The sequence below is a fragment of the Amblyomma americanum genome, chromosome 7 (genome assembly GCF_052857255.1).
Source record: "Amblyomma americanum isolate KBUSLIRL-KWMA chromosome 7, ASM5285725v1, whole genome shotgun sequence".
Taxonomy (NCBI): Eukaryota; Metazoa; Arthropoda; class Arachnida; order Ixodida; family Ixodidae; genus Amblyomma; species Amblyomma americanum.
The window spans coordinates 132,984,364-133,056,452 of NC_135503.1; the positions used below are offsets into that span (position 1 = coordinate 132,984,364).

Sequence of the window (72,089 nt, forward strand, 5' to 3'; positions counted from 1 at the left end):
CTTGTCTATAAATTGCAACGAACGAGCAGAAAAGCATGTAAAGTTTGCAGAAAATAAGCGATGGCTGGCTCTCCTATTGGCCACGTATTGCAGACAACAAAATCCAATAATTCGTACTTAACCGGTGAATTTTTAAAAATAAATATATTTGCAGAAAAAATGTCGCTTTAACACTTTAAGAGGTTTTTTAATGGCACTTCAGAGGCCAGAAACCTTTTATTGGAGTCGCGTGCTGTTGCGTTGTCGCTACTATGGCTTTTGCGCACTGCGTTTGCACCAAAGTCGTCTGCGCCGTGGACGGAACGGGACATCTCTGTAACGCCACTCTCTGCTCCTGAAAAAAACCCGTCTGTCCCACAGGAAGTAGGTCATCGCCCCATGATGCTTTGAGCGCCCATGGTGGCCCAGGTGCAGCGCTGCCAACACTATGGTTGTCGCTGCTCCTCACGCATGCGCAGCACGGCTCTCCAGGAATCACGCGAAACTGCGCAGCCTGCGGCCAGTAAAGCTTTCGGTTTAAAATTAATGTGGATTAGCCTAGCTGATCCAGAATATGCAAAGCGAAATCGAGATTGAGGTCTCCACTTTTTTATGGAGGCAAAACGCTAAGGCGCCCGTGTGCCATAGGATGTCAGTGCACGTTAAAGATCCCCAGGCGGTCGAAATTATTCCAGAGCCCTCCACTACGGCACATCTTCCTTTCTTCTTTCACTCCCTCCTTTATCCCTTGCCAAGGATATATGAGACAGATACTGCGCCATTTCCTTTCCCCAAAAACCAATTATTATTATTATTATTCTCCACTGAGCCACAGAGCCGGTTGTGCGCCTTTCTTTTCGCGAAAATGGTCTTTGCAAAGTTGTCAACCCGAATGAACTCTATGAACGCACTCGGCTCACTTGTTTTGTATGGTTTTTGAGGAAAGGAAATGGCACAGTAACCATCTCACATATCTCAGTGGGCACCCGAACCACACCGCCCTAAAGGAAGGGATAAAGGAGGGAGGTAAAGAAGAAAGAGAAAACCGAAAATTGAAAGTTGAGGAATGCCCCGCCGCGGTGGCTCAGTGGTTAGGGCGCTCGACTACTGATCCGGAGCTCCGGGGTTCGAACCCGACCGCGGCGGCTGCGTTTTTATGGAGGAAAAACGCTAAGGCGCCCGTGTGCTGTGCGATGTCAGTGCACGTTAAAGATCCCCAGGCGGTCGAAATTATTCCGGAGCCCTCCACTACGGACCTATTTCTTCCTCTCTTCTTTCACTCCCTCCTTTATCCCTTCCCTTACGGCGCGGTTCAGGTGTCCAACGATATATGAGACAGATACTGCGCCATTTCCTTTCCACCAAAAACCAATTATTATTATTATTATTTTGAGGAATTATTAATGCGCGGTGCAGCGGCGGAGCTTAGTGCTACTAGTGGCACATGCACAGTAGTGACTAGGGAGCAAGCGAGAGAGAGAGAAATATCCACAACGAGGAGGCACGTTGTGACGTCATGTGCCTCCTCGGAGCACCGCCAGGACGAAATCGCAAGTTCGTGGCCAGTAAAGCTTTCGCCTTAAAATCAGTTTAGTAATGAGTTGCCCGCCGTGGTGGCTTAGTGCCAAGGGCGCTCGGCTACTAGTGGCGAATGCGCAGTTGTGACTAGGGATCGAGAGAGAGAAATGCGCATGCACAGCACGGCTCTCCAGGAATCACATGAAACTGCTCAACCTGCGGCCAGTAAAGCTTTCGCTTTAAAAAGCCACTAATCAGCTGTACAATGCTCCCTACTGGCTTCCCCTTGTGATGTGCCCTTTCGCTACCAACCTCTGCACCTGTACATTTACTTGTAAAAAGACATGACTGTCAGTGAGGTAATGGCTCGAAGCACTATAGTAGCATTGAATTTTGAAGAAGTTTACATAGTGAGAAGAGCACGAGTGCCAAAATAATAAGGGGAAGGGTACAGAACAGTACTAACAATATGATGCTACTTTATTTAAAAAACAAATTTTATATATACATATGTATATAACAAAGGGAGAGTGATGTACAAGCTGTCTTTTAACAATGGCAAAAGAGTGAAGAATCAATGTCACAGTTAAGCTTTATCTTAGCTGCAAAATTTTACAATTAGAACAGTGATTTTTTTTCTTTTCTTTAGAAACCATTATTTCACAATGACTGATGAACTATAAGTTTAAAAAATTGTGCACCAGAAAGTGTATCCCTTGCCCTACCAACAATAGCCGTCAGAATTTTTGTGTACTTATCACTGATGTAGAGCTATAAAAGCAATTATATCAGTAATAACTAAACAGTGGTGGGAAGTCATGAGCATTTTGGAGCAGGTTTTTCAGCAGGTTTAAATAAATTTATGGCAGGACCTCGATGCTACAGATCAGGCAGACCCACAGATTGATGCAGTTCAATATGCAGTTTTCTAGACTTCAAAAAAAAGCCTTAGCACTATCTGAAAGCATGCAAGAAGAAAACCAATTTCAGTTTCACGAGTAGGTAGCAGACTACTTTTTTTTGGCACCTGACAGATACCTTCATCTGTTCTCTTTCCTGCTAGAGTAAGCAGTGCTTGGCTGTTCCCAAAGTACATAACTCAGGTCTTCAAGCCTCGTACGCCCCCATGACCAACCATTTTGCCTTCAAAGGCATCCGTTCGGCAACTTCAGTTAGTATGTCCGTCTTAAAGGCAACAGCACTTGTATGTGTAACTGAACCACACTGCAAGTGCTTTGTTCTCGACACAAAAATGCTATTATGGCAAACTAAGGCAAGAGGAAAAGCGGCAAGGAGGAAACACCATGGCTGGGCTCAAGGTACCCAAGCCCGGATGTGGCGACAGAGTGCAATGCAAGTGGTGGTTTGGTGGCATACTAGATGACACACACAGAAAATGGCACCGCATTGTGCTCTACAAGAGGACACAGAGACATGTTTTGGTTTTGGTTTGGGGGTTTAAAATCCTAAAGTGGCTCAGGCTATGAGAGATGCCGCAGTGGAGGGCTCCGGATAATTTCGAACACCTGGGTTTCATCAACGTGCACAGACGTCGCACTGTACACAGGCCTCTAGCATTTCCCTTCCATTGAAATGCGACCGCCACAGCTGGGATCAAACCAGCGTATTTTTTTTTGTCGACAGCCGAACACAATATCCACTGAGCCACCGTGGCGGCTGGACACAGAGAAATTCCTAGAGTGAAACTACAGTGGAGTCCACTTATAACGTAACAATCTTTAGCACAAGACCGGTTATAATGCGGATTTTTTTTTTTACCACCGGTATTCCTACCATAGAACTCATTGTAAAGGCAGACCACTTAATGCGCAGGTGCATGAGCCAGACTGAAGCCAGCCATACGTCACAGTGAAGGGCTCAGGAAATTTCAACCACCTGAGGTTCTTTACCGTGCACTAACATCGCACAGTACTGGGCCTCTAGCGTTTCACTACCATCGAAATGCGACCGCCGTGGCCGGGATCGAAGCCGCGTCTTTCGGGTCAGCAGCTGAGCGCCATAACCACTGAACCACTGTGGCGACCTTATGTCGTTTTAAACCACCGAGAGGAACAAACTGCTCACTAGATGATATGAAGGCACTGTTGAGCAAAACACCTACATCACAATCTAGCACTGGGGCAGCACCACTTTTGAGCATTACTGATGACTTATTTGATCATGTTAGTTAGTTACATTGATTTTAATGGCGCAAAAGCAACTGAGGCTATGATGCGCCAAACACATGGTTAGAGCTTTTGTTAAAGGTTACACTTTTTATATCTAAATATTGTTTAAAATATTGGCTTCTCTGAGAAACTTAAAAATGCTTGAAAAATCAACCAGTGCTTGATCACCCAAAAGTAACATGAGGTGTAGTGGGATATATTCATTGTAGAATGTTGTGAAATATTTTTTTCTCAGTTGTTCCAGTTTTGCGCAAACAATTAAAATGTGGTTTACCGTGAGTTCATCGCCACACATTTCGCAGAGAGGTTTGTCTTTTTTTGTCAGTAAGAAGTTGTGTGTAAGGTGCATGTGTCCAATGCGTAGTCGATACAAAATAACTTCTGTAAAATGTTCCTGATGTTTACATGATCTCCATTCTCCCAAAACGGGTTTTATAGAATGTAGTTTGTTGTTTTTCTGTTCTTCCCATGCAACCTGCCACTTATTCCTGAGTTTACTGTGCAGTAATTTAGTAAAATCCCTCTGTGGTATGTTCACCTGTTTTATATGTCCAATTCAGCTTGTGCTGCGCAAGCAACTGCTCTCTCATTACCTAAAATTCCAACATGGCTAGGGACCCAGCAGAATATAATGTTATGTTTTTGCTTTGTGATTTTAACTATATTATGTATAATTTTTCCTATTATGGATTCAGCAGCATTTGTAGAGTGTAGCACTTTAAGCATACTAAGTGAATCGGTGTAAATGATGCTATTTTTTATGTTTTGTTTTACTATTTGTTCTACAGCTATAAAGATGGCATAACACTCCGCAGTAAATACTGATGCATACTGTGGCAATCGTATCATTTTTTCGTTTTTTCCTTGAATTACTGCACTTCCGACATGACTTTGTTTTTCAGCCATAAGTGTAAAATTCAGTGTAGATGTCATATTTTTCTTGTAGTACAAAGAACTCTTGCAGTATGTGCTCGTGTGGCATTTCCTCTTTGTTTACGTGTGTCAGTGTGAAGTCACACACCGAAGGGAGGCTGTACCATGGTGGCAGATATTCATGTCTTTGTGCAATATTCGGTAGGGCGTCCAGCACTGCTAACTCTTCACATTTATCTTCAAAGCGCATTATTAGAGGCCTGATAAAATGTGGTTTATTACTAATAATCTTCTAGAAGGGCACTTGGTAACAATGGGATAGCAGAGATGTTTAGGAAGAGAACGGGTTTTTAGGATGTACGTGCATGTAAGTGCGACTCTTCTATCCTCTAGTGTGGGCTCATTAGCTTCAACATAGACTACCGGGGATGTTCTATATGCTCCAGTTGATAGGCGCAGACCAAGATTATGAACAGGGTCCAGTCGTTTCAAGTAGGATGCTCTTGCTGAAACATATACTATGCACCCGTAGTCCAGTTTAGAGTTCACCAAAGAGCGATATATTTGTAATAGGCATGCTCTATCGGACCCCCACCGTTTTCGCGAGAGTACCCTTATTACATTGAGGGCTTAGGATGCTTTCTTTTTAAGCTTGTTAATGTGTGGTAGGAATTAAGTTTCTTGTCAAAAGTGACGCCTAAAAATTTATGTTCCTGTTTGACTGGCAGTGTGGTTTCATTCAAGCACAGATGGGATCGGCCTGTAGGCCTCGTCGTAGTGAGAACAGAACAGCTACTGTTTTTTGAGGAGAGCACTTGAATCCATTTTTCTCTGCCCAAGCAGCCAGTTTATTTAGTGTGATTTGTATTTGTCTCTCGCAGGACAGTATGTTGGAAGAAGTGTACGCAATCTGTAGGTCATCTACATAAACTGAATACATTACGGACTTGGGTATTACTTCGGCCAAAGAATTCATTTTCACTATGAAGAGTGTCGTGCTTAAAATGCATCCCTGGGGTACGCCATTCTCTTGGGTGATTGTCATTGACAGAGTTGCTCCTAGACGGACTCTGAATGTGCGGTTAGTCAGGAAGTCGTTCAAGCAGTTCAGCATCCTGCCGCGGATCCATAGCTCTGCTAGGTCATGGAGGATGCCAAACTTCCACGTGGTATCATAGGCCTTCTCCAAATCGAAGAAGACCCCGATACAGTGCTGTTTGTGGATGAATGCCTCCCGGATGGTGTTTTCTAGGCGGACAAGGTGATCAGTGGTCGAGCATGCTTTCTTAAATCCATATTGACGTACATCTAAGAGTCGACGAGATTCAAGTGTGAAAGTCAGTCTAATGTTTATTATGCTTTCGAAAGATTTAGCAATGCAGCTGGTGAGGGCTATCGGTCTGTAATTGTTAGGACTTGTTGGTGGTTTTCCGGGTTTCAGAAAAGGTACTATTATTGGTTTCTTCCACTCCTCAGGTATATTCCCAGTTGTCCATATTTTGTTAAAGAATTTTAACAATGCCTGCACGGCAGCCTCAGAGAGATGGGCAAGCATAGTGTAATGCACATTATCTGGGCCTGGTGCTGTCTTTTACCAGAAGATAATACCCTAATCAATTCCTGGAGTGTGATGGGTTGATTGTAGTCCTCGTGCATACCTGCTGCAAATGGAAGTTTTTGATTTTTCTGCTATTGCTTTGTACTTCTGGAACGTGTTTGTGTAATTGGACGAACTGGAAACTTCAGCAAAATGCTCGCACAGTATGTTGGCCTGTTCTTATAATGATGTTTGTGTCCCGGGTGTAGTCAATAGAGGAAGTGTGAAAGGGGTATGGTCACTATTGAATCTACGAACCTTTTCCCACATTCTTTTTGAGGTTATTGAGCTGTTTATTGAGGATACATATTTCTGCCACGAGGACTTCTCGGCATTTCTTAGAACGAATCGCGCTCTGGCCTTGGCCCTCTTAAAGGCAATCAAGTTCTCCGCTGTGGGATACCGACGCAGAGAGCCCCAAGCTTTATTTTGTTCTTTTTTTGCCAATGTGCATTCTTGTGTCCACCATACTTTATGTTTTTGTGTAAAAGTACTGTTGTTTGCGGTATGGCTAGTGTAGCGGCCGATATTATGCATGTAGTAAACTTTAAATTAATTTCGTCTATGCTGAGGTCTTCACAAAGTTCTTTTTCTAGTGTGGCACTTGCTGTAAAAAGTGACCAGTCGGCGAGGTGAAGTTTCCAGTGCCGTGGTCTTGTGGGGATGACTGGAGTAGACGATGAGAGGTTGATGATAGTAGGTAGGTGATCACTTCCCAGAGGGTCATTTAAAACATCCCATTTAAAATCGTTAAAAAGCGATGGTGATGTGAAAGCTAAATCGAGGAAGCTCATTTTTGCCGAGCTTGGGCAACAATAAGTGGCTTTTCCTGTATTTAAAAGACAGATATTATTTGAGAGGATAAAATCTTCGATTAGTTGTCCCCTTGAATCACATCGTTCTTTTCCCCAAAATGGGGAGTGGGTGTTAAAATCTCCAACTACCAGATATGGTTCCGGCAGTTGAACAATCAGGCTTTCTAAATCTTCGATTGTTAATGTGATATGCAGGGGAAGATATACAGAACATACTCTTATTATTTTGTAGGCAACGATGCTAACTGCAACTGCCTCAATTTTTGTGTTAAGTTTGACTTCTTGAGCAGGGACGCCGCTTTGGACGACAAATGCGACGACTCCCGAGAGTCGACTTGCCTGCTCGCGATCGCGTCTAAAAGTTTTATAATGTTTCAGGATATGCACATGTTGTGAACCAAGATTGGTCTCCTGAAGCCATAAAAATATGGGCAACATTGACCCTAAAATATGTGTTATGTCACTGTAATTCCAGATAAGTCCTCTGCAATTCCATTGAATTAAAAAAGCCATGTTTATGCTTTTTAAAGGAAATGAAAGGGGATTTATTTATGTGGTGGGCCCATTATGAGGGGCCTGTCTTTTTTTCACTCGAGAGCTGTTCCGCCGCAGTAATCGAGGCGGAGTGGGTGTTGTATCCATCACCTCAACAGAGGTGCTGGAGGACCGCGCAGCAGCGGTTGTGTTAGTTTCAGGTTTCGCCCGACGGGGGGAGGTCTTGCGGGATGCCGACCCATGGACCGGCGGTCCCTGCTTTGATGGTGGCAGAGCAGCCTTCGCTGTCGCTGCCTGGGGCGTCGAGGGCCCTGCATCCGGCTCGGTGGAAGTAGCCTTGGCAGGTGCCGGAGTGCTTTGTGGTGCTACGCACCTCATCAGCGAAGTTTGGTTTTGCTGTGAAAGAGAATGTGTTGGTAAGCGCAAAACGCCTCCTTTCCTCTTTAAATAAAATGTTTTCTTTGGTCTTTATGGTGATGATTTCTTTTTCCTTTTTCCAGGACGGACATGCCCTGGAGTACGCAGCGTGGTCTCCTTCGCAGTTTGCGCAGCGCAGTGCTCCATCACATTCCTCAGAATGGTGGTCCTTCGAGGCGCATTTCACGCAGGTTTTGCGGCCGCGGCAGGTCTGTGAGCCGTGGCCAAATTTTTGACAGTTGAAGCATCGGCGGGGATTGGGTATATAATGTCTGACATTGACTTTCAAATATCCAACTTCGATCGTTTCGGGCAAAGTGCTGGTGTTAAATGTGAGGGCCATGTGTTTGGTGTCTATTTCTTTATTATCCTTGTGGATTTTGATTCGGTGAACGTCAATCGCATTCTGGTCGGTGAGCCCTTGAAGCATTTCGGCTTCTGTTAAATGGATGAAGTCACTTTCTGAGATAACGCCTCGGACTGTGTTAAGGAATCGGTGGGGAGTCACGGAGACAGGGATGTCCCCTATGGAAGCAATGCTTGAGAGTTTCGAGCACTGGATGCTCTCGCGCAATTCAAGCAGGTCGCCGCGGGTCATTTTTGATAACTTGTAACCAGGGCCCAATGCATCTGTTAAGCATTTGGACACAAGAAATGGTGATATTATTTGGGCTTGCTTTTGTTCGCATTCACTGTGAATAACATGAAACTTTGAAAATGCTTGTTTCTTTTTAGAGAAAACGTCTTCTGCTTCGTTCCGCCCTCTCTTGAGAGAGCGATCTGGTTTTGAAAGGGGGGGGGGGCATAAAAAATGTAGTTACTCGGTCATGGTGCCAGCCACCCACCACGGAGTCCAACGAGGGGACGGGACAGGAACTTGAAAGCAAGTCCTGCCCACGCCAGCTGTACACTTCAACTATAACCCAATATGATGCAACTCAGGGTGGTTGGCCACACAAGGTTAACCCTCGCCGCCCGGAAAAAAGGAAAAACCAGGAAGTGAGTAGGAGATAGGAGAGTTGTGAGAAAGAGATAGGAAAGTGAAAGACGGAGGGGAGGACAGGAAAAGGCGACTGCCGATTTCCCCTGGTCGGGTCAGGCCGGAGGTGCCGTCTACAGGAAGCTGGGGCCAAAGTGGTGTGTTGCCTCCGCCGAGGGGCCTTAAAGGTCCAAACGCTCGGCATCGCCTCAACTACCAGGATCCCCTTTTCCCCGGACACGGCGATGCCACGCAGGGCGAAGCGCGGGTGCTCGGGTCCGTGGTGATGCACGGTTCACCATCATCCCCCTGCGGGGATGTCTCTGCGGATGCTCGGGAACCCGCGGTGTCGCCACTCACCGACGCCTGCAAGCTGCAGACGCCCTCCTGCGGGGTTATTTGATCATGGAAAGGTTGTTAAAGTTGAGGCCACTGACAGTGTTCTGTTCAAAAATGACATTGCCAGGCACGTAGAAAAGAAAAGTAACGCTGCCTTGATATACTATGCTGCCGGCTGTGTGGCGAGAAAAACAATCGCAAAAAACGCATGCCCACCATGTGCATCTTGCCTTTGTGCGACGCCAAATGATACAAACATGGATGAGGGCTCACACTTCATGGCTCATTTTGACAATGGTGGGCTTGTTTATCCCAGTACCGCCCCAATCGAAGTCTCATTCCCGGTTAAATGGAGGAAAGCAATGGCAAAAATAAAGTGGGAATGAGAAGTAGCCTGTACCTGCAAAGCATCACCAGGCTTAAACCAATCAAAGAAAAAACGAACAGGGCCCATTCAGCCAAAATTTAATTTGGTAGAAAAAGCCATTTGGAAAAATAAAATTGTGGGCTAAAACGGTGTCCTAAGGGCACAACGAGCACTGTGGGGTGAAAAAGTCCCCGCGTGAGCTAATTTATTGATGAAATAAGGAGGCTTTAATAGAGTATGAAGGTTCCCAAAATGGGAAAAGAAACAAACACAAAGAGACAGGAAGTAAAAGAAGGCAATGAGAGTGAAGATGTAAACTTAGAGAAGAAGGTGGAAAAAGGGCAGGTGATGAATGGTTGAAGGAATCTGAAAAAGATAAACAGGCAAACACAGGAAGAGGAATAGTGCACGAAAAAAAAACTGCCCTGGCAGCTGGGAAAAAAAAAATACACACACACCACATACAAACACACACACAAACACACACACGGAAGCCGTGACATCTGGTTCGCAGAGGAGCGGATGTCAAAGACGTCCACCTCAAGTGGCCTGATCGTCTCCCCTGCGAAACCACAATGTCACGGGAGAAAGAGAGAGAAAGAGAAAAAAAAGAAGGAAAAAGAAAGGAAAGGTAAAGTAAGAAAAAAACAAAATCAAAACAGAAATCAAAGATGCAAAGCAAAAGTGAGGGTGCTTCGGGCAGGAGGCCCCGAAAACACTCGAGGCCGGCTCTCGAGGATCGAAGCGAGGCCAGCGGACGACGGTATGGAAAAAAAAAACGGGGTAATGGGGGCGTCTCAGTGACGTGGCCCCAAACGAAACTCGAAAAAGAGATTTGTTGGCCCCGATCTCGCGGGCCAGCAAACGACGATAAGGCCCCACGCCCGCGGGCCGGGTGGGGCTAAAGAGGGAAGACTTACAGCAGTTAGGTGCTGCGCCGAGCGTAGTTCGGAATGGCAGCACCAACTAACGCAACAAGTCTACACAACAGCGCGCATGAGCGGGGCTCACCCAGCCAGCGACGCCACAGAGCCGAATTTTGCGCCCCCTCGTGACCAGGCAGGCCGGCCACCACCTGACTAGTTGAAGGACAATCAGTCAAGTAGTCTTTTACATCGCCTGAAGGCACCCCGCATGGGCATTCAGGCGACGACGCTATGCAGGAAACCGGCCGTGCACAGTTACGAGTGAAACAATGGGGCGTGGAGGCGGAAGCGATTGGGGTATATTGAGGACATCGGGCACCCAGGAATAAATTCCCGTGCCCTCGTAATTTTCGCGCCACCAAGAAGCCCATCTGGCGTGCACGCCGCTACGAAACGCGGTCCGAACGGCGACCCGGGAGCGCAAAACGACCCTGACTCGAGGGGACAAGCTTGCGCGGGAGGCAACAATGTCTGCAATTTCATTGCCGAGCACTCCCGCGTGGCCCGGGACGTGAAAGAGTTTTGTCGGCCTGTTCTGGACAAGTGCCGAGAGATCGGATTTTATGTTAATAATTTGGACGTCATGCGTGGCCGTATACGGCCAACGCTGAAAGAAAGGAAAGCGAGTCACCGGGTGCGTGCCCGGAAGCGACCACGCAAATCGGACCTGCTCTGCGAACGCAACCAGCCCCGCAGCGTAAGGGCTTGATGCCCCCTCCACCCGAAACCGGCCGACCGTCCGAAGCCGGCCGCGGGGAGCGAACGCGACAAACGCCGCACCCGCAGAGACAGAGGTGTATGCACCGTCGGTATAAACGTGGTGCGCTGGCAGCAACGCCGTCGCCGCCGCTGTCACCACGTCCAACCGACAGTGCTGAAAAGCAACAACCTCTGGAGGGTGCCGCCAGGAATCGTCGGAAGGCTGCTGTACCTCGACAGCGCGGAAGGACCTCGTCCCGAAAGCGGTGGCCCACCGACGGGAAAAGAGGTCAAGCTCCGCATTGAGCCTGTCGAGGTCTATCGCCAAAGGCGGAGCGTGCAAGATTATTTGCAACGCCTTCATGAACGTCGTGGAATAGGCCTCCGCAAACACCAGAAGCGGGGACCTCTGCACAGACACGAGGCGAGAGCAGAGACACGAGTGTGGACACTCAGTCCACCAAACTGGCGACGCTATTGCGAGTGTCGGCAACACTACCTGGCTATAAAGCAACCTCAGACGGGCCGGCGCCGGCGTGCCGCTGATGCGCAGGAAAGTTGCTAGGCGGGTGGACAGCGTCTCGGCACGCTCCTTGAGCCTCTCCGCGTGGGGAATAAACGAGAGTGTGCGGTCGAAAACGACGCCGAGGACCTTGACGGCAGGCCTGAAGAACAGGCGGGCGACACAAAGGTGAACTGCGGGCATGGTGCGGCCCATCCCCCTCCTATAGGAGGAGAGATGAGCACGCACACCGTCTTGTCGCGCGTGATGGTAATCCTCGCCCCATTCGCCCACGCGGCGACTCGGCCGAGCGCATCGTCCGCCAACAGCTCAAGCTCCCTCCGGCTGGCTCCAGGCACCAGAACGTCGTACGCGTACGCCTGGAGCGACACGCCCTCCGGCATGGGCACCGCCAGAATTCCATGCACTACTATATTCCAGAGCAAGGGAGACAGCGGGGATCCCTGCGGACTGCCCAGGGTGGGACGCGCGACTGCGTCGCCCGCAAAAGAGCGGTACACAACCTCGCGGTCAGATAGAAATGACCGGAGCAACGCGCAGAGGTTCCTCGGGCACCCCCAGTCGGCGACAGGACTCAGGACCAGAGGGTGCCACACGCTGTCAAATACCCCTTGGAAGTCTATGGAAACCAGGAGTGCGTGCAGGCCAGCGTCTCGCATCTTCCTTAATTTGGAAACGAGGGCGTAAAGGGCCTCAACAACCCCCCGCCCTCTCGTAAAACCGAATTGTGCCTCGTGACGCAGTCCGCGGCGGCAGCCCCTCTAAAACCTTCCCCACGGCGGAATTGATGACAATGGGGCGGTACGACGCGGGGTCTTCGGGCGGCCGACCGGGTTTCAATAAAAAGATGATTCGTCCCTTGCGGCAGAGGCGAGGGAAGTAACCAAGGCGGAGCGCCGTGTTAAAAATGTACAGGAAAAAATTTGGGTGCGCCGGCCAAAGTGCACGCAGCATATGGGGAGCGATCCCGTCGAGGCCCGAGGCCGATCCCAGCTTGGCTTGGGAGACCGCCAACTCGACGTCGCCAAACTGAAAGGGAACGTCCTCCGGACCGCGCAATACAGGACGGGCCGCCGCCGCGCGCATGGCCACGTGCGCAGGCGCATCAAACTCCGTAACGTCGCCTGGAACAAGATGTTCGAGCAGGGTGCCGGCCGTCTCCAGTACAGAATTTGTGACAGCTCCGTCCGGCCTCAATACCGGAAGGAGCAAGGGGGGTCCGCTCAAGCGACCGAATGCCCTATTAAACGGGCGACCGAACAGATTTTGAAGTGTCGCCTCCCGGGCAAGCTCGCGCGCAGCCGCCTCCCTCGCAGCCGCGACGCGGTTCCGAAAGCGCGCCAAGGCCGCGTTGAATTCGGTCTTGTAAAACGCTCTAATGGAGTCGTCGTGCGCGCGATGGAACCGCCTGCGCAGCGCGCGCACTCGTTTGCGCTCGAGGGCCAACTCGGCCGTCCACCAGGACGCCGTCCCCCCTCCCGAGGAAGACACCCGATGCGCGGACGAGTAACGCCGGCGCTCGAGATCGAAAATTTGGTGGAATTTGGATACAATCATGTCTAATGCATTGCCCGATTGGAGATCACCGCCGACAGCCGCCGGAAAGAATGGTGAATTTTGCAGCGCCGCAATAACGCGAGCCAGACTGCGGTTAGTTAAAAAATTTTTGCGGGGCACGTCGCCCGCCCCAAACCGAACCTCGATGTGGCGGTGCTCGGACAGTCTCCGCACCCGCCACCGACCAGGTGAAGCCCGCAAGTGCCATGTTGGAGCTGGCTATGGTGACGTAAATCCAACTATCTGTATGAGGGGTCGAGTATGTGGGCGGTGAAGCGGGGTCATTGAGGACAAGGAGGTCGGCCGACGCGGCGAAGTTCGCCGCCGTGGGCGTCACAAAGCTCCGGTCCCCAGACCTCGTGCTTTGCGTCAAAATCACCCGCGACTACCGCCGGAGTATCGGCCGCCAACGCGAGGGCAGCCGAAACCTCCGCGAGAACCGGAGCCACGGGCGAGTGCAGCGGTGCGTAAACGCTCAACAGCAAGAACGAGACTTCGCGGTGCACACATCGAACGGCGACCACCCTCGAGGAAACATAAGTTGGAAAAAGATCCACGCGGGGCCGCCGAACGACAACCGTCCACTGTACATCGAGAAGTCCTCAGAATCACCCACGGCTGTTGGGGGGGTTCAAGGGGAGTCAGAGGCGCGAAGGCTACCGCAAGGCGAGCCAAGCACACCTAGAGCGACCACAGAAAGTCCTGATGTTGTGGAGGCTGGCACCCACACAAGTAGCACAGTGGCGGGCGATGAGCTCGACAAGGCCTTACCCAGCGGGTGCGCCTCAGATCGATCAGAGAGAGCAAGCAAACCGGCGCAGAGGGATAAAAGCGGCCAGGAATCCGGTCAGCGGGGCAACAGCGAGAGACACCCCCTACATAGAGACGACGCCGACTCGGTTCGGGCACCTTACGAGAGACAGGCTCCACCCGACTCCTCACGAGAAGTGTGCCATGGGTCGTAGGTGATGGCAACGCACCAAGAACAGCCGGGGCACTACGACGGCAACTGGGCAAGCGTACGAGGGTGGAATGCGTCTATGACCGCCATGCGACTGTGGTCGATGTGCACCGGAGGCTCACTCAACACCACAGCGGGTCCAGGCACAACCTGCAGCTGCTAGTCCTGCCGGTGCCCAGCCGGAAGCGGTCGTCAAGTCAGTCAGACAGCTTTTCGCCCCCTATGCTCAAAAGATGGCAATATGTTCCGTCCCCGAAGTTAAAACACGTGGAAAAGATCCACGGGCGAAGGCAATGCTCCTCAACACACAGCTGAGGAAGCTGTGCGCCTCGGGGAACACAGTGTTCGTTGACTTCTCCGAGCTCTTGGAGAGCGACAAACGGATGGCGTACACTACCTGGCAGCCACAGCTCGCCAAGCAGCAAAAGTGGCACTCGCGGCACGCCCTTTTTTAGGTTGGAGGCGGGAGCCTCGGAGCGGACGACCCAACCGACTGCATCCGAAAGCGCCGGCCCTGAAGAGCGGCCGGCCGGCCCTAGGAAAAGACACACCCCGTCGACAAGTGGAACTGGCCGGGAAGAAACCGAACGCAGCCGATGCGGTCGGGGCAGCGGGACCAGCCCAGCAGACCAAGATGTCCGGACGAACTCCGGAACAAGGACAGGCCTCACACAGGCGCCTTCGCCTTGGGCCCAACCGATGTATTGGGAACAGCTGCCCCCAAGGACGCAGCTGCCGCTGGCGGCTGCCCCATGGCATCTGGGCACGATGCGGAGCAATGTGATGACATCGCACGGTGTCCCAACCCCTCCACAGGCGACGCCGCACCTCCCGCAAATGGCTCACCCGGGGGAAGTGCCCGGCGATCTTTTCCAGATGGTAGGCGACTTCGTCCGACACCACATACGGCAGCAGTGGCCGCGGCAAGCGCAGTAAGGGGTGCGCAGCAGCGTCGCCGCCCAGCACCTCGGCGCAAGGAGCAAAGAAGCTTCAGAGTTGGCTTTCTCAACCTGCACGGCGCTCGACGAGAACAAAAGTGGGCGGAACTGTACAGCGCGCTTCGAACAGAGGAAGTATCCGTATACGCGGTTGCCGAAACCCACCTCCGCGATCTCGAGGAACCTCCCATCGACCCGAGCTGGTGTTGGGCGGGAAAGAACAGATTGGGTGAAAGTCGGAAAGGTGGAGGTGTGGGAGTGATGTGGCGCCGTGATTTGGAGTGGCAGGCGCAAGAGTGCAGTGATCATGTGGTTCATGACGAGGCATGCAGCGACCACTTATGGGTGGTAGGGATCTTCTTGGGGTCCCCACAGCACTATGCGTGGTATATCTTTCCGTACGCAGCAGTCGTCCCGACACTAACCGTGGTTTAGTGGAGTGCGTGTGTAGAGACGCTCACCTGGTTGCAAAGGACGGGGTGTGATCATTCTTGGGGACTTCAACGGCCACCTCTCCGAGCTTGACGGATACACTGACGCTAACGGTGACCTTCTCCTCTGGCTGGCGGAACAGCTCCAGCTCAATATCGCCAATCTAGACTCGAGATGCAACGGTCAATATACGTGGTGCGCCAGAAACAGTGCAACATGTACTGACTATGCGCTGGTATCGCCTCGTCTTCTGAGCCTTATGCAGCACCTCCACATTGATGAAGAGGGGTTGGTTAGCATGGGCAGCGACCATAATCGCCTGCGTCTGGACTTCACCCACACACATCGTCGGAAAAACAGACTCCAACGGTCGAAAGCTCTCTACCTTCCGGTAAGGCAGATGGAGGTCGTCGCCCACGAATTCGAAGAGAGCCAGAGGCGGCTAGGAGCCGCTACATACGGCGAGTACATGGAAGCCTTACGTGCGATAATGCGCTCACACATGGTCCACAAGGGACATAGGCAAGCCTACAAGAAGCCATGGTGGGACAGGCAGAGGTGGCAGAGGCATGGCAAGCGCGCCGGAACGCGAACCGCGCCCTTCGCAGGGCGGTGAAAGATAAGGAAAAGGGCGCAGCAGCAGTGGCCTGGGATATGTACCTGCAACGCAAACATGAAATGCAATCACTGGTGCAGGCGAAGTTGGCTGCCGCAAATCTCAAGCAAATGCAAACCCTGCGGGCAGAGGGCAAGTCGGCGGCTCAGAAATTCTGGCGGTATGTCAGCTCCCTGGACAGGGAAAGGGTGGGACTAACAGAAATGGTCGATAGTGCCACTGGACAGCCCATCACCGACCTGCAACAGCACGTCACAGACTACTTGTCCGGCCTCTATGGGCCACCAGCCTACATGCCTGAGGACAAGCTTGAAGGGTCATCGCCCTCAGCTCCATCCCAGTACCAACCAGACATCGCATGGAAGGTCACACTGCCAGGCATGAACCGGGCACTGGGCCGCGTCAGCGCTTGCACAGCCACGGGACCCGATGGAATACCAGCTCGCCTACTAAAACTACTCGGTCCAAACTCGAGAGAACAGCTGGCCGAGTTGTTTACCACCATTATTAACGGCGGAGACACACCTGAGGGCTGGCGCAATGGCAGGGTGGTGCTCCTGCTGAAGCCCGGCGGCAATGCAGCCCACATCGGCGACTACCGGGCACTCACGGTCACCAGCGTGGTGTACCGAGTTTTCATGCAAGTTTTGAAAGCCTGGATCAGCGGATGGGCAGAATCAGCGCACGTCCTAACGGAGCTGCAGGATGGGTTTCGTCCGGGCATACGGCTAAAAGACAACCTCTTCGTACTCACCAGCTGTAGACATTGCCAGGAAGGAAGGCAGGAGACTCATCTGCTGCTTTCTGGACGTCGAAAAGGCTTATGATAACGTCCCGCACGAAACTCTCTTCCATCGCCTTGGTACTCTGGGAACGGCATCACCACTTCTCGAGACGATAAAGAGGTTGTACAGGGAAAACGTAGTCACAGCCGTTTTTGGCAATGTGCATTCGGAACGGGTCTACGTACGCAGGGGGCTTCGGCAGGGATGCCCATTGTCTCCCCTCCTCTACCTCCTGTATGTGTCCGGACTGGGAAAGGCACTCCTGCAGGCAAACCTGGGATTCGGCCTTAAGTACAGCACCACAGGAATTGACAACTCCAGCCGACTTCCGGGTCTTGCCTTTGCTGATGATTTGGTAATTATGGGAGAAAACACAGAGGATGTGCAAGAAATTCTAGACATTTGTGCCGCGGAGCTGCGAAGCCTTGGCCTCAAGTTCAACCAGCGAAAATGCAGGGTTGTTCAGCTGGCAGGCGAGGCGACTGATCAGCTATCGCTGATGTTGAATGAAGATACCCTGACAGTCGACAGGTCGTATAAATACCTGGGCATAAATTTGTGTGCTGAGACTGACATGTTCAGACTGCACGAGGCCAAGGTCCGTCAGTCTGCACTTCGAGCGCAATGCATCCTCCGACGTCGGGGCCTGTGGGGGTGCCACCAGTACACCATGGTCCGCGACCTCTGGAAGCTCGCGCACGTGCCAGGACTCACATTCGCCAACGCAGTGGTCTGCCTCCCATCAGCCACCAGAAATTGGTTAGAGCGCAGACAGAGGTCGGCCGCACTGCAGTCGGATGTCATGGACGGGTGGCCAATGCAGCCATTCAAGGCGACCTGGGATGCTCTAGTTTTGAGGCAAGGGAGGCATGCAGCAAGCTGGAGTACCGCGGTCGACTACAGTTCATGAGCCGCAACCGATGGACAAGGCGGGTCTTCGAATACCTCGCTGCGACATGCCTACGCACTACATGGGTGAAGCCCCTTCACCAGATAGAAGGCAAGTATGAACTTTTCCAGACACCCATAAGTGCCGAATCGGCAACGGCATGGAAACAGGAGGCAAGGAGACGGGTCCAGGAAGAAGAGAATGGCCAATGGCTGCAGGCGCTCGCGGAAAAACAGACACTGGATGTGTACCGCGAGTGCAAAAACAGCATCGGACCCGAAAAGATTTTTGACAACGGCCTGGGTAGCGCATTGCTGTTTGAGGCCCGTGCCGGAGCGCTGCGAACACTGGTGTACCGCCGTCGTTTCGATGCAACACCAGAAGCACAGGCAGCAATATGCCGAGCGTGTGTCGACGCGGAGACCATCGAGCACCTGGTGATGTCGTGCCAGAGACTCCATCCGATGCCGACAGAGGGCACCACATTCCCACAGGCGCTCGGGTTTCACGGTCTTGCAGTGGACGACGAAGGAGACAGCTCCAAGGTCAAGAGCGAGGGGGTGCTGCGAACCAAGCGTCGACTAACTCTTTGGTGGAGCACTGTCTAAAAGCGCGAAACCGCAGAGTCGGAAGTGAACGAGGTCGATGAGCGAAACCCCACCTCCTGACTTTAGCCTTTGCGTGTTTTTCTTTTTTTTCTTCTTTTTCCTTTTTTTGTGCGGTTTATCTTTTTTTCTCTCCTTGTGCGCTTCCATCTTGCTTTTTTTTTTTGGTCCGGGTGCCCAACCTAGTGGTGCCCACCCGTTACGAAGAGCAAGGCCTCAAGTATCTATCTATCGATCACCGCGGGCCAGTCGGAGCCGCAAACACCGCCCACTCCTGGGGAAGGGAGGGTATCGCGTTATCAGGGAGGTAAGGGTCTGACAGGAGGGCAAAATCGAAATCTCCGCCCTTTATCCTGTCTACTAAAACTCCCGTCGCGCGCCTGCAGTGGTCCAGATTAGCCTGAATAAAAAAAGGAAAATTAAAGGCCATGGTGAAAGGTGAGGTGGTGAAAGGTGAAGGAAAAAAACAGAGAAAATGGGACCACAAAAATACTGCAGGCGCGCGGGTGACGAGGAGTGTGGAAGGTCGTCCCTCAGTGGGGCGGACGGCGCCAGGGAATGGGAAAGGAGAAACAGAGGGGAGGGAAAGAAAAGCAAAGAAGGTGTAAAGTACGGAAAAACGTGTGGGTGGGCAGGCTGCGGGTGAAAAGGGAAAAGAACTGAGTCGGCGAAGTGGACAAAAAAGAGAAAAAACGAAAAGAAAGAGGTAGGCCACGGTAGGTGCGCGGCGCAAAAAGAAAAAGGACGCACAGCTACCCACCCACTCGTCGTCGCTGGCCCCGCCTCAAGAGGCGCCATAATCGGTTCTAGCGCGCAGTTCTAAGACGCCGCACCCGCAGGATGCGGGGACCCCTCGCGGCCCGCCCTCCGGCAATCCGCGCAGGCGACCGCCGTGCCAGAAACATCCCTGTAAATAGCCCGATGCTCATGGAGAAAGAGGAGCTTCACTGGTGGCGCTCGTTGGCAGCAGCGTTTTAAGAGATGCTACAGACCCTCTCGGTTGAAAGCGAGGCGAAGAGCAGCATTGACACGGAGAAATGGCTGTCCGAAGAGTGGCCAGAGATTTGATAGCTTTTTGTCGTCGCAAATATTCAACGCAGATGAGACAGCATTGTTTTGGCAAATGTTGCCAAATGAGACTCTGCACCTGAAGGGCAGTGCATGCCATGGTGGAAAGAACAGCAAAGTGTGCGTCTCGATTTTGCTCGCTGCAAATATCGATGGGTCATGCAAACTGCGGCCACTGGTTATCGGCAAAAGCAGGTCACCACGGCGTTTCAGAAACACGAAAGGCCTCCCGGTTTGATACACATTTAATAATAAGGCTTGGATGACACGCAATCTTTTCACCGACTGGCTCTGAACGTAGGACGTCAAACTGGAGAAGTCAGGCCGCAAGTTTTGTCTTTTTCTCAAAACTGTTCTGCCCATCATGTCGTCTGCCAGTTGAAGCAGATCACCATCAAATTTCTGGCGCCAAATACAACGGCGAAGCTTCAACCTCTCGATCAGAGCATAGTGGAAGCGTTTATGGTTGGTTACAGACAGTGACTGGTGCAAAGGCTCCTAATCAACCTTTGGTTGAGAATCGAACTCAAGGTGGACCTCCTTGGAGCCATATAGATGCTGGCTGGTGCCTGGAATGACGTGAAGCAAAACACAATCGTGAACCGATTCTGCAAAGCAGGATTTGTGGTGGCTTCAGACGACGGGTGTCTAGACACAGAAGAGGACTGCGCTGGATGCCTGGACAGCGAGTTTCGTGAGCTCTCAGCGTTTGCAGGCGCCGTCCCAGACAACGTAACAGCACAAGGTTTTGTCAGTGCTGACAACGCCGTGCCAGCCGTAGCGGATCATGCTGATGCTGAGATTGTGGCTGACATCATAGATGCCGAGGAAGCGGACCCAAGCAGTGGCGAAGATTCAGGCGAAGAGACCCAGTCACCATGCACCACGGCTGAACTTGCATCCACATTCAGCGTCATTTGTCGCTGTTGTGGCGCAATGGAAGACACTGGACCTTCTCATTTGGATACCATCAACAAGTTTGAGGACAGCTTAATGAACTTTATGGTGCAGAAGAAGAGGCAAGCTAAGCTCACGAACTTTTTCTTGCGAAATAAAGTGAGGTGGCCATGAAGCTGTGCTTTCGTTTTTTGTGGACCTTGGAGGAGCAAATCGGTAAGTTCTCACTTGTCACGATTCCAGGGAAATTGTGAGAGATGTGTGCAATTTTGAAATAAGCGTCTAATAGGAGTATTGTATGATTTGAATTATCGATATATCGAACTTTTTTGCAATCTCCTTCGAGTTCGATATATCCGGGATCGACTGTACACATTTGTTTTTTATTTTATGCAACACACAACGAAAACACAAGGTTTCCGCATTCGAACCCTCAGCTGTATCAGCAGTGGGTCGTGAACCTAAAGAGGAACAAATGAACATCATCTCCTGGCAGCAGACTCTGTAGTTACCACTTCGAGGAGACTTGGATTGATCGGACGGCCGCTAAGACACGTTTGCTACGTGACGCAGTTCCCACGCCGTTTCCTTCCCCAAAATATCTGCAGAAGGCTGGACGAGCCACACAATTGTGGCATCTGTTAAAGGCAATACTGAAACATATGAAATGAATAAATCTGCGCCATCGCATTCGCTCGCCCAGGGTGCAGTCGTCAGAATGCTTGTCTACAACGCTAGAACTCATCGATGCTGCACAGAAGTGAAATTCTTGAGCAGGTGCTCTGTTTCCAAGACAGTGCTTGCACTGGAGTGAGTGCATAGATGCACAAATTACCCGGTCAATTCCAGTGTCCCAGAACTGGAGCAGCTAAGCCAGGCATTCACTTTCTTCCACAACACACGACTACAAAGCTCTAGGCAAGCATGCTGATGAATACACCTGAAGGTTTTGCATATGAGTATATTGTTTTCGTTCTTATACCAGAGGTTTGTGCACAACCCCCTTGGTAGTCTTCTCTTGAATTGCCCGCGGCCCACAGTCAATTGAGTCCATGCGCTGGCCACTCTGAACTGAACGGACATTACACGATGAAAAAGGAAATGTAGTGAGATGCACACAGTGCTATTGATTAAGACTGCTAGTGTCTCCTATTCACTTTGCCAAAAAAGTTTTTCACACACTCTAAGCTGTACCATAGCGAGAAAAATTGTGTTACCAAGCTTACACTATGTTCAATTTAAATTGTTGTGTCCAGCATGACTTATTTTATTGTTATGCAGTCTTGATAAGAACTGAGCCCCATTCACATGGCTGTTTCAGAAAGCGGCTGGGAGGGAACCACCAAAAGAAAGGACCCCAGCTGAGGACACGACATCAGAGAACGAGCCAACTAGCATTCATACCTCGACTCGGGACAACTCAACTAATGTATGTTTGTGACCTCACCATAATAGAAATTCATATACTGTAGCCTTGCTCAGGCATGATTACTGAGGCAGTCTTATTAAACGAGACTTATCTATGTGTATTTTGAAAACTTTCGTAAATAAAAGGAATTTTGTCGAAAAGCCATAGTGCTATTCAAGTGTAAGTATAATGAAGATTTATGTTTGATGAGTTTAATACTTGGCTATGACACTTGCGTGTCGCTAAATGATGTCTGCTTTCAGCTTGCATGATTATCTGCAAACATTACATGTGTAGAAGCTTTAACTGCCTGTGGTTTATTTACAGCTCTCTAAGCACAACTATGCAGTCTTTTAGTCTCCTAAAACACTAAAGAGGAAAACGGATTTCTGTGTGCACTCAGCAGATGGCAACAAAACAAACCTGAAGCTGAGCCTTGAACGAGACCGCCTACAGAGAAAGAAGATGTGCACATTCAACGAGATAATTAGTGACCTCAAAGAGAAGCACCTTGTTTCCGAAGATGCCTCTGCAATGCTTGAATGGTGTTTTTCAGGCGTACCTCTGGAGATCATGCAACGCCTTTTGAAACATGCACCAGCAGAAGGTGATAATTAAGTGTGCCAAATACAGCCAGGAAAGAAAAATACCCCCCCCCCCCCCCATATGTTACGCATGTTTATACCCATACTGCAGTTTTAGTCGACAAAAGCTTACAACTACATGAAAGAAACTTTTGATTGTGCACTGCTACATCCATCGACAATTACCAAGTGGTATAGTTCTCTGAATGGTAAACCTGGTTTCATAGATAAAGCGCTGAAAGCTATCCAATCAAAAGCTAATGAGGCCAAGAACAACAGAGAACTTCTCTGCAATCTTGTTGACGAAATGGCCATGAGGAAGCATATTAAATGGGACAGAAAGAAGTTCAGAGGCTATGTTGACATTGGAAACGAGGTGGATGACGATAGCAATGCAGTTGCATCTGAGGCACTAGTTTTCATGCTTGTATCTCTGGATTCACACTGAAAGATACCCTGTAGTTATTTCTTGATCAATGGTCTCTCAGGAAAGGAACCTTCAAACATAGTGAAGTTGTGCCTTACTAAGTTCCACGACACAGAAGTGCATGCATGTCATATCCTTCTCTTGTGATGGCCTCCAATGCAATTTTACTACGTTTAAAGTTTTGGGTGCCAAACTTGCGGATGAATCAGCAATGTGCACATCATTCCCCCACCCTATGACCAATGGAAAGGTGCACTGTCTTCTGGATGCATGCCACATGTTGAAGTTGGTGAGAAATGCTTTGGCTTCACTTGAGTGCCCGAGGGATGCCTCGGGAGGATTGGTGCAATGGCACTGCTATATTTTCCAGCTGCACGAAGTGCAAGAGAAAGAAGGCCTTCATGCTGCTACAAAACTCCGTGCTGCTTACACTGACTAGCATAGGCAAAAAATGAAAGCGAACCTTGCTGTTCGAGCTTTGAGCTCGAGTGTTGCCGATGCCATAGACTTGCTCGGAAGATTTGAAACTCCCGCAGTTCAAACCCTCTGAAGCAACAGTGAAGTTTATTCGCTTGTTTGACGGGCTTTTTGGCTACCTCAATTCATGCAACCCGGTTGCCAAGAATTTTAGGGCCCCACTCCCGCCTGCCAACAAGGGAACTTGGATAAAGTTTTCTGAAGAAGCAAAGGACTACATAAAAGATGGGAATAGCCGAAACCAATACAGCCTCTAATTGCGGACATGTTCGAGAGGGCCAAGGTGAGCAACTCCTTGAAGGTACCATTGTACAGCCCTCAACAAAACGAATTTGAAAAATTCCTCGTGGACATGGTTTCTGCCGACGGCAGGCCGTTCAGTATTGTAGAGGGGGCTGGATTTAGGAACCTTGTAAAAACATACATGCAGCACCTCAACTTAGTGTCTCGTCGAACACTGTCACGCAGGTAAGCCACCTTCCATAACCAATGACTGTCCCCTAAAAGCTGCTTTTGTCTTTTTATTTAAAGTGGCTTTTTAATCTCATACCAGAGCAAGTTCTTTTTTAACCACTAACGCTTACTGGTTGAGCATATAGACTCTAGCGCTGAGCGAGAGAAATTCACCAAAGCAAAATGCGTTGGGTGAAGAGGCAGCAAAATAGACAACACAGTGTCCTCTACGCTTCATGTCTCTGAGCCATTCCCATTGCTCCCTCTCAACCGCTCTTTGTGACATCTTGTAGGACAATAGCAAATGTTGGGCTGTGTTTATTAAGTTCATAACAGATACTGTTTGCTGCAGTCTAAGAGAAGACCAGAATGCATAGGACTAGGAGAATATTCAACATATTTTCAGCATCGCATTCTCAAAGTCGCGTCCAGTTGTCTGCCACCGTGCTCGTATAATGGGCGTGCAATGTGCGCTCAACACTAGCCATCTTCGGACATGACACTCAACGCTTTTGATGTTGCGCTCCTGCGTAAACAGACATTTCTGATCTGAAGTGAAGAGGAGAACTATGATTACAGAGTCATGATGATGAAATGCGCACTAATTAAAGGGACCCAGAAAGGGGCTCTCAATAAAGTTGCAATATGTCTGAGATGTTAAAAGACGCTGATTCATAACTATCCACCGCCAAGAATTATATTAATGCGTTTTGTGGAAGCTGAGTTATATGCAGACTAAATTTGAGCTTCTGCGTCTTCGCGCCTTTCCCTGTCCTCTCGCACGGCAAAATGGCGGCGCTCCTCCAACGGCCCAGCCTACTCGGCCCCTCCCCTACCTCCGCTGGCTGCGGCCGTGGTCATGGTAGCGCGTGACGTCTGAAAGAATTTGGCGCACTGTGAACCAATGATGACCCCCGGCTGCTGATGTCACTTGCACGACGTGACGTCGTATGCCAGGTTTTCGCGCGAAAGCCCGGCACTGCACATCACCGCGAGGTGCGAAAGTGGGATTTTTTAAAAATGTATTGTAAATTTTCCGCTCGCTTTTGAGGTCTTGAACGCTGCTTGGATGCTCGGTGGCCTGTGCTCTACGTAGTGCAAGCATTTTAAAGCCAAGCTCAAACACCCCTTTCCGTGGCCCTTTAAAAGCATGTAATCACAAAAACTATGTCTTCCTTTCGTCAGTGCGCTTTAACCACTCTATGATTTCTGCCTGTTTACTACGGTATTTGAATGGCTGACCGAAGTGTGGGAGAACAATTCTTTCATGTGTACCGCCGCGGTGGCTCAGTGGTTATGGCGCTCGGGTGCTGACCCGAGAGACATGGGTTCGATCCTGGCCGTGGCGGTCAAATTTCAATAGAGGCGAAATTCTAGAGGCCCGTGTACTGTGCGATGTCACTGCACATTTAAGTAACCCAGCTGGTCAAAATTTCCAGACCCCTTCACTACAGCGTCCCTCATGGCCCGAGTCGCTTTGGGATGTTAAACCCCCATAAACCAATTCTTTCATGCGGAGAAGTCGATGGTTTCTAAATGTTTTGTCTTACTTGCTGTGGCCATCATATGAATAAAAATTCAAATACCTGCATATACAGCCTGTGAATTGCAGTTGTTAAGAGTGGTTAGAATTTGTGTAAAGTTTGGAACAGAATTACTGCTGACGAAAAGAGTCATCACTTGAGATGGTGCGTCTAGCTTGCACTATCTCATTTATGTGTTGGCGCTCTTTTTGCTAAACAATCGCAGGTTGAAGACTGAGGCTGGATATCTGAAGCGTCTTCAGCACACTGAAAAAAGAGGACTGCACATCTCCCTTGACATCCAGATAAGCACTTCAAGAGAAGCAATAATCGGCTTGACAGTGCACTATATTTGTGAAGAATGGAGTCTACGGTCTGAAGTTTTAGCCTTCTCAGCCTTTCAAGGCCACCATACAGGTGACAAATTTTCGCTTGCAACCAAACCAATTCAAGCATTACTGCTGATTTCTTCATCCGTTGATTTTATGTCCTGTGTTCTCAGCAGTAGCCCAACCTAATTATCAAAAAAAAGAATGCCTTAATTACTGATTTTATTATTGTTTTATTGCATTAGTTTGCGAGATCATCTTGATACTCATGTCTGTCTTTACTTTTGGCATGCAGGCGAGAAAATTAAGAAGAAAGTTGGAGTTATTGAAGACTAACAGAATAAACCAAGAAAAGGTCGGCTCTGTTATGACTGACAACGCTGCTAATATTATTAAGGCTTTTAAGGTGCCCATTCCAAACAACGTAACACCGAAGCTGAAAGATGTTATGCAGAAATCCAGAGCTTCGTACCAAGGGGGAGACAGCGGAGGTTCTATCGACGAAAGCGAAATGGAGTTCGATGTTGGCTTCTGCGTCCGCTTGAAATGGAAGCGCCTGTCCTGTTGTACATATACACTTCAATCAGCGATGAATACCGCATTACATTTTGACAGTGATGCCTTGCAGGTCGTGAAGGGCATCGCGACCGTAGTCAGTGTTCAGATGCTCAGTCTTTTGGACAGCTCAACTAAAAAAAAATGCAAAACATACCTCGCAATGGCATAAGTGACGCGATGGAATACGTTCCTTCACGCAGCTGAGCGCCTGTCAGAGGTAAGGTTCACGAAGACTGACCATGATTGCAATATTGCTGCATGGGCGTCCACTTATTGCAACATTTGTTTTTCGATCAAGCCTGGAGTCTTCGCTGCAGTTGTAGACTCTGCAGCAGGAATGACCTTTCTTACTGGTTGCATATAAATAAATTAGAATATTTTGAACCCATAAACAAACCAATTAGTGTTAATATTGTAATACTGTACCGCAACACACGATTACAGGAGGTCGCAGCCCAAAAATTTTGGGGGTATGGTGGTTCCAAAATGATATGTCCTGGAACATGCATATAAATAAGTTAGCTGCAGAACTAGCAAAAACAGTGGGCTGTATATACAGGATAAGTAAACTTATTCCTTTGTGGTTAAAACAGACATTGTATTATGCACTTTTCTTCTCCAAGTTATCATATTATGGACTTTTGTGGGGAACAACTACAGTGCAAAACTACAACAAATTACTGCTGTTGCAAAAAAAAAGATTTTAAGAATATTTGAGAACTATCAAGGAAAACTATGCTACCTTCGAACCGACAAGCTCTTTATTAAACATGCGATGCTTCCTGCCACCCAAATATACTACTTCAAGTTATTACAACATATTGTAAGCACAGTGCGCGACCCTCGCCTTCTTCTGTAAATATTCATCATCATCACGTATCTTCGTCTTCGGAGGAGTGGCCGCCATAATTGCGAGTGGCAATAAAAGCTCGCTTCATCCACGGTCTCACAATAATAAGAATAAATTGCACAACAGTACAACAGATCTTAAGTAAAAGTACCCCATGTGCAAACAAAGAAGAAGAATATCCCTCACCAGAACAAACTATGGAAGACAGAGCTTCAACTTCCAAGTTCCTTACTTATCTTGAATAAACAGCGCGAACAAAGACGAGCACAAAAGACAAGAAAGCGAACGACACGGCGCTGCTCGTCTTTGTTCGCGCTGTTTATTCAAGATGCTTAACCAACTAGCCCGCCAAAACGTGTTAACGTTCCTTACTTAATAAATACAGTAGAGGGCGAGGTTCAATTTCAAAAACCCATGTTTAAGAAATCTGTGAAAACTTATTTACTAAGCAAACCCGTTTCATTCTCATAATACACCCGCCATCTGTTATCATTTCTGACAAGCCAAAATGTAAACACCTTATATTATCCTTTATATTCTGTATGTCTGTATTGTGTATGCAAATGCATAAAGTTCAGTGTAAATAGTAATTTTGCATTTCTTACATTCATATGTAATGTCATGCTAATTCTTGGTTCGACCACAAATGTATGTGTGTAAGCAGTGTACCCATTATTTTTGTGACTAGCGTACACTGAATGCTGAATTTTTGCTACATGGGGCAGGAGCCTCTGTCAGGCCATGTGCCTTTAGCTCCTGCTCCATTTTCACTGTAGAGAAAGAAATGAGGCGACAAACAAAAAAGCATTTGTAAGCCTTCATCTTGCCGAAAGGAACCTAAATTGCATTGTAAACATCCTTAAGCCAGTGGGTGAAGCCAGTGAAACTCTTCAAGGGAAAGGTGTGACATCAGCCCTTGTCCTGCTGACCATCGTAACGGGTGAATGCCATACACTTTCCATTTCCCTTCTTCGACCGACTTTTTTAGTCTCCCAATACGTTCAGTAACATGAATCCAGGTGCCATGCACAATGCTGCTTTCCAATATATATATATATATATATATATATATATATATATATATATATATATATATATATATATATATATATATATATATATATATATATATTTATTTTTTTTCAGCCTACAAAGCCATCCAGGCAAATGAAGAATGGACCTTTATGAGCCTCAAGAAGCACCTGCAGTCACAGATTGAGGACAGACTTGCATCTGCCTTCATAGAGCCTGCCTACATCATTGCTCTACATCCTAAAATCAAACTGAAGCAGTACAATCCGGCTATATGTCTACGGGCCTGAAATATTGCTCTGAGATGGTGGCTCGAAGGCTCGTGGAGGAGACGCGCAAGACAGGGCAGCCCGATACAAATGATGAAGGATTTTCAAGTTAGTTTTAATAGTCTCATCCAATTCACTTTATTTGCTTTTTATGAAAATATGAGGCTCTAGGGAAGCCAAAAAACGCCCAGGCGACGGCTTACACCAATCCACTGGTTAATAACAGCACTAAAATAATGCAGGACAGGTTAAAATTGTTGTGGCCAAAATACTGTTTTATTTATTTGTACTTTTTCGCTCAGCTGTTATGTGGGAGTACTTTAAGTCCGTTCATTCTTCCCTGGTATACGAATTATGCTTTCTTGCTTGCAGATGACGAAACGGCGCCGGCCGATGAGAACCAGCCACGTGAGAAGGCAGCTGGAGGCATCTTCAGCCTTCTGCAGGAAGTCTATGACGAGTCGTTGTGTGAGCGTAAGCAGTGCAGATTTTTTTTTTTTTTTGCTGAGAGCTATTGCTCTTTTAAGCCACACCTTCCACGTTCCATAAATACTCTCTTTTCTACAGCCCCGGACTGCTGTATCGGCTCGAGGGTTTTGTATAGGACTTTTGTGGTGCTGTGCTCGTACGTACTCATTAGCATCGATTAGCGAGGCCTTTATGTCCGAACGGAAAAATGACTAGAGATAAGCTTGAAAATAGGGCACAAGGTAGCAGTTGTATCAGTTGCGTGCTTTAGAGACTGGATTTTTAAAGCACTCCCCTATCTGTACCGCAATACGTCTTAATGCTCATAGCAACTAAATGAAAATTTCACATCGCACTATTCATACAAAACGCAAAAGAAGATGTGCTACGCTTATATGCATCTGTCAAATTAAAATGCTATCAATGTAGGACCATGTGTATAGTATTATACGCATTCATTGTTCCGAACGGTGCAGACAACACGATTTCCAATCGAATATATATATTTGAGAGTACACACGTTATGTCTAATACAGAAATAAAAAATACCTGCAAGGTACTTCCAAGCCGACCAGAAGTGCAGAACAACTTTCCTGCTAGCCCCGGCGTTTATCAGAGAACACGCGCCATAAGCTGTGAGAAAGGACCGAAACGATAGTTCGTGTAGTAAAGCATAAACTTCAAAAAAAAAAAAGACTCGTTCATGTAGCACGGAGAGCAGCTTTTGCATATGTAGTCGCATATAACTACAAAAAAAAAGCATTTAACAACAACAGCCAACTAGCCGATCACAGCTTTATAAACGAAACCAAACCTTCTAATGTCTGTCCTAGTGAACAAGGCAGAAGCGTGCAAACGTTTCCTCTAGCAACCTTGTCCTGTGTTTAAGGTTTAACAAAGAAATTTCTACTTTTTTGTCGTGGAGAAATGCTGTGTAACAGTCATAAGGTTTAACAAAGAAATTACTACTTTTTTGTCGTGGAGAAATGCTGTGTAACAGTCATGAATGTGGGCATAGCTTCACTGCAGGGTTAGGTTGTGTCCAGCAACTCAATGGACATACCAGCATGGCGGCGGGATTCGGGCTAGATGACCAATCACCGTAACAACAGATTATAGCAATATGGTTCGAGAGATAAAACTATCCAATCATATTGCCGTTAATTAGCCAGCCCGAAATAAGTTAGCGGTCCAAGCGAAGGAACATTTTCTTTTTCATTTACAAGCCTCATCATACTGAATGCTATTACACTGTAATAATAATGTCATCATTTTGACGTGCCTGGCACACAGGATTTGCGCCATGTTGTCTGAAAATTATTTTTGAAGTGAAAAAGTTAACGGCTGGTTTTTTTGTTTTTTTGTTTTTTTAGGTCGAGCATCCGACCTCGAACCCACGCTATGAGATTGAGGTGAAGTCGTTTGTGGCCTCCGAAAAATTGAGGTGAGGGCATCTTGGGAGACCTCAACGCAAGAGATTGAGGTTGAGTGAGGTCATGGAATTTTGAGGTTGAGGTGAGGTCAGAGTTTTTGAGGTCAAATGCCCACCTCTGGTAGAGCGCAAGATCCCGTACGCCTCATGCCACTCAACTACTATTGCAGAGACATGTTCTTCAGCGCTCTTGAACAGGAAGACCCATGGAGGCCTCGCCAAGCCGTCATCTTATACCTCGTATACGTGTGGCGTGACCGAGAAAGTCATTCGGCTCCAGGAGAAATTTAATGGCAGCAGCCTCCCAAAGAAACCTAATGTGGATAGTGCCTTGACAGCCAAGGTCACGAGTGAGCTCTCGGCAACTCGGCTTGGCAAACTGTACGCAGAACTGCATGAGCACATGTTTGAGTCAGCTGCTGATTCAAATCATTTTGTGCATCTGGTTAAATGTGTCATTGGATACTCCATAAAGATTTGATTTGATTTATGGGTGTTTAACATCCCAATGCGACTCAGGCTATGAGGGACGCCGTAGTGAAGGGCTTCGGAAATTTCGACCACCTGGGGTTCTTTAACGTGCACTGACATCGCACAGTACACGGGCCTCCAGAATTTCACCTCCATCGAAATTCGACCGCCGCGGCCGGAATCGAACCCGCGTCTTTCGGGCCAGCGGCCGAGCGCCATAGCCACTCTGCCACCACGGCGGCCTGCATAAAGATAAGAATGCACACGCTGCAAAGCAAGGGACAGCAAAGGTCAACGGCCCAAAAATCCGCAAGCACTTGATGAAGTTATTACTTTTGAACCACCAATAGGATGAAATGCGTAATGTGAAAAAACTGCCACTTTTCTCGTGAAATAAACAGTGTCCTGATTTGTGTACATATTTATTTCCTAGTCAGGGCCTCAAACACATGTAAGTTAGGTGTGTTGATCTTTGCTCCTAGTTGTTTTTCAGAAGATGGATGACAACTAGTAAAGAGACGGCCATTGATAGACAGTTACTGGTCCCTCAAAAAAAAAACCAGTCTAGCCTTATAGGCCGTAGCCATGATCCATCAGGTCTTGGAGTGTGAAATTTTACAGATAGATATTTTCAAGCTGAATCTAGCAGTGCAGCACATTGCACCAAAGGGCTGTGGAAAGTGTTTCACCACCTGCTCTACAACGTGCATTAAAATCTTGGTACATGACATTGTGGCAGTTATGAAGCCTCCAAAGAGCCTTAGTCTGCTATTCAATATTTCAACAAGACATCTTTGGAAGACAACCTCCAACCCCCCCATGTCCCCCAAAGGAAGGTAAATACTGCATGCTACTGCCTTGCACTTCGAAAATGGCAATAATGCCCGGCGGTGCAAGCACACAATGTTACAATGTTCTATCATGAACAGAGCTCATGGGGGCAACAGCTTACACGCGCCAAGAAAGACTAGGTAATAATCGTGCGAATTTCTGCACAGAACATTGCTTCGTAGCTCTCATGTCCCTTTTTAAAATGCCACTCAGTACTGAGGTACTGCCTAGAAACGAGAATCTAGAGCGAAACCTGGGTGAATTTCAGATTATTTTTATCTTAAACGCGCAGCACGCTACACAAGCGATGAATTTGTGTTAACAGTCGGCCAACTTTCTGGTGTAAACTAAATTCTGCTGCACTGGCTGCATTGATAAGCCGCTGAGCGAAACAACCACGTGTATTTCGTTCGAGCTGCTGTTACTATTTCTAGGCTGCACTGTTGCGATATACCAACTACAAGCATTATTGTTTATACCTCTAAATATTCCCTACATGTTCTTCCGATAGCTAGTTTGAATCGTGCAGTTATAATTGCAACAAAGCATGAGCAACAATGCCAATTCTACCATTGAAATCCACAGCAGACGCTCCACTTCCAGGACAAGCAGACTGACTTCCGGTGGCTGCATGAGCACGCAGCCCCGAAAGTGGCAATGCGCCATCCAGCAACCCCCTAGTGGAGATCACTGAGTACCGCTTGTAATGCGGATCCTCCAGACTCCCGCGGTGTACGTTATAAGCGGTCCATGCTGTATTAGCTTTAATAATGACAGCATCACGGTTGCATTTACAGCCTCAAAAAAGTGCATGTAAGTGAAACAGGACTTGACTTCATAAATGGCACTCATTACCTTTTCATCCTACATACAGTAAACGTGTGAGCTATGACCATCTAATCAAGCCATTGCTGCCACCGCCTTGCGTTGGCTGCAGTTTTCTCGACATAGTTGCAACTATATTCAGGCATGTTGGCATAATTTGTAGCATGTTGGCCTCTCTGTAGCACAATGCAGCACATTCAGTGTATCAACACGAACTGATGCAATCTGCACACCATTCCCACCACTGCCTATGCGAACATCATATTTCTGCAGAAATGTGCATAATGTATTTCTCAAAAAGTGCATTCCCAGTGCAATAACAAAAGGAAGCATGTCCCAGAATTACCACTATCACTTTGTGGGATAAACTACACCTTCTCTGGAGCATGATGTTTCCAGCCTCACTGAGCTGACAGATCTACAGACATCTTATCAGACTGAGACAATGTGACTTCAACGGGTGGGAGCATGGATCCCTAAGCACATCTCTATATACAAGCAGTACAGCACCAATAAGTGCCAAAAAAAGCAGATGTCACGGTTTGCGGCTTTCACGGAACTCCACAAGTCTCTGCAGGGGGCTGCACCCACGAAGGCACTCACGAACCACCCGGCCTTGGCACTGTATCTGTTCCTGGAAGTTCCTTTATCAGAGCAGAGCCGTTGGCAGGACACCGGCGAACTGCCTTTTTCTTGGGCCTAATTTGCATGGCTGGCTCCTCTTCAGATCCAGAGCCAGACTGCAGCTCAGCTTCTGAATGTGATGACGAGTCATCACTGCTCGACACCAGGCCAGCAACGGCAAAGTTCTGGAACATGGAAAAAATACGATTTGTGCAACTTTATTCTCATCCACTCGTGCCTAGGATTAGTTTTACACCTAATTTTCCACACTTTAAAAAGGCAGCAAGGTCACCCATTTGCTCCCAGGTAGTAGAGTGATGGCTCTCTAGACAACAATCACTGTTTTGTGAAGCTCATATATGTCTATTTTCTTTTTTTGCAAGCAAACTATCTTCATTGTGGCCATTAGTACTTCTTATGCCTTCAAAACTGCATGCCAAGTCAATCATGATACCAACAAAGAAATCACCCTTTGGCACATTTTACTTTGGTTGATGTGCACTTCACCTCTTTGACAAAAGGCATTAACTTGGCTCTCCTCCATCGCACTGACTAAGCTAGCAAAGTTGCCTGCTAGTTAAGTGTTAACCCATGGCGCTGGTGGGTCATTTCCCCCTTTTTTCCGGGATGCTGTCTCCATTGGGGTTGAAGCGGGTGACTGAGCGGCGCGACGCCCACACTAATCCTTTCGGCTCTCGCGCCAACTCGGCGCGGTGCACTGGCCGCCACCACGTACAAATGGCTTATAACTGCGCCTGCACGTCTGCTGCTGTGCGTCTCACTGTCTCGTCCCCTGCTGACTGGCCGCGCATGAGGGGTTAGAACAATGACAGCGCTTCGGATGCTGCCCAGGGCCGGGGGAAATGGTGAGTGGGACCGCGAACGACATTGTCAGAGTCGCAAGGGGCCGACAACCTTTTCCCGCTGCGGAGGTTCCTTTTACTATCAGTGGAGACGGCAAAGCTGATGTGTGTGTGTGTGTGTGTGTGTGCGGGGGGGGGGGGGGGGGGGGGGACGGCGTGCCTTGCACGTTCGAGTTCGAGGTTTGGGGCTCCACAGAGTCGGGCTCTAGCGAACCCTGGGCTCCGCCCATTTGTATGTGCTGTGCCGTTGTACTGCTATTGGCTGACATGGCGAAAACTGGAATAGCAAAGCTCCGCCCAATTATCGAAGCCATTTATTTTTACCGTTTTTTTTGCGCCTAGACTGAAATTGCAGCGTTAACTACAGCCGATTTTCCTTTTTTTCTTGCTTGTCACAATGTTTGCAGCCTATTATTTGTACCTCAACTTGAATTCTAACCGATTTTGTAACATTTTGTACCATATGTTGTTGTTCATGTTGTTTTACTTACCAATATGTGTACTACGCCTGGTTGTATTATTCACCGCCCTTCCTGTTACAGTCCCTGATGGGACTTACAGTATCAATAAAAAAATAAAAAAAACCTACTACAAACAAACAGTTTGGGGGAGCATGCAGAGTCTCACTCTCGGCCGCTTTTAAACAGCCTTTTTATTAACTGCGTTTTCTCACCTGCTTTGCATTCCGATCCTGTCTTTAATAAACAAGTTTTGTTTTTAAGAAGTTGGAGTTGCTGCCCCAACCGGCAGCGTGTCGCCGGACGAGTGGACGAAGACCCGAAGTGCTCTTCATACTGCTAACCGCCATGTATACGATCCCCGGGCAGCGTGCTATCATCATTCACCGCTCGTAACGAGCACCAACCGGCCATCAGAGTGTAGGGCGTTGGAAAGTTTAACTTTAAGGCAGCATGTTCAAGCCAATGCAATGGCAATGGCGTGCCATCCAAGAATCCATCACACGAGTATTTCATGTAACTGTCATTGGCATCACCAGGGGCTCTTCCGATTTCATAATTTCACAAAATGAAAGCTCCATTCCATGGGGAAAGCCTAAATCTCATGTGGCTTATCCTTCAGCATGCAGCCATAATGACAACCACAGGCTGCACTGCATTGGCTGCAGGACTAACTTTATTTCAAGGTTTTTGGCCTTTTTCATAGTGTCTTGTGTTCTCATACCTCAAAGTGATACTGTCTTGCAAACACAGTACTATCAGCTCAAGGCTTACTTAGTAAGATAGCACAGGCCTTGAGTTCAGGTCAGAGCTACCCTCTAACAATCAACTACATAGTGGTGGCAAACAGCGCAACGACGCGGACAGAGTGGAAGAAATACAGGACAAGCGCTGACTCACAACTGAAATTTATTTAAGGAAAGCAGTACATTTTATAGAAAAAGTGGCCAGCTTATCAGCTAGTACATAGACAAAACCCAAGTTACTACGTGGCATCGAGGAATGCAACCTCACTGTCATATAACGAAATAGATGGCTTACTGACACATAACCTTGTTTTTTTCTTCATGTGATATGCTTCCATAATCTCACGTGTTAATCGGGACGGGTGTTTGTAGAGGATATCACAGTAAGGCAATGAAGGAAAACAAAATTGGCAGTCTCAAACATGGTCAACTAGATGATTAGATTTGTTAGCTTCCAGATTATTTGCATGCTCTTTCAAACGTGTATTGATGCAACGCCCCGTCTGCCCGATATATATTTGTCCGCATGACATTGGGATTTTGTACACAACCTCTTCTGCGCATGGCACATACATTGTTTCGTGCTTAACCCCACAAGTTGTTTCAGATTCTTTTTGTTGTTCAGCCTTTCTTTCCAAAACAGCACAAACCCTTTTAAGTTTCTTGGGTGCTGAAAAAACCACCCCTACGCCATACCTTTTTGCCACATTTTTAAGATTATGTGACATACGGTGTACGTATGGGAGGATGGCAAACTTTTTCCTTTCCTTCTCTTTTCCCGGACTATGGACCAAAGATGGATTCCTAAGCTTTTTGGCTACCTTGTTACAGCCCAATAACATAACACCATCCGGGTATCCAGCTTCCTTCAACCTTTTAATTTGTTCGTTGAAGCTGTTGGTTGCCATATGGATACAAGATTTTGATAATGAGGACAAAAGAGATGAGACCACAATTCCTGTTTTAACTGTTTTGGAATGATGCGATTTATAATTTAACAGCAGTTTTCCCATCCTTGGACGATATTCCCAACAGACGTGCCCCGTCGCAACCTTCAAACTCAGATCTAAAAATTGTAGCTTACTACCGACCGTGACCTCAGTGGTGAACTCTAGACCTAAAGCATTTTCTTTAAATACTTTTAGTACATCAGTCATGCGCCTTGAAAAGTTAGTTTTTCCTACAAAAATCAAGAAGTCATCGACATAACGAAAGATGCGTGACGCCATTCCCGACAGATTTTCCTGGATACCACGATCAACAAAGGACAAAAATATATCGCTAATCACTGGTGCCACCCTAGATCCAATGCAAACACCCGCTTTTTGGGTATACAGTTCTTCCACTCTGTCCGCGTCGTTGCGCTGTTTGCCACCAATATGTACCACCAACTCGCCCGTTTGGCTATTGTGCTGAACTACATAGTAGTTGAACAGCGCAAAAAGACAACAGACATGAAGAAAGATGGACACAGGACAAGCCCTGACTCACAACTAAGACGTTATTTGCAAAACCTGTCGTTTATAAAAGGAACATTCAAAGATCTGCCCATGATCACACAGGGTGAAAAAAGATTCTTCCCTCAGGACAAGCTCTATGTCTGCAAGCTTTAACTGTAGCATTCTTGGCTACCGCACTGTGCTTCATCTCAGCTCAATTGGATAGAGCTCAAAGTGGCAAGACTTGTATGCATTGTGCGGCACAATGCATCCTGCCTTCTCAGTGTCAATGCAATGTTTCATTTTCTATGGTTTCATAGAAGCCACAAGGTTCAGGAGCTCTTTTTCAGCATTCTGGGTTCCAAAACAACTTCCTTGATGGTAGTCAACTGTAGATGACTCCCTAGTGGAGAGCAGACGTAAGCACTGAAGAATTGCCCACAACAATGAGTCACTTCCCTGTGGTAGTTTCTGCAAAACAGTGTCAAACCAACTCTCAAGGCAGGTGCCATCCATCTCTTCCTGGTAGCCACTGGTATTTTGCCACTCAAAACGTCCACGCAACCATCGATGAAGTCGTCTTCATGACAATTTGCGCCATGGTCAGGCACTGCCCCTTCCCCGACAGTTGCTTCAGACTAGTCATACCAAACATGCAGGTGTCACAGTAAGAACCAAGTCGTGTCTGCCGGTACAGTCATACACTGTGTTCTGCATGCACCGATGGCTTGTCCAGGCAGAAGATTTTCCAAAGTCCTTTCCTGTACCGTGTGATATCATGCAGATGTTGCCAAGCTACAAGGTCATTAAACTCAATCAGCAGCCAGCTCCAGCCCCCTCTTCTCACTTCCAAACCCAATGTCATTGAGTGGGGATGCTTGAGCTGAGTAACGTCGTCACTAGGGTCAAAACCAGTGCCAATGTTTTCCACAGTTGGGATATCATTGCAGCAAAAGAAGCGATGCACACTAGAAACCAATGCACACTTTGTGAAGTCACCTTACACTTTTGTGCATCACTTCTTGCCTGAGCTTTGTGGGTGCTTCTGGGAGGGGGTCATCATATTTGCACTACTTTTCCTCCTCCTTTCCACTCCTGACTAACCCCACACGAACTCCAAGAAAGTCAATGACTGCCGCACACATTTCATCGCCAACATATCCATTCCAGATAATCTCCCGCCCGCAGATGCCAATGACACGACCACTCTTGCTCTTGTACTAATCGCACAGCATTGTTGCGAATGGGCCTGTAAGAGACGCTCGAGTGGGGATCACATGCCGACATCCTCCTCACCTGTGATTTCGCTACCTCATGAGGGTGTGGCCGCCGGTGGGGTTGCCGAGTGTGACATGCAAGTGAATAGAAATTTCCAGATGCCCGCTTGTCAGCAAGCCTGGCCTTCACCTAGGCACTTCTAGAGACGTGAGGAACCGTCGGCACTATATAATGCCAGTGTCTGGTGCACAAACACATAGATTCTGTGAAGTTCCTCACTTCCTTGTACACAATGTAATTAAACATTTCTTCTTTCCAAGAAGGCCTCAGAGCGTTTGCATCCTTCACTCAGAGCCGGCAGTGGCCGCTCCTTGGCTCTGACCCGCGCTGCCCCTTTACAAGTCATATCAACTGGAGCGAGCAATGAGATACTGCAGGCCGAACCAGAATGGGCACTTATTCTCCATAGCGCTCACTCAAGAAGAATGAAGCGCACTCCAATGTCACCCCACTGGGCGTCATGCAGGAAAAAGATGCGCAGATACAAGCATGTAGTAAGACTAACAAGGGCATTGCATGAAAACACAGAAGAGCTGAATTTACCACCAGAAACAAGTAGAGATAAGTCGCTCTGAAGGCATGCTTTGCCACATAATTTCAGTAACTGCCTGTAATAAATGCGTGACGATTCCAAAGTTACATTAAAAGACAGGGGGGTACTCCTTTTAATCAGTAATATTTTATTAACTGCCCCAGTATTCAGCTTTCATTTGCAGTTACACAGTTTCTTTGCAGGTGACAAATAATTTGACATTAAACTCTAATGGGAGCGTACCAACCGAGCCAAGATTTTTATTCTTGCTTGAAATAATGGTGCCTTTAAGTACCTACTACTTGCAAGCATGGACTCACTCAGAGCAGCAGCACTCCAAGTGTCACTCAAAGGTGCAAGGCAGCTGACCATGATGCCATGACAAGTGGTAGGCGCTATTTAGTTGAAGGGCCTCCTCTGAGGGGCATTTGCTGCTTTGTTCTGGAGTTGTACCTGATTATAGTTAGCCATTGTTAGCTATTGATCTGGCCATTCTAAAATGATGAAGGGTGAAACTGCCCTTGTATTTTACAGGCCAAGACTAAATCATGCTTCTATAAGGAAGCCAACAGTTTCAAGGAGCAAGAAAGAAGACTTCAGGGGGCACCTACGACAGCAAATGTTTTAATACTAGCAAGTAAGAAGTTAGCCAGAATGTCAAGTCAAATTCTCTCGTAAAATCAAGTTTTTTTACAGAGAAAATTTCAGACTCCTTGATTGAGCTTTTTGAGATGGCCACAACCTCTGTCACAGTGGCCCCATTTTACCATAGACATTGCCACCAATTCACTACAGAGTACTCTTGCGCTTTGCCTTCCGTATGGCCCCTTTTCAAAATCAATGCAGCACGCCTCACCATCTCGATGAATGGCCCCTCGCCTGCAGCATCTTCCGCCTCAATGTTGACGCTGTGGTCACTGCCAGCCTCCAGCCTTGCTTTCTCAGCTTCGGCCAGCTTCGGAAGGAAGGACCTTGCCTGGGCCAGGGCTATGCACAGAGAAACAATTGAAATGACTAACGATGTCCTTTGACAGCAGACATCACCACTCTGGCTATTGAAGCAGCTCAAATTAAAGCAGCCCCCAATCATTAAAGCACCTTCAAGTTATGAGGAGCATGACCCACATATATGAAGAACAGATGCACTCCATACAACTCTGAATGTATGCCAACTAAAAAGTCTGATGATGATGATGGTGGTGGTGATGTTGTGTTGTGTTGCATTTAAAGGGACTATGCAATAAATTAACTGAGATTACGTAAAGCAGATGAGAGATAGGCATTTCATCACTCGTCACCCCAACGCAAGAATATTTAAGCTAGCATCAATAACAACAAAGATATAGACGATTAAAAATTACGCTTCTTTTCCCCCCCTCAACTCGTACACGCGGGGCACCAGACAAAAATAAAGAAAACAGGTATGGGACTGGGCCCCGCCTTTGAGTACGTTATCAGATGACGTTCGCTTTGCAACTTCCGGTTGTCGCTCCTAGCACCCCAGCAGCAGCATCGGCGGCATGGCGGCATATCTCCAGTCCCTCTTCGCCTTCCTGGATTGCGGCGCACGTCGGGTTTCTTGCTTGTCGTCTTTTGTAGTTAGCAGTAATAAGCCCGGACCTCGAGGCGCGACTGCTCGCTCTTACAGCCGCGATGGGCATCGAGCCCTATATGTGCCCACGAAGAGCTGTGCAAGTGGCTCCGGAACTCCCGACAGAAGGAGGCGGCAGAGGAAAATTGAAACCATATGCGCGAAGGCAATGCCCTGGCCCGCGCTTGCCCGAGAGGGTCGCGCGGCGGCACGAGCAGATGATTTTCACGGCTAACGGAAGTGTGCCCGTGACGTCGTGGCTGCCGTGGCTCCAGCGAATGACAGCGTGTGGTGGCCTGGCGACGTCATTGGTATTGTGACGTCTTTCTTCCACAATTTTAGTTCCAAAATCAGTCACTACGAGCACACCAATCGGCCCGCGAATTTTAAAAAACACGTTTTTTTTTATTTATAATAAATTGCCGGCTCCGTTCCGAAGACTTATACTTGGTGTGAATGCTCATTAGCATCATTTCTAAACATAGAAAACATTTACAAGCGGCTTTGAATTCTTTGCATAGTCCCTTTAATGGTGCATAAGCATCTAAGGCTAACATGCGCCAAGCTCAAGGTACGAGAAATTGTTTTCTGAAGATTTTTACAAATATGTGTAAAAATATGACGGTGTAGGAAGCTTAAAATGTTACTTCCTTCTAACTAGTATTCTAAGCAAAAACAAGATTTGTTTGTTTGTTGTGTTTTATAGCATATAGGCTTAAACTAAGGCCATCATGCACCAAGATTGGGGTATAGGAAAAGTTTATGCTGAATTTTACAGCAATGTGGAAAATCATCCATGGTGTAGAGGGCCTCAAAAGTTAGTACTACCCAGTGAACATATACCAAAATTTTTAGAATTGGCTGCAAGTAAAAGCTTTAAAGACAGTTGAGTAACCTCTGCAGCTATCCTTGGCTGGGCAAGGATCTCGAGGCTCCCAACGACCAAAATAAAGACCTCAGCCTTCTTATCAGGGGTGAGAAAGTGGCTGAGGTGGTCTTAAAATTCAAACAGACCAGTGAGTAAATAATTTAGTTTCTTGAGAAATCCCGTTTCTCTAAGAAAGCTAAAAATGCACGTCATATTTACAATTGCATTATCTCTTAAAAGCGATGCAGGATGAAAACGAATGTATTCGTTATAAAATTGAGTAAAGTACTTCTTCCTTTGTTTTTCGAGTTCCGCACAAGAGAATAAAATGTGGTTAACCATAAGTTCATCTCCACTTTCCTCCGCAAACGGGTGTATCTTGTTTTGTCAGTAGGAAATTGTGTGTGAGGTGTGTGTGTCCAGTTAAAGGCCGCAGATAATCACTTCCTTGAAACGTTCCGGTGGGTACAGGACTTCCATTCACCTAAAACAGGTTTCACCATGTGGAGTTTATTTACTTCGTTGTTCCACCTATACTGCCATCTCTTTATGTTATGATGAAATAAGTTAATGCAATCTTTAAATAGTATATTTACTTTTTTGATTTGCTTCTCCCTAGCTTGAGCAGCACAGAAGTCTGCTCTTTCGTTGCCTTTGATTCTAAGATGACTCGGTACCCAGCAGAGTTTTATGCTTTGCCCTAGAGCTGTGGCTCTTACTATGTTGTGTATGATGTCACCAATCATAGGAGTGATTGCCTTTCTAGAGTGGAGAGCAGTAAGTAAACTTAAGGCGTCTTTGCAATAACACTGTTTGGGAGGTCCTCGTCTACTATTTGGTTAATGGTTACACAGACGGCATAACATTCGGCAGTGAAGATTGATGCACACTGTGAAAGCCTTATGATTTCACTGTAATTGCCTTGTACCACTGCACTTCCAATGTAAGCATCTATTCTGTAGCGATAGCTACAGTACGCCACCTCTTCGACCCTTCAGCGTGGCACCACTTGAGCTCTGTGGCGGCACCGTTGGTCACATGGGTTGATCACATGGTGCGGAGCAGCTGCTGCTGCCGGCGGCGTGGTGCGCAACAGCTGCGACCAACAGCTGTGCGCATGCGCAGTGTCAAGTGGACAAAGATGAAGGAACGCCCAGCGAAACGGAGCGGCGAAAGACTGACTTTGCAATTCAACTGAGCTAGTTCCACTCGGCCAGTTGAAGCTATCGCGTCACTCCAGGTTTAACCAGGGATAAACCACAGCCATTTTTTTTTATCCATATGTATAAAAAGCTGTGTAAGTACTGTATTTTTCCTCCAGTGCAAGGAATTGTATTATATGTTGTCGTGGAGTTTGTTTTTTGCAGCACTGTGTAAGAGTGAAATCACAGATTTCAGGGAAATTGTACCATGGCAGAAGTGAATCTTGTCTTCCAGCAATGCCAGGTAATGTGTCTAGTATGCCGAGAGTTGGGCACGTCTCTTCAAAACGCAAGAGCAGTGGCCTGGTGCTTTGCGGTTTGTTGTTAAACTGTATTCTAGATGGGCACCTTGCGACTATTTGGTGACACATGTGTTTAAGTAGTGAACGGATTTTTAGAATGTATGAGCATGCGAGCATTGTTCTTCTGTCTGTAAGTGATGGTTCGTTCGTTTCTACATACAGACTGTTTACGGGCAATGTCCTGTATGCACCAGTGGTAAGACGCAAACCTAAATTATGTATTGGGTCCAGTCGTTTAAGGTATGATGGTCTCGCTGATCCATACACTAAACACCCATAATCTAGAGTAGAGCGTACGAGAGAGCGGCAAATTAGTAAGAGACATGTCTTGTCGGCCCCCAGCATTTTTCGCGACAGCACTTTAAGTATGCTCAGGGATCGAGAGGCTTTCTTTTTCAATGAGTTTAAGTGAGGCAGGGAAGTGAGCTTTCTGTCAAATGTTATACCTAGAAATTTATGTTCATTTTTTATGGGTGACTCTATTTCGTTAAGGTGTAGGGTGGGATCTGTCTGTATGCCTTGTTTAAGTGAGAAAAGGATGGCCACAGTTTTCTGTGGAGAAAAATGGAAGCCATTTCTGTCTGCCCATGTTGCTAGTTTATTCATTGTTAATTGTATTTGCCTTTCACATGTTGATATGTTGGAGGATGTACAAGCTATCTGGAGATCGTCTACATAGACAGAATACATTACGGACCTTGATATTATTTTCCTAAAAGAATTTATTTTTACAATAAAGAGTGTTGTACTGAAAATACATCCTTGAGGTACTCCATTTTCTTGAATAACATTTCTAGAAAGGGTTGAGCCTAGGCAGACATTAAATGAACGGTTAGATAAAAAATCTTCAAGGCAGTTCAACATCCTGCCACAGATACCCAGTTCAGCCAGGTCCTGGATAATACTAACTCTCCACGTTGTGTCATATGCCTTTTCTAAATCAAAAAAGATAGCAAGACAGTGTTGTTTGTGTATGAAAGCTTTTCGGACAGTATTTTCAAGACGAAATAGGTGGCTGGTGGTGGAGCACGCCCTATAACCACATTGGTGGACACAGAGAAGCTCCCAGTCTTCTAACACAAAGGTTAGTCTGATATTCAATACACTTTCGAAGGATTTTGCTAGACAGCTGGTCAGGACTATGGGCCTGTTGCTCCTAGGAAGGGCATGTGGTTTTCCGGGTTTTAAAAATGGAATAATGGCCTTCTTCCAGGCTTCGGGTATTTTCCCCAATACCCAAACTTTGTTATAAAATCTCAAAAGTGCCTCTAAAGCCAGTTCACAGAGATTCGTTAACATGTGATAATGTATTTCGTCAGGGCTTGGTGCAGTTTGCATTCCGGCGGACAGTACTTTATTAGTTTCTTGACCTGTACGTAAATTATTATAGGATTCATTTGTGCCGCAACCTGTCGGCAGTCTTTGTTTTTCAGGTCTGTTTTTGTATTTGAGGAATGATTCTGTGTAGTGAGATGAACTGGAGACTGCAGAAAAATATTCGCCTAAAATGTCTGCCTGTTCTATATTTGTCTGTATACCAAGGGCTGAGAGAAACGAAACAGAGAATGGGGAGTAGCTGCCATTTATCTTTTTTACCATCTCTCACATCTGTTTTGATGTGGTTGAGCTGTTTATAGACGACATGTAACCTTGCCATGATGTTTTTTCGGCATTACGGCGAATATATCGGGCTTTTGCTCTGGAATTTTTGAAGTTTATGAAATTCTCCTGCGTTCAGTGCCTACAAAAACTTCCCCAGGCTTTGTTTTGTTTCTTTTTTGCATCTCGGCATTCTTATGTATACCAAATTTTGTGATTCTATTTCACTACTCCAGACGACCGAGGAATTGCTAGGCATGCAGCGGTTAAAGTACAATTTGTGACAGATTCATTTAGTTCATCTATGCTGAAATTATCTGAAACTATTTTATCGAGGCTGGCCGTTTCTCTAAACAGTGCCCAGTCGGGTAATTGTAACATCCAACTTCGTGGTTTTGTTGGGATGACTTGCGGTGCAGATGTTATGCTGATTAGTACAGGGAGATGATCGCTGTCGTATGGGTTGTCGATGACATCCCATTTAAAATCACTAAAAACAGAGGGTGAACTAAAAGACAAATCTATGGAACTCATTTTTCCTGTGCTCGGAGAGCAGTATGTGCCTTTGCCAGTGTTTAGGAGGCAAACATTATTACTTAGAATAAAATCTTTTAAAATACAACCTCTTGCATCAGTGCATGCACTTCCCCAAAAACCGGAGTGGGCATTAAAATCCCCAACTAGCAGGTCTGGCTCTGGCAGTTGTTCTAAAAGTGTTTCTAAGTATGAAGTGTTACTGTTAGGTGAGCCACACATTGTGATTGTCTTAAAATGAATGACAGTGACTGCAACAGCTTCGTACGTATTTAGTTTGAAGCTTGATTTCCCGGGTGGCAACACCAGTCTGGATGACAATAGAAACACCTCCAAACAGTCTACTTGCTTGCTCTCGGTCACACCAAAAGACATTATACTTGTTTAAAATGTTTCTTTGTTTAGGACCTAGGTTCGTCTTCTGTAAGCATAAAGCCACCCGGGATAGTGTGTTTAAAAGTTCTTATATGTCACTGTAGTTATTTAGCAGTCCTCGGCAGTTCCACTGTATAAGGAACGCCATGTTGGATGATTTATGGGAGTGTAGTTAAAAACTTAAGATACCAGTTTTGGGGGTGCCAATACTGGGGTCTTCTCTTTTTTTTTTCGTTCAAAGGAGCTATGCTGCCGGTGCAGCGGAGGCAAGTTCTGTGTTGCGTCCATCGCCTCGCTAGAGGCTCTGGATGTCCGCGGTGAACCCGCGGGTGTGAGGTGTGTGGGCCTCTCCCGACTGGGGGGAGCCTTGCAGGCGGCCGACTGAGGGGCCAGCGGGCCCCCCCTTTATTTTTCGAAGGTGGCAGGGCAGCCTACGCTGCGTCTGCTGGGGGCGGGGGTGGCCCAGCCTCAGGCTTTGCCTGGGCAGTGGCCAAAGCCCGGTGTTGTGTGCCACCCCTGCGCACCACAACGGCGAAATTTGTTTTTGCTGTGAACTGGAAAGCTGAGGGGGAATCTTTTCCTTGCTTCTTGATATGTTATGTTTTCATTTGTCTTTATCGTTATTATTATCTTCTCTCTCTTCCAGGTCAGGCAGGACCTCGAGTATGCAGCATGATTCCCTTTGCAGTTCGCGCACAGTGGTGCAGCATTGCAGTCCACGGATTCATGATCATTTGACGAACCTTTGGCACATGTTTGGCGACCATGACAGCTCTGCGAGCCATGGCCGAATCTTTAACATCTGAAGCATCGTCTGGCATTTGAAATGTATGGTCTTATAGTTATTCTAAGATACCCTACTTCTATGGATTCGGGAAGTTACCTGGAGGCAAAGGTCAGGACTATGTATTTTGTGGGTAGTTCCTTGTCGTCTTTTCGGATTTTGATGCGGTGGGCATCGGTAACATTCTGGTCTTTCAGACCATCGAGCAATTCTTTTTCTGAGAGGTTGAGAATATCGTGTTTGGATATTATGCCTTTGACTGTGTTTAGTGATCGGTGAGTAGTTACGAAGACAGGGGTGTCTCCAAAGGACACTATGGTTGGGAGTTTTGAGTATTGTGCTTTGTCTCAGATTTGGAGAAGAGGTTGCCACTGGCTAGCTTCGTCACCTTGTAGCCAAGGCCCAGGGCATTAGTAAGAGATTTAGAGACAATGAATAGAGACATTTTTTTAGCTGGTTGCTCTGTATCTAGATTATGTATGACATCATACCTAGGGAAATGTTATTTTGTTTTTGGAAGCGCTAGGCAGTTATATCTTCGGTCCACACGCTTTATTGAGCGCGATCATTTTGTGAGGGAGGTGGAGCCATACAGTGTGTTACATGTTCGGTCATGATGCCAGCCGCCCACCACAAACCCAACGAGGGGACGGGACAGGAACTTGCAAGCAAGTCCTGCCCACGCCAGCTGTACACCTCACTATAACCAAATATGACGCAACTCAGGGTAGTTGGTCACACAAGGTTAACCCTCGCCGCCAGAAAAAAAGGGAAATCTAAGAAGTGAATAGGAGACAGGAGAGTTGTGAGAAAGAAGATAGGAAAATGAAAGATGAAGGGGAGGACAGGAAAAGGCGACTGCTGACTTCCCCCGGTCGAGTCAGGCCAGAGGTGCCGTCTACAGGAAGCTGGGGCCAAAGTAGTGTGTTGCCTCCGCCGAGGGGCCTTAAAGGTCCAAACGCTCGGCATTGGCTCAGCCACCAGGAACCTCTTTTCCCTGAACACGGCGATGCCACTCACGGCTTAGCACGGGTGCTCGGGAACCCGTGGTGTCGCAACTCACCAACATCTGCATCAAGCAGATGCCCTTGTGGGGCATGGTGGTGATGTATTTTTAAGGCACAAGAGCATCGGTGGCCAAAGAGTCCCATGGTTGGCTCAAGGTGGGGCCAAAGAACCATTTTCCAAGCATTTCACCCTGAAGATTCCGAGCACCAGGCCAGAGGAAAGCCTGTACCCACTGGTAACTGGTATGTACCCGGCAGTAATGGGGACCAAACGCCGTACCTCTCGCATGCAAGGTGAATGCTTAAAGCACTAGGCAACCGCTGTGGTAACTGACTGCAAAGTCAGCACATTTAACAAATTTAACAAGCATGAAAGGTCCATTCTATTCAGCCTCCACTTCCATCACACCAACATCTGCCACTTCAGCTGTGTGCAATAATCAGTTCTTAGAAAGAACTGCCAAGCTGCCAACCAGCAAACTGCACCTACTGCAGCTGTGTCTCGAGTTCCCCCGTTATCTTGACTTCAGGCAGACAGCCACAGTGATAGCAGCACTGGTGACCGAAGGAGGCATGTGGCAACCTTTCCTGACAATTGTGGTAGCAGCCGAAACACCAGAGTGTGGAGTGCACATGTAGGTGCCCTTTTATACTAAATACTACCAGCCACCAGTTATGCAATCGTTCATCGAGGGTGAAAAGGAAAGGTGTTTTGCATTACCACCATCAATAAAAAAGGTAAGTAAGGTGGGGGAAGATAAAAAGACGACAAAGGACCTTGTTTTTTTCAGAGAAATTAAATGCAAATAAAACCACCTTTCAGTTCTAGGAACATTCACCATACTTTGCCACTGTCACAAAATTCAGTGCACATTTACGAAGGCAGCAAGGCATAAACAAAAACACACTTGCTTACGCCGTAGCGGCATAAAAAGATAGAAGGAACGATGGACAGAAATCTGCTAAGAACCAACGAAGAGCATATAGCCTCGCATGTATTAAGTGATGCACTCCTCACTTTGTATGGAAGGGGCAGCAACCAACTCGAGAACAAAAAAACGAACTTTCTGGAGGATTCTTCACCGCCTGTCCAATGGCAAAGAGCACTCTGGCGCGAGGGTGAGAAGGCAGTTGTACTATCGAGGTTATGTTTGTGTATAGGCCTGCTTTGGCACAAAGTGACTGACAGATACAGCATGTCATATAAATGGAGGATGTTTAGCACCAGCGGTCATCTTGTGCCACAGTTTTAGCTTTGAAGAAGCATTCCTGCATGACTCCTGGGTTTTAGCACTGATGCCCAGCCACAGGCCTGTGAAGGAGAGTGCACCAGTCCTGGGGACGACCTCATCGTGATCCCTTGGTCGTCGGACTGGTGAACAATTTGTTGTCCCTGTTTGCCTGTCTCGTGCATTAACCCACCATTGTTGCAATATTTCTCTCTGTATTGTGCCCTCTGCCAAGTATTGCTTTCAATGTGCTGCACTGCTTTGCAGAACACTTTGCATGTACTCATATCTCTAACTCTATAGAGTTGTTCAGCAAATCCTTGACTCTGACCCATTCTCTGGCTTGCAACCCACGAAAGCTGGGCACCACAGGACCAACTCTCTTTGTCACTTGATACCTGGGTTCAGCTGCATTTGTCATGCAAAGTCAACAGCGTCTCCTGAGAGGCCAGAACTACCCCCCCACCCCCCTCCCCATGCTCTAAAGGTGTCTGGGGAATACACTCCCCCAGTGTCGCGTATAATAAACCGTACTGAAACTGAAGAGCATCACAGAAGTTATACGCTGCGTCTACATTTCCACTAGTGTACAATAGAAGGTGGTCTCTCAGTTTCATTCAACAAAACCCACACACTGCATTTATTTATTATTTAAAAAACCTGGCCATGCCATTTCCTCTGAGCTGAAGGTTACATGCCTTGCCTGCGTCCAATTGCCACAAGTCACATGCTGCTCCAGCTCAGGAATACAGGAGCAATCAAGATGCGGTCAGTTTCTGAGAAATGAGTAACAGAAGACTAGAAGGCTGGAGAAGAGGAGCGAGAGAACAGGTGAGCCGGTGAGCGAAGAAAACTGCCAAGGAGTGCGATAAGCTGTCATTCAGTACCCTCCCAGTTAGCAAAGAGGCACGAAATATAATAGCCAGAACATAGCAGTTGGATCCGGTATATCTCTGAAGGAATATATTGGGAATATTTAAAGGCATTAGTGACCTGCTAGCTTTCAAGTTTAGTAGAATAGAAGCAACACTTCCATATGAGTTTGCAACAGTGTTCACGACATTTATCCCCATCCTGATTCAACAACAAAACACACTAACCACTGCTTTGATCACAGGGAACAAAGCATGCACATGCCAGTGATGACACAAGATGGGTTCACAAGCACTTGTGAATGCTATCTGTCTGCCATTACACTGTAGGAAACTGCCATATGGAACAGCTCTGGTACAATCTAGAGTACTGGCACACAATACTGCGCATAGCACGCCTCAGCATGCACTCCGTTCACTTGCAGCAGAAGTGAACTTGCAGAAAGGTGCAATTCCAAAAGTGTCGAAGAGATGGGGCTTACAGGCCCATTTGCTGGGCCCATAAGCCACGAACTAAAGAGGAAGTTCTCAGTTACGCTTCAGCCCATTTGATGCTGGGTGAGCAAGGCTTAGACTGCCCACACATGGCATGCACAGGCAGTCGTTTCATCTGGACTTAACCAGTATATAAGATTAACTATCCCTACTTAACCAAAAGCTGTTAAAGCAGGGATGAACTGCATGCATGTGCATTTAGCACTGCAACAGTCGTGCCCACAATACACAGCGACTGGCCCGCAGGGACAGGTGGGCTGTCTTGTCATGCTAGATTGCTCCCAGAAAATTGACAGCTTTGGTGGCTGAAGGCCTTGCAAGAGAGGAACACCTTTATGGCTACCCCATATATCTGCCAGCTATTGCACCAACCAGGCAGTTCACCTTGGTAATTAATATTTTGTGTAGTTTTGAGTGATCGCAATTTATTTAATGAAACTTGAAACCCGAAGTGGCTGAAATATGTTGCCTGCACTGACCGTGAGCACGAAGTGCAGCGTCTGTCTTGTCTCTGTATGGCAAGTGCGCACTAGTAATTAATTTGGCACGTCCACTCACCCGAACTGGTCACTTGAAACGTCTTCGGCGGCCCCTTGGACTGCACGAGGGAGCGGATGTGGTCTTCACCTACGGACAGCGTCGCAAAGTAAATCATTAACTCATGAATTAGCGTAAATTACGCAGACGTTGGCATTCATGCACAATGCAAACACGGACACAACCGCCTTCAGCGCGCGTTTTCGTTCACGCGCTGTTTGCTAGCGCTTTTCAGACTTACGTGTGATGACTTCGTTCCTCAGAAGGTCTTTCGAGCGTTTGGTGCCGCACTTCTCGCTCCTGCCCTTCAAAACTCTGTCGTTGACGCTGGCCATGACCAAGCACGTGTTTGTATGTTGTCGAAATCACAGCGCTTCAGGCACAGGTATGTGGCTAGCACACGCGCACTATAGTGCCTAGAATACACTTGCTAGTGTGCCGAGGGTGCGCGCTCGCGTGGTCGCTGCGGTAATGCCTTCCTGCAGCCACCGCGTGGTGGCGCTGCCAGTCGCTGTATATTATTTATCGGTTAAGAAAAAGGTTAAAGGAACAGAGAGAGCGTTGTGGAAAACAGGGATGCTGACGAAATCGGCACTGGAAACATGCCGGACCTTTAAACAGGAAATTGTCAAAGAAAATATCTATGATAATTGTAGGGGAAGTTCTTTGCTGTTTGAGGCCAGGACTGGAGTTTTGCGGACTAAGAAGTATAGTGTCAGGTACCAGGAGATAGACACTCTGTGCATTGCGTGCGGAGAGGAGGAGGAAACGGCTGAACACTTGATACTTTTCTGTAAAGGGCTTCACCCTACAGTGGAAGGCAGCGGGGCTGACTTACCCAAGGCATTGGGGTTTAGGGATAGTGAAGGGAAAGTGGATTTTAAGAGGTTAGAAGTAACCAAGCGAAGGTTATCTGATTGGTGGCTAAAAGCAAGACAGGAGTGAAATTTCACAAGACATGGCTAGGTGGCTTGAGCCACCGCCCGATGTAAAGGGTTCAGCCGTATCCATCCATCCATCCATCCATATAAAGAATGTTGACACGAAATGGAGAAAGCGAACTAGAAAATTGACAAGCAAATATCTGGACAGCAGTAAGGGGGCAAATCAGCATTTATCGGTTAAGAAAGAGGTTAAAGGAACAGAGAGAGCTTTGTGGAAAACAGGGATGCTGACGAAATCGGCACTGGAAACATACCGGACCTTTAAACAGGAAATTGTCAAAGAAAATATCTGTGATAATTGTAGGGGAAGTTCTTTGTTGTTTGAGGCCAGGACTGGAGTTTTGCGGACTAAGACGTATAGAGTCAGGTACCAGGAGATAGACACTTTGTGCATTGCGTGCGGAGAGGAGGAGGAAACGGCTGAACACTTGATACTCTTCTGTAAAGGGCTTCACCCTACAGTGGAAGGCAGCGGGGCTGACTTACCCAAGGCATTGGGGTTTAGGGATAGTGAAGGGAAAGTGGATTTTAAGAGGTTAAAAGTAACCAAGCGAAGGTTATCTGATTGGTGGCTAAAAGCAAGACAGGAGTAAAATTTCACAAGACATGGCTAGGTGGCTTGAGCCACCGCCCGATGTAAAGGGTTCAGCCGTATCCATCCATCCATCCATCCACCACGCCGCCAACGCCGCGTTCGCTGCCGAGGCAGCGTAGGTGCGGCAAGTCTGGCGTTGGTGCGCTGCGCTTTTCACTACGAAAGCCTGTCTCTGAACGCTTTGAGAGCACTTTTGGCATAAAAACACTAATGGCTGCAGATAATCTTACCGGCCTGGCATTACCAGGAGAAAGTCCTGGACTGAAACAGCGCTCGCCGAAGCATTTGACACGTACCACCAGGTCCAGTTTGCTAAATTTTTATTCGTTTATTCTTTGTTGTGAGCCGCGGAAGGACTTAAGCAGAAGTCATATTGACTGCCTAATGTTCAGCGAGGTGCCCAACTTGAAATAAGCAACGAAAGGTGATGCTTTGGCCGCATTACGTTGTTGTGATTGAACGATCGAGTATGGTCCGGACTCATTATTGCTACATGGAAACTTCCGATCAATATTTTATTCTTCTAGGGGCCAGTCAGAATCAGAATCATGTTTATTTATACAAGAAGGAAATACAGCCTGGATAAATGTATACAGAAGGAGGTCCCGTAGTCAGCGACAGTACTGCCATTGATTCTCACTTACAAATCTGGAATACAGTAAAACAGATAAAAAACAGAGCTTGTTGTAAGCACGCGCTTGCTTTGTTCTTTTCCGAGAAAATACACTGTAGCGACCACAAGGCTGCGTTCTGGCATCAAGCTTCCAAATGTTACCATTATTTCTATATACAAAGCGGCAAAGTTGTTTTTTTCCGCTCCATAACGTGCGTAGGCTACAGGGCCAGCAGGTGCTTCAGATATTTTGGTCCAGGTTGCAGGAATACAAATTGAGTCCAACGGATGCTGATCTTCAATAGCAATACAACCCATCTGCTGCTGCGGGCATCACTGGGCTGCTCTGTTGCTGCCGGCCCGTCGGAAACATCGTCGAGCGTGCTTGGCGGTCCTCCACCGGCACTGCGCATTTGCCGTTTAGTGACAGGTTGGTCACACAGGTTCCTCGCTTTTCTTTTCGATGTCTTCTTAGGCAGAAGGTATTTCGGATAGCTGTCGAATACTGCTGGCATGACATCGGGCGTCAGACGTAGTCTATCTGGCGAGCTCGTTGACGACACCGTTCACCGTCTCTAGATGTAGCAGTCTCCAAAATGTTTCTCGCAGAAAACACACGCTGGAGTCAAGTTGCGGTCCTGTCTTTTGATCAGCCGCTCCCACTCCGCAAGCCGTGTTGGGTCCGAGGACACACAGAACATGGAAGCCTTGCTCGGATTCGACCGGTAGCCACTCCGACGGAGCGGCACGAAACATGTTTTTTCCCGGCCTTGATGCTCCGATTTTACCATCATTAGTCGCTGTGGTTTTCCCTCACATCGAACAGCACGGACAAAACAACAGAAAAAAGCGCAGGTGCGACCAAAATGTTATAAGCCACACCGCGCACGACCAACGCAACTGCAGCGACTGCGGCATGTCCGGTAGCGACGGCAGTGTTGCCACGACACATAAAAAAATAGTAGTAGATTTTTTCGCGAAAAATCAGTAGAAATCAGTAGATTTTTAATTTAAATTTTTATACTCAGTTTATGAGCCCACGAATTCAGCGCTTATATTAGTACTCTGCTGTTGTATTGTAGCTTCTAAGAAATAGTACAAAAATTGGCCACGAGATTCTTGGCAATACTTTTGAAAAACCCGGGGATCCAGAGAGCCATTGTCAAGCACGAAGTGAAAAACAGTGAAGCCCTCTGATGGCATATTCAAAGGCGTTAGATGGTAGTTAGTACCTGAAATCTTTAGAGTATAGTATCTTCCAGACAGGGGTGATTGGGAGATCGCTGGGCGAGGCCTCCGTGCTGCAGTGGACATAAATATAGGTTGATCACGATGACGACGATCCAGAAATAAGAAAACATGAGTCCCTTATAGCTTACGCAAATAAACTTTATTGCGCGTGAACAGGCAACTTCAAAACGGCCATGTATATGACTAGATATGCTGTGAAATTCCACAAGTGGCTGTGCCAGCAAAGCCGCATTAAATACTCTCATGCTTAACCTTGTGCCAGTCGTCCATTCTCCTTATCAGTGGCCTGTCAATGTTGAAGCTGTGACATGCTGAAGACGTCATCAGGCGTTTCGTGTGCAGAAGGCCACAGATAGTCTCCGTGCAAAGCTTGTTCCGGAGTTTTGTCTTCAGGTTGTTTACAGCAGAAAATACCCGCTCAACTGCTGCACTGGAATGCGGTAAGCACAGTATAGCCGTCACAAACTCGGTCAATGCAGGAAAAGCGGCGCTTCCATCACAATGTTTTTGAGAAAACACGACTCCCCAGAACTCGTGCAACGAGGTATCTTCGCTTGTAGGGATATCAGCGTTTCTTAAGTATCGCCATTCGGTATCCAAAGATTGCAAGCCTTTGCCGGAGACTAAATTCGGAAAGGCTTGCGCCAGTGGTGCAATTGACGCTGCCTTCCCCGTCACGGACACAGTAGGATCTAGGAGTTCGAGATGTTTTAAAACCGGATCTTGAAAAGGGATACGCTTCAGAATTTGGTCGACACTCTCAATGTAAAAATCAAGGCACCTTAAGCGGAAGAATTGACGTTGCTCAGTGGTAACTGAACATTCTCCGGATGACAAGAATGCAGTTGCTTGACCGCCGACGTACATGTCTTCCAAAGACACAAAGCATTTGGGGTTCTTGAATTCAACTTTTGCCACCTCAACTCCCTGTGTGCAGGATCGCTTGAGATAACAATCCATAATTGTCCTCACGCAGGCTTCTGCACTTCTCAAGAGCTTGTGCAACTGTGGAGCATCACTTTGCATTTGTTTGTTCAAATTGTTAAAGAGAGGCAGAACGAAGCTGAGGAACATCAAAAACAACTTGTTCAGAGGATCCTGTAGCCTCCGGTAGATTGTTTCCGTTGCCAAAAGCCTGTCTGTGGAAACCGCAGATGCAAAGTATGCCTCTAGGGCATCATACTGCTCTAGAAAGCGGTCGACTGCAGCAAGCAATGAGAGCCACCTTGTTTGACTTGGATGAAGAAGTTTGTGCGGCTTTAGTTCAAGAAGAGCCTGAAATTTCTTCAACGTGCCCTCTCTTTTCGGACTTGAGTTGAAGTAACTGTAGACGTCCCGCACGAGATCTTCAACAACGCGTGGAAGTTTCGAACAAGCGTACGATGCGCACAAGTGAAAAGAATGACACGTGCACTTAAGAATGAACAAGCCGGGAATCTCCTTCTTCAGCAGTACCATCACAGAATGTTTACTACCCATCATGACACTTGCGCCGTCTGCAGCAAAGCCGACTAAATTTTCTTTATAAGGAATACCCGCTCTCTGAAAAGTACTTGTAAGGGCACTATAAAGGCCATTAGCACTCACATCCGTCACAGGGATGAGATCAAAGAAGGCATCAGTCACACTATCTTTTTCGAAAACCCTTGTAACAACACACAAGTGCTTGGTGCAGCTGACGTCCGTTGACTCGTCAACCATGACTGAAAATTTCTTCTCTCGAAGTAGCCTACACAGCCGCGATTTGCTCTCCTCGCCTGTCACAACCTTTGTTATCACTGATGTTTTTGTTCTGCTGCAGGCAATCTGCTTTGCAATATCGGAGTCCGGGCAAATTTTTTTCACCAGCTTTGGCAGATGGTCCATGACTGTAAATGGCACGTTATGCTCGGCGACAAACAAAGCCAATCTTACTTCAGCTTCTTTTACCTGTGAAGAGATAGCAATGCTAGGCATTGCTTGCATCAGCGTTGGCTGGGACATAAGCTTTCTTGTATTTTCTTCATGTTTCGCAGATTTCATGTGCCGTTCCAACAGTTTCTTGCCGGCAATTAGGTTCATGTCGCATGTTTTGCAGTACGCATAACGGTTGCTCTTCTTGCTTGGTTGCAGCCAACTTTGAAACGCTTTCTCATGCTCCCAAGCTTGCTTGTACTTTTGCTGGTATTTTCTTTTTTTCGGTTTTGGACTGCTCTTCTTCCGGTCTGAAGACTCTGAACTAGTGTCACTTCCACTTGTCATTATGCTGAAGCTTCCAAAACACCTGTAATGCAAGTACCAATGCACTTAATGAGGGGCAGATAAATGACATAAGTATGACTGGCTACTGCCACAAGCAATGTCACAACGCGCTATCGCCTATCTGTGATGGTATGAAGGCATGCAGTCAGACAGGTTGACGAACTTGAACAATAAACTGTAACCAATTTAACCTGTGCTAGGTGTAAAAAGTGAAGAGAGCTCGGCGGCACAGCAAGCGCGATCGCCGAATTCATTCACCGGCTGCACCATTCCACTATGTCTACTGGCATCACCTCACTTCATAGAAGCTAAAACAATGTCGGCCGAGTAAGCAACAATTTCTTATTCTTACATACATATGCTTTCTTTACGGTTGAAGCGTGATAATTGAAAGCGCAGCATGTCAGTCATCAGCAATACGCAAGCAATACCAGTCCTATGCAGCTTGTCGACGCTTAATTATAATGCGCGCCGCCTTGTTTTCAGCGTCGGCCCAAAATCTGGCGCCGAGACAACCGGGAATAAAGCACTACAGTAACAATTCTGAAGTTTTGCATGTCAAAACCACGATATGATTATGAGGAATTCCGTAGTGGGGGACTGCGGGTTAATTTCGACCACCTGCGGTTCTTTAACGTGCACCAAATGCACAGTACACAAGCGCCTTTGCATTTCGCCCCCATCGAAATGCGGCCGCCGCGGCCGGGATATGGTTTCGAAATCACGCACTTTAAAGCTCAACGCCAAATCCAATAACTAACCTCGACGGGTGAATCACTAAATTATTAGTACTAACATATCGAGAACTCAAGACATACAGATATTACTTACCTGGTGAGCTCGTAATGAAGCGCGCACGCTGAACTTGATGCGTGACCTGCCACACGCGGTATGTAGGTACTGCGGTACACAAGCAGCAACCGACAACTTGACTGGACTATTCAGAACTGTAAGTGAGTGGGGTCCTATTCTCCTGTAGAACGGAGTAGGCGCTCGAAGCGCCATTGGTTCTGGTCCGATAGTTTTGGTTTCATAGTTGTGGATTACGGTAGTGCACCCACTTTCACAAATTCACCGCCTCACCTTTTCCCCACTTTGCTCAAAGACAGAGGCAGCGCCACGTTTGAGAGTCTGGAAACGCAAGAATGTATGTTAACCTCTGAGCCAACCGCATTTTTTTTTTCGCTCGCTAGGTGGCATCACATTAATACAAGTTCTGTACTGAAAAAGTAGCAGCTTTTGCTTGCGTTTCAGTAGAAAAGCAAGAAAATCAGTAGATTGAAGCGCTTTATCACTGAATCAGCAGAAAATTTTAAAAATCAGTAGATCTACTGATAAATCAGTAGCCGTGGCATCACTGAGCGACGGCCCCTTTACGACGAGCAGTGCCCCTCGCGGCCAAAGTTGGCAGGCATCGCGCGCGCTGCCACCCTCTCCCATTGGGGGAGCACTCCGCTCGACACACTAGTAGGATGGCTGGATTTGGCTGTGGATTTATCAAGTTTCATAGAATGGCTTGTTCTTAGCTTAAGATCTGATTTAAAAGTTGGTAAATTTTGAGGAAATGTCAACTTCATGTAATGCACTCACTCCGGCGTTCGAATTAACCGGATACAGTTTTTTGCCAAACTAACCACCTTTTAAAAACGTATTGGACATATCTAGCAATCAAGGATGGCTTCTTTGGCGGCAGTTTCAAGAACTGCCTTCTTACATGTTCTTGTCCGTCAGGCCATTGCCTCCTCTATACTGGCCGGCGTTATTTCGACCAGGTGAAAATAACGGAAAGCCAAGCCAAATCGTTATTCCGACCTGGTCGTAATAACGAAAGTAGGGTGGCTAGAAACGAAAGCGTTATTTTCACCTATGGATTATAGATTGGCTTGGCGTCATTTGTGATTTGTGGATCGCGCTCGTGCGGGAGCGGGCGTTTTGCATCGCTTGCTTGTTTGGTCGGCCTCTGGATGCTCTGGACGTGTGGTGTGGCACATTCTTTGTGAAAGGACGCTTGTGTGGTTTGTGTGCTCGCACTTGTGTAGTGCATGTGCCTTCGAAGGCACTCCAGAAAAATGAAAGTCTTTTGGAAGTTTTCTCAGGAAAATCTTGTCGTAATTGACCGTATGAAAATACGCTTTCATTTCGCGTAATTTATGGGTTGTTCGAGCGGCCATATGTACGCTCATCCGTTTCGAGCTTTCGTCCTGATTTGCGCAGAGTATAGGCAAGTTAGTGATGTGCATTCTTTACAACGTGTGGCAATGGTCAGAAATACCATCAGGCACGGTGGTAGTGCAGTCCCCGAGGCATCCTTCAGTCGAAGCGAGCAGCGGTCCCATACGTACTACAGGGTCGTCCACCCTGAACACGCGAGTGTGTGGCTGCACTCTCTGGAGGGCCACTGCGTCCGACACGGCCACTCATCGCAGTCGAGTGGCGCAGAAGTTGGACCTGGGCGTGGCGCTTCCCGTCATCTGTCACTTCGCTTCGATGCGCGGCCGTGTCGGACGCAGTGGCCCTCCACAGAGCGCAACCATGCGCTCGCCTTACGACAGGAAGGTTGCTAGTGACACGTCGACAGGACCAGATGGTATTCCGATTATTTTAATAAAGAAGCTAGGACCAAAATCCAAGCGAACATTAATAGATTTAGTGAACAAAATGATAGTGGATGAATGGCGATCAAGTAGAATGAACATGATATATAGGGGAAAGGGGGACAAAGCTGACATAAGCAAATACCGTCCCATAGCAGTGAGGTGCGTGGTTTATAGGGTGGTGATGCAGATTATAAAGGACAGACTGCAGGCTTGGGTGGAGAACGAGGGGGTGTTAGGGGAGCTACACAATGGGTTCCGGAAACAGGGGAGGTTGGAGCTATCGACAATCTGTTTCCATTGACGCATTATATAGAGATTGCTGAAAAGGGGCACAGGCCCCTATGGATAGCATTTCTGGATATCAGGCGAGCCTACGGCAACGTTATTCAAGAGGATTTGTGGGACATTGGATGTGCCCAATAGGGCACATCCAATGGTGATCAAGTAGAATGAACATGATATATAAGGGAAAGGGGGACAAAGCTGACATAAGCAAATACATTCCTTCAGAAACGCACTGCGATGAGTCTCGGTTAGCCTGAGCAGCTGTCTGTGGAAGGTATTTAGCAATGAAGAGGGAGCATACCTGGAGCGTGCGAAGATGCGGTACGCGTGCGCTTCTTCGCTGCTATCGCGGTGGCCGCATTTATCCCACAGAAGCATCGCTATATTGGAATCTAGAAATTGTGTATTTTAAGGTGCAGGCGACAAGAATAAAGCGGATGGCAGAAACAAAACTGTCGGAGCGAACCCACGCAAGCGAATTTCGCACAGCGCTGTTTGTGCCGTCTGCCGCGGCATAGTTTCGTTTTTGTGCTGTCGTTCGCTCTAGTGTCGCAGCGTCGATGTAATTGTGCCAACAGACGCACAAAAAATCACATGGTCTGTAAGTATGTTGGCGTTGGTCTGGGTGCTTCCAGGCGTCGCCGAACGCAGCGGCGAACAAAGTGCATATATATAGAGTACGTGTATAGTATCGCTTTTTCTCGCCGGCGTCGCCATTACGCGCGCATTGAACGAATTCCGGGACGGTGTAAACTACCATCGTGAGATGACTTTCGCGACGTACGACAAGGGAATTATGCAACAATTGCATTATGTAACAGATATAGGCGATCGAGTTTCAGTTGAAGGGGCTTCTGTGGCAGCTGGACTATCTGGCTCATATGAATAAAAAAAACGTACCGGGAAAAACGGAGCAACCGCGAACGTAACAGCGGGTTCTACTAGATGTTTGTTTTGCAAGGGGAAAAATTAATCTTGCCTCTTTTCATTGCGAGGGCTTGAAGCGCCAGCAGCGGAATTCCATCTTATATTGATATCATTTCGCTGTGCCGCATGCAAGCACTATGATCAGTGCGTTTAGTGGTAAAACCTTTTATGCGCGATCCTTCCTCAAACACACGCTCACACAGTGAATTTTCGTTGTTTCGTGCTCACTTTTATAGCTCAAACTTTCGGTCAGTCTATTGGAACTGAATTAAGAGCGCCAAGAGTGAACGCGTGTGTGCGGCGGTGGTTTTGTAGTCGTGCTCCCTTTGAGCAGTCTCATATATAAATTTGTCGCTATAATAAACTTTTGAGATTTTCGACAGGTCTTTTGAAGATGAAGACAATATATCCAACGGTCATTACGTTTAGGGACAAATTGTGCTCGCGCCATGGGTGGGAAATATATATATAGCCACGTACCAATGGTCAGGCATTCGACGCCTCGATACTTCAAACTATTAAGTGACCGAAAATTTGTTCAAACTATGCTGATTAGAAACAAAGGGTAAGGCGACCAAAAATAGTTCTTTACGCAGAGTTCGGAATAAAGAGAGCCCGACCACAGGTGTTGGTAGGGGTCTTTTCATTCTTATGCGACCGCTCATCAGCACTGTCAGCGGCGCCTCTTAGATTCCACTCGATAGGCCCCGCATACGGTAAAATAAACGGGTCCCACGTCGTGGCAGGAACAGGAGCGCAGCTGGGGAAAGAAACTGCACTTCGAAAGCACCGTGTGACAGGGGTAGTAGACGAGTGGTTCTCCACGATGGCCACATGCAGCGCGCTGCATTGCCATGCTTCATCGGTCAGGACAGGTAAGCTGTACGGCCGTTGCGTATGCTTATATTACCGGCAGCTTTGTCGCACTGAAATACGCGATTTTGACGGGAGCGAAGTGCCAGTTTGTAAATACCATCGGTTTGAATTAAGCGATTTCCCTGTCTACAGTACACACCTTACATACCCCTCTGGCAATAATGGCCCTCAGCAGCTGAGAAAAGAAAAAATCTGTCATTAACAGGTGATGCGAATTCACTCAGCTACCGTTCTGCTTGAGGAAAGATAGGTTACAAGAGTAAGAGAAGACTATAAATCAAATTTAGCGAATATTTAGGGCCTCTTGTTAGCAGTTAAAGCCCGATATTACCCAGTTTGTGCACCCAAAACATAAATCCCGAAAACCAGGGTAAACCCAGTTCCTGCTCAAAAAGTGCCTTCAAGAGAAATGTAATTTCCCAGTGCAACAGTCTCAAGCTACCGTATAGAAACTGGCAGATGTCTTGAACCTGAAGGCAATGGATAAACTGGCCATGCGATGGTTTCCATGTCATGTTGCATGGCATGAATTACCGAGGAAGACATCGTTTTCTTTATGGTCTTTTACAGTGCAGTTTCGGGTAATGCGAATTTCACAAACTGCCAGCAAGAGCCCAGTGCCACAGAATCCACCTCGTTTGCAGCGAGTTGCAATCCCACTAGCACTGCTATCTTTGTAAAATACCTACAAAAAACATTCAATTCAAAGGGCCTCAATTACAATGTTCAGTGGGCTTCAGCACCCATTTAGCAGTTGTCTCAAAGCAGTATGTTGGCAAATTTTTTTTTCATTAGTTTTGTGGAGCATTTCCTGCTGCAATGGCATAAACAGGAAGGCAATATGCGGTTCTGCAGCAACACTTCAGACTGTGATGTGACACACGGCAAGCACTTACCTCAAAGATGAGTAGGTTGCTCAGAGGAAACGATGTGGTGGCTGGGTATGGCCTTAAAAAAAACTGCTTTGTAACAAGGTTTTTCTATATGGTCGACGAAGTTGTTACTCATTTATTCATACGCTTCATCAATTACTGACAAGGCGTGTCGGTAGGAACACTTTATTTGGCAAGGAAGTCCTGGCCAACGTGGGCTAATGCGACTCTGCCTGTAGGCCAAGGTGCAGACTTGTGGGCACAATCTTGAGCCAATAGCCTGGAACGGGGAATAGGTGCCTTGGACCAGAGATTGCCGCGCCATGCAAGGTTGGCTGCTGCAGTCCCTCCACTAGTGTCAGTCATTCACAGGGTTGGATGCCATGAAAAGAGAAAAAAGTATGCAAGCTCAGAACAATAAAATGCAACTAATAAAGCACTAAGAGAAACCCACAAACAAATACACAAAAATGGAATGCATATGAGGGAAAAAAGATAAGGACATCTCCCAACAGGCTACAGCAGCAGCCCATGCACTCCTGTGGTGGTTTTGCGTATGGACATTAGAAAGATCCTTAAAAAAAAATAAAAGGAACATTGTTCAAGATGTGCCAGAGAAACCACACACAAAAAGAAGTGTGTACAAGGCAGAGACCAAGAATGAATAAAAAACAGTCAAGACAAACAACGAAAGGGCTTCTGAAAGGCTTCTGACGCTGGCACACAAGAGGTCACAAGCTCCATATGCTAAACCAAAAACCTTAAAGGGGCGGAGACATCAAATTTTTGGTCGGAGTGTTCTTAGTTTCAAACATTGCATACTCCCACCCGGTGCGTGATACGTGCTACGCAATTTAAATATGAACATTAAATATTACCGCATTATTTATACTGAGCGATTTCGGTTTCTGAGTGTCGGGGTGCATTATGACGTCACTCCCGAGGAAGAGCAGCAACCCTGGTCATGTGGGCTCCAAAAGTAATGACACAGGGACCGCTGCATCGTCTGCTCTCGTACACATGCTGTGCATATCAGGGCCTTTCGAAATGCCGGCCAGTACTGCGATATGCTTTATTTTCGAGTAATTCAAATTATAAAACATTTGAAATTACAATACAAACATGTTTCCACAAAATGCAGTGATGAAAAGAAACATTTCATACAAATATTTCATTCCTCTTCATAATTTATCGCATCCTAAAGCTTATTGAGCGTCTCAATGAATGAGGGAAAATCATGTAGAATGGTACAATTAGCCTGAGCCATAACTGTGTTCTGGAAAAAACATGACAGCTTGACTTTGTAAACTGCCGAACGACTATCTTTCGGCTTTTCATTTCTCGGCCTTTTGGCAAAGATCATAGCACCGAAGCGCGACCTTGTGGCAGAGCATCCGCCTCACATTCGGGAGGTGCTGTGTTCGTTTCCCAGTGCCGCCGGGTACCCACCGGTTTTAAGATTTACCCGCCATGGTGCTCGGCTCATCTAGGGTGAGATGCATGGGAGAAGGGTCTTCGACCAAACCGTTGCCTTGATGGATCAGAGATAAGTTCCGCCGTCAAGCAACCCTAAATCCACCTCGTGCGGTAGAAGCCCATCTTTTTTTTTTAAACAGTCATGCGCACCTGCTGATGCGTGTGAGCCAGCCACAACGGTAGCAATCAAATACCGCCGCACTTTGCTCGAAGGGGGTTTGTGAGCGGAGAGTGCTTATGGCACATCTATCTTGAGGCTAGAGAAGTGAACGTTGTGAGTTTTGTAACTGGCACAAGGCGAGAGTTTTGGACTGTGGGTTTTAACCACGTGGAGACGTTTTTGTGCCCGCATTTGACGGTAATTTTGAGGCGCAGGCTATCCTTCCCACGCAGTGCAGCCCTGGAGAGCCGAGCACTAGGCCGGGGGACCGCCTGTTCCTATTGGATTAATTGGCTGGTGGACAGGAGGCCGCGGGAATCGTACCCACGACCTCCCGTAGCCGAGGCGAGCACTCAAGCATGAGGCCACGGCTGCGGTGGAGATGCTCTTGTCACAGTTCAGACATTGAAAAGGCGTATGACGTGATGTGGCATTGTTGAGAAACATTAATGACACAAAAAAGCAATGAACAGCAGCTTACGCTACAACAAGAGTGAGAGCATTAACAAGACGACCTCTTCCACACTTTCTTGTGACACCTCCAGCTGTGGAATGCTGCCCCAGAAGCAGCATTCTTAACGGGACATGGCCCATTTAACTCTTGTGTATGGGTTTCACCACACTGGAATCCCTAGCCGTAACGGACCCACAGATGCCGGCACATTTCAACTAGGAATCTGTGCTGAAATTTCAGCAGCTGTTTTCCTTCTCACTGGACGAAAAGTGCCTGACTGATCCGGACTCTTAGATTTGGAAGTTTGTTAAAATTATGCTCACAAGTTTTTGCTTTCTTTTAATGGTTAATAAGAGTGGTGGCCCTATGTGCTGACATTACATGTGCTTTCACAAAAAAAAAAAACTCTGAGAAAATTCTGGAAAATTTCTAAACGGAACACTCTGCATGCTTTCAGGGACTCCATACACTGTTCATTGTACTGCAAAAGAATATTTCAGGCTTTCAAGAAGGAACCCTTGAACAAGAGGGCTGACAAAGGTTGGTTTGCTTATCACTGAGAAGCACTGCCTTTTACTGCCTTTCCAATGAAGGCACACTCTGGCATCCCTTTCGATAGCAGCAATGCCACAGGACAAGCACCAAGCATTTCCACAAAAAGTAACAGCTTTTTGCGACCTCGTCATCACAGCTCGAACCGCAGAGAAACTAGCCTCTGTTTGTTTCTGCAATAGCCTACAAGATTGACGAGGCCTGAGAGCAAGATATACAGATCGATTTTGATGCCACACTGGGGTGGCGTGGCACCTCGCATCAGTATACTGAAAGCGCATGAATTCTGCACATTCCTATGACTACGGCTTATTCCACAAAAAATACTTTTGAACGTAGCTGTGTCTATTCATATGCACCAGACCAAACTTAATGAGGAGTGTGGCAACCTGTACAGAACCAACTAGTACCGTATTTACGCGCATAATTTGCACACCCTTAACTTATCACCCGGGTTTACAAAAAAAATTTTTACTCGCATATTTTACGCACCGTGCTGCGCTAGACCACCATCATGCACGCGGGCTCTACCCAGTAGCATTCGGCTATTCTGCGTGTTAGTTCGGAAGGCTTTTTGAATCTATTGTGCACTGGGCATTCATGGTGGTGTCGGGCCGCTGTTACAATCGCGGTGGCACCAGCGGCATCACCACTCGGAACGGCCAGCAGCGCTTTCAGGGAGGATCGGCAGCTGATAGAAGAGCCAACACCGCTGTTTGTTTGGCTGATGCATGTGACTCGACTGCCGGCTACGCTTTTCTCTGTCGCTTTGACGGCTTGTGTTTGTTCGGTCGTGTCTTGCAATGGGATATCACAACTATACGGCAAGTTTCAAATTGCTTGTCAGCGCCTTATCATGGCGCGGAGCGGCGAAGCCAGCGAGAATAACCGAGTGCGCACAAGTTTGTCCATAGACGACAATCGTTGTGTGGGCAAACTTGTGTGTATGTGGCTATTCTCGCTGGCTTCTCAGCTCCGCGCCGTGATAAGGCGCTGACAAGCGGTACTGTTAAAGAATTGTGTGGTCTGATAATTGATTTATTGATTCGCGGTTGCTTTCCCAGACGAAGTTGCGAAAGCAAACTTACGGAATCCGGAACTATCGAACAATTGGCTGGGCTTTTTCTCGGGGGCCGGCCAGCGTAGGGTGCGGGTTCGGGTGCTGATGTGTACGCAGCAACATACACTATACCTATATTGCGCGTTATGACCGTTGTGGAGTTTTTTAAGTCGTGTTCGCAAAATCCCCACATAATTTGCGCACCCCCTTCTTAGAGCCTTAATTTCTGAATAAAAAGTGCGCAAATTATGTGCGTAAATACGGTATATACAATGCTCACTTAATTGAAGACAAGAAAAAGACAGCTAAAACAGACAGGCTGCCATGCCTAATACTCATTAGAAGCAAAACTATGTCATGCCAATAAGAACGGACCGTGTGCTGGACACTCACAGTATCGTTAAAACTCGCAGCAGACCTCTGCGTTAATTTCAGTCCGTCCTTTTCCGAGTCTTGACCACTTTCTTGATGGTATCCCTCACAACTGCCAGATTTTTCCTGGTAAACGAAATTCCTCTTGACAATTCTAGGTTGCTAGACACCCATTAAAACCGTCACAGCCCTTCAAAGAAATACAGTAGAACCTTGCTGTTCTGTTCTTGGTTCGTGTAATCTGCAGTATCACAAAACGAAAAATTATGCGTGTTGTGCTATTTTTATTTACAATACAAATCCTGGAAAACTTTTTGAAACGATTCCCTGGTATACATGTCCATAATTTTGCCAAATTCTGACCACATGATGCATTCAGGGACCAAGAGAAAATGCCAGCCAAGCTAGTCATCATTTTTGGATGCTTTGCCCACATGCAAAAAAGCACTGCGGAGAAGGCGCCGCTGCTGCCCTGCACAAAGGCAAGGACATAAAGCATCTTAAGAGCAGCTGCGGCTCTTCCACAATGCACAAGTGTAACGGGACAAAGTATCTGAGAACGGTAAGAAATAGTTGACGGACTGGACATGCCATGAAACTTCACCCCCATGGAAAACAAAAATATGGAAACAACTTGCAAGCGCTAACAAAGGAACTTTTCAAAATTTGTGCCAGCACATTCACAAAAGTTTTATTGAAGTTAAAGTGCCAATAAATGCCAGGGACTAGGAAATGGCGCAAAACCTGGACATAGAGACAGTCACGTGCAGACCGGCAAAAAAATTTTTCATAGGGGCTAATTCAAGCTTTTTACTAAAACATTGCATTCATAACATCAAAAAAACATTAAGGGGGAAGGGGGGAGAAAAATAAAAGGGAAGGTGGCACAGACCTTTGCCTTAAAAATGCAAAAGGCGTTGTTTCGTACCATTTGCAAAAGCTATCATGTCAGGATTTCGCATTCATTGAAAAGCAGTGTGCAATCACCTTGAAATCAGTGTGTGGCAGATTAGCCAGCAATTAAATTACTGTAATAAATTTACAGTAATTAAATTACTTCTCTCTGTAATTTTTAATGTAATTCATTACTTTTGTGGCCCGGCAATTTAGTAATGTAATGAACTACCTTCAAGCAGTAATTTCACGGAAAAGTAATTAATTACTAGCGATATTACTTTTGCTGCATACCTAGTCCATGCTTCTCGTATCTGCCATGCTTTGGCCTCGCGTTTGTGGAGATGAGCATATACAAAGCAAAGATAGGGTATATGGGGGTTTAATGTCCCAAAGCAATCGACTCGGGCTATGAGGGATGCCATAGTGAAGGGCTCCGGGAATTTTGACCACCTGGGGTTCTTTGAAGTGCACTGATATCGCACAGTACAGGGGCCTATAGCATTACACCTCCACCGAAATGAGACGGCTGCGGCCGGGATGAAACCAGAGTCTTTCGGGTCAGCAGCCGAGCACCATATAACCAATGAGTCACCGCGGCGACTCCCAAAACAAGAATAAATTACGGAGGGCACTAGAGACTAGTTCGATGCTTTGAAGGCGAAAAACATTCACTTTTTAATTTATATTGTTTCCTTCCTTTCTAGTGACACACCTTCTCATTAGCATACAGTCATAGGGCAACACATACATTAAATGAATCATTACTTGCCACGAAGCAATGCGGTTTTGTGGCCCATGGGTTGCGCGATCACCTCACAATCTGAAGGTCCTTGGTTCAATTCTCTGCACCCTCGGAAGAAATTTTTCTCTTTGCTGATGATGTCACTGGGGGTTGTGAACCACTTTTCCTGGACATCGACATCATAGCCGGGTATCGACGTTAATGTGCCACTTAAGGCTCTTGCCTTAAAAGCGCGCAACCAGTAATAGCCAGCACCCCAGGGAAGCGGCGTACGCGTCCGAGAGGTGATGTGCGCGCAGGCGCCAGCACTGCCTTTGTGAAAAGTCTGCATATCAGTCACAGGACTGCTACGCATCTTCCTGCACTGCATATGGCTTCATACACAAAGGCACTGCATGGCCACCAGAAGAGCTCCATGACCAAGGCATGCCATATGGTACCTTTGCACAGATGCACTGCGAGTGCTTGAGCAAGTACTTTGACATCGCCCCACTGACAAGAAGTCTCAACTGACACGTTTAAGAAAGTTGGTCGTGAGTTGTCGGTTTTTTATGGCCTCATTTGAGGCCCTATTTCTAACTCAAGGGCAACACAGGCAACAGCGCCCCAGCGATATGCTATTTACTTCCACCAACTTGCCTACGGAACAAATCAATTGAACATCAGCAGAATTGGCAGCTTCTCTGCGCCCTTGTGCACTTCCGGCATGATGCGTGGATAAGCAATCAATGTACTCCCGCTGTTTACCAATTCTTCAAAATCAGGATGGTGGGACCATATTACACATTGAATGATGTACTTCTGCTTGAAGAGTGATATGAGAAAGACCATCTACATCAGCAAAGTGGCTGTTCAAATTGACTAAAGAGGGGCAAAATATCCTACGCCCATTTTCAAGCTCAGTGGCAGTGCAAGCAAAAAACTAGAAATTTTGCATAAACTATGACCAATGCGCAACATTTTAGCAACAAAACTAAGTAATTTTCATTACTTAAGGCAGGTAATTGTAATGCCATGTCATTACTTTTTGATAGCAGTAATTTGTAATGTAATTTAATTACTTTTCAAAAGTAATTTTGCCATGTATGTGGTCAGCGACTGCTTAGGGAACTTGTCAATGTCCTTAAGTTCTTACACAAACGATGATACACCATCCAGTTTCCTACGTGTGACAATGTTCATGAGAAAAAGGAATATTGTGACAAAGACGACAAAGCTGGCAGTGGTGTGGTACAGAGCACTCGCTACAGAGCACTCGGCCATTCCCTCCATGCAAATCATATATCTGCCATCGTTCATTGCATCTCACTCTTTGGCCGGCCACCACGTAACAATATTATAATGTCGCCTCCCGATAATTCGAAGCCGCTTAATTGGAATTTTCGGTTAATTAGAAGTGAAGAGCTGGTCCCGTCTGTTTTGCATGTAATCCTATGGAAGAAATCGCTCGATAATTCGAAGTCCTCTACCAGTAATATTGTTTAATTGGAAGTTAATTTTCAGCCGGGATCCTCGAGATGACCGTCATTCTTCGGTAGAATGTGCAATTCTTCAAGTGCTACAATAGCTTCGTGCTCCGCGTTGGTGTCATCGGCATCACAGCCGTCCGTAGCGCCGCCATGCTTGGAGCGGCGCGATTATTCATGCTACGGCTGCCGTGGTCTCCGTGATCAGCTCCGGCAGGAGGCTTAGCGGCTGCCGCGCGTGGCCGGAGCTGATCGCGGAGGGCACGTGGGTGTCATAGGTGCACGCAGCGCTGAGTACTGGCAGTGGCGAGATTTGTGCGAGATTAGGCTTGCAGCGTATGTCTAGGCGTGTGTTGGTCGAGCACCTTTGTTACATTGTGCGGGCAGCTTGTCGGCTAGGTTGTTCTGCAGTGATCCTACGCTTCCGAATTGATTGTACATAGTCACACCGTTGATAGCCATAGCAAAACGTGGCTCTTGTCGCACGCTCGACCTGGCAACAAAAGTCGAGGTTTTGAAGGAAGTTGAGAAGGGAGGTGCCGCCAAACAAGACATTGCGCGGAAGTACGGAACCAAGCCGAACGCGCTCTCAAACTTCATCAAGAACAAGCGCACAATAATGGATGCATTTGAGAACGACAAGTTCAAGACGTCGCGGAAGCGAATGCGCACCGGCGCTTACTCAGAGTTGGAGAAGGCTCTGCTGGTTTGGATTAGGGAGGCCCGGAGCAACAAACTTCCTCTCAGCGGAGACATCGTTGTGATGAAAGCCCGAACGCTTGCAGCAATGTTGGGGATCGATGACTTCGTTTCGTCAGATGGATGGCTGACGCGCTTCAAACATCGCCATGACCTCGTTTTTAAGAGTGTGTGTGGTGAAAAAGCGTTCGTTAACCAAGAAACATGCGCCACGTGGAAGGATGAAAAGCTGAATGAATATCTCAGTGAATACAAGCCAGAAGACATCTTCAATGCAGATAAGACTGCACTCTTCTATCGGCTTCTACCAGAGAAGACCCTGACATTCAAGGATGACGACTGTGCCGGGGGAAAACGCAGCAAGGAGAGGGTGTTGGTGCTGATCACGGCTAACATGACTGGCACGGAACGATGTCGCTTACTTGTCATCGGGAAAGCCGCCAAGCCGAGATGCTTTAAATGTGTAAAGACGCTGCCTGTGGACTATGAGTCGAACAAGAAAGCGTGGACGACGACCGAAATATTCAAGAGCTGGATAACCAAACTGGACCGCAAGTTTGCTTCCTCGAACCGCAAGGTGTTGTTCCTTGTGGATCACTGCAGTGCTCACGTGGATATGCCAGCCTTGAGTGCAATACGCCTCGCATTTCTGCCTGCAAACACCGCATCCGTTTTGCAGCCAATGGACCAAGGCATTATCAAAAATGTTAAGGTCCTGTACAGGCGGCACCTCCTCGAGCGCATGATTTTTTTGTATGGACAACTCCACAAAATACGAGGTGAGACTGCTCAGTGCCATCCACATGTTAGCGCGAGCATGGGATCGTGTGAAGCAAGAAACGATTGCAAACTGCTTCAGGGCTTGCGGTTTTGTGGCAGCTTTTGCGGAGGATGCCTCTGCAATTTCATCGGAGGAAGCGTCAACAAGCGAGCTTAACGGCACTGATTTTGGTGATGCTCTCGGGGACGTCAATTTTGAAGATTACGTCGCCGTAGACAAGGCGGTCGAAACGTGCGGTGCACTGACAGATAACGAGATTGTGGAGATTATTCGGCCCCAGGAAGCGACCCAGGAAAACGACGATGACGTTGAAGATGAGCCGCAACCTAAGGCTGCCGATGCAGCTGCGGGCCTTGCTCTCGTGGAGCGCTTCTTTGCCCCTGAAGGCGACGCGGAAGAAGCGTTCCGCCACATCTACAGCCTGCAGAACTTGCTTTCAGCAGCGCGATTCGGCAAGAAGAAGCAGAAGAAGATGACCGACTATTTTTCTTAGAGAAAATATTCGATTTCGCTGCTAATAAAGTGCTGTTTTTGTGTATTTTGCTTAATTGGAAGTTCGTTTAATTCGAAGTTTTTTGCGGTCCCCGCGAACTTCGTATTAACGGGAGTCGACTGTACACCACACAGCATTTTCATGGAGAGAATGGCCAAGAGCATTTTCAATTTGGTTTTCATGTTAAAGGAGTATAGGCACGTAATTGTGGTGGCATGTTTTCTTCTCTACAATGATGTGGAAAATACTACTACGCACGAATCACCATGTAATATTTGCCTATGGCCGCTAAATAATTTATAATTTTTTTCTGTCATGCAGTTTCGGTTACAACAGCCGAATAATGGCGGCGACGTCAAAGAGTGCTTTTGTGCCACGTGAGGAATGGAAAAACGCCCATATAATCGCTGCTTCATCGTTATAATTTACTGCAGCGCTGAAGCCAGCCTTCCTCAAGAGCTCGAATGACAACTAATGTGGAAGCAGCGATTATATTGCAGTTTTTTCGTGCCTCACGTGACCTGTAGGCACACGTTGGCGTCATAGTCCTCATTCGGCTGTTGAAACTGAGACCGAAACAACGAGAAAGAAATGAGATTATTAATTATTTAATGGTTATAAAAGAATACCAGGTGGTAATCCATGTTTAACAATGCCTCACGCATCATTACAAACCAAAAACAAGCACCTGAAATTTAGGTGTCTATACTCCTTTAATTCTTTAGACCCACCATTCTGCTCACTGATCTTGCTTTGCAGTTCATCTCCTGAGTGACTTAGCGATATCACCTGTGAATCGTAGATTACTAAGGTGTTCTCCATTAACTCTTATCCCCAACTGTTTGCAATCCAGGCCTCCCAGGCCCAATCCAGAGCAGGTATTCCTAAATACCTCCTGTCTACAGGAGGTATTTTGTCGCAGAGGAGGCATTGTGGAGACATTTTTTTTTGCATGGTTGGTGATGTATTACACACTGCAGTCCAAAACTTCTTCAGCACAGTTTGATATTGACACTGTTCCTTCTATCATTGGCAAAACCCCATCCAATGAAAGTAATGCCTACATGGAAGCTGAAGACCGCTAAACCCGTACTGTTGGAAAAAACTGCATGCGTGCTAGACACTTGCTTGTTCACTCAAATATGGTCTAATAGAGCAACAGGGACACGGGACCTGGCTTACATGCCTTCGAGGTTGCACTCGTAGCTATGTGATTAAAAGGTTTCACCTGAGCATTCTTTGAAATGCCTCAGGTATCATCTTTTATCAGGTCAACGGATATACTCAGGCTGCTTTCAGTTTGGGCATATTGTTACGTGGCGACCAGCCGAATTATAAGTGGCGATGAACGATGGTAGTGAGATCATTCTAATGGCTGCTCGCCTATAGCGCGACCTCTCTGTTCCCGCGCCACTGCCAGCTTCGTCGTTTTAGTGACACTACCCGGGGCTGCCGAGCGATCGTCCTGATAGTGAATAGAAGACGACGACGGAGAGACGGCTCAGTGGAGGACGGTACAACAGAAATGGCATGGGGGAAGTGATGGCCGCCACGATGAAAGATATGTGTGAATGAATCCTGGTCGACGAAGCTTCCAGGACACGGGTCGCCAGTAGCCGACGGACGAAGCCTTGAATGCACCGAATGGCATGGGCAGGGGGGTGGTGTCCTCACGTGTGGGCAGCGTCTCGGGTCGCGGCAGCGTTGTCATGTCAATGTGTCTTGTGGTCAGGGCGGGGGACGGGACTGGGGTGAGCGGCGAGGTTGGTTCAGGTTCGGCGGGCTGGGGCACAGCGGGGCGAACCAGGTGCACACGGCCGACGATAACGGCAGGCGGAGGACTCCGAAGATCCAGGACCAGGATGGGGATTATACCTCGCATCTCACACCAAATGTTAAGTGGCGACCAGCCGAATAATAAGCGGCGATGAATGATGGCAGTGAGATGATTTTAATGGCTGCTCGCCTATAACGTGAGTTTTCCGTTCCCGCACCACTGC

At 47.2% G+C, this 72,089-nt stretch overlaps 1 protein-coding gene across 1 annotated transcript; it reads right to left on the reverse strand.

Annotated features, from left to right (window-relative positions):
• Positions 1-31,151: 31,151 nt before the first annotated feature.
• On the reverse strand, positions 31,152-50,197 carry LOC144096595 (uncharacterized). Its single transcript, XM_077629402.1, has 4 exons — positions 49,978-50,197; positions 49,758-49,826; positions 39,198-39,328; positions 31,152-33,210 (listed from the first exon to the last, which is right to left on the reverse strand). The coding sequence occupies exons 1-4, from the start codon at positions 50,069-50,071 to the stop codon at positions 33,001-33,003; spliced, it is 504 nt and encodes a 167-aa protein (XP_077485528.1). The 5' UTR covers positions 50,072-50,197; the 3' UTR covers positions 31,152-33,000.
• Positions 50,198-72,089: the final 21,892 nt, after the last annotated feature.

Bases quoted from the DNA above. Each gene is read 5' to 3' on its own strand.
- LOC144096595 (XM_077629402.1), bottom strand. From the start codon at position 50,071: ATGGCCAGCGTCAACGACAGAGTTTTGAAGGGCAGGAGCGAGAAGTGC. The intron at 49,827-49,977 runs GTAAGTCTGAAA...CGCTGTCCGTAG, and splicing joins GAGGAACGAAGTCATCACAC to GTGAAGACCACATCCGCTCC. The intron at 39,329-49,757 runs GTGAGTGGACGT...CTCTGTGCATAG, and splicing joins GTTTCAAGTGACCAGTTCGG to CCCTGGCCCAGGCAAGGTCC.